Here is a 72,089-nt window from a genome sequence, read left to right on the forward strand (position 1 = left end):
TCCGCGGCCTTGTCCATTCGTGTTCTCCTGGTTTGGGCAATTTCTAATAATGTGGCCCGGTTTTCCACATTTATAACAAACTACATTGGCATAACTTGCTCCGACACTACTTGCTCCTCCATTACTCGTTCCGACACCATTTGTTCCTTTCGTTCTATTAACCCCTGGTCCGTAGACCTCACACTTCGCCGCGCTATGACCATTTCTTTTACACTTGTTGCAAAATTTGGTGCAGAACCCCGAGTGATATTTTTCACACCTTTGGCATAGCTGCTTCTGATTGTTGTTGTTGTTGCGGTTATTATTGTTGTTGGGATGATTGTTGTAGTAGTTGTTGTTGTTGTTGTTGTTGTTGTTGTTGTTGTTGTTGTTGTTGGGCCGTTTGTTGTAGTTGCGATTGGTGTTGCGATTGTTGGGATAATTGTTGCGATTATTGTTGTAATTGCTGTTATTGTTGTATTGGTGATTCTTATCACCGTTTTCCTCCCACTTTCTTTTGACTTGATTCACATTGGCCTCTTCAGCAGTCTGTTCTTTAATTCTTTCTTCAATCTGGTTCACTAGTTTGTGAGCCATTCTACATGCCTGTTGTATGGAGGCGGGCTCGTGTGAACTTATATCTTCTTGGATTCTTTCCGGTAATCCTTTCACAAATGCGTCGATCTTCTCTTCCTCATCTTCGAATGCTCCCGGACACAATAGGCACAATTCTGTGAATCGTCTTTCGTACGTGGTAATATCAAATCCTTGGGTTCGTAACCCTCTAAGTTCTGTCTTGAGCTTATTGACCTCGGTTCTGGGACGGTACTTCTCGTTCATCAAGTGCTTGAATGCTGACCACGGTAGTGCGTACGCATCGTCTTGTCCCACTTGCTCTAGATATGTATTCCACCATGTTAACGCAGAACCTGTGAAGGTATGCGTAGCGTACTTCACTTTGTACTCTTCAGTACACTTAGTTATGGCAAACACCGATTCGACCTTCTCGGTCCACCGTTTCAATCCGATCGGTCCTTCAGTTCCATCAAATTCCAAAGGTTTGCAGGCAGTGAATTCTTTGTAGGTGCATCCTACACGATTTCCTGTACTACTAGATCCAAGGTTATTGTTGGTATGTAGCGCAGCCTGTACTGCGGCTATGTTTGAAGCTAGAAAAGTACGGAATTCCTCTTCATTCATATTCACGGTGTGTCGAGTAGACGGTGCCATTTCCTTCAAAATAGTCAAATGGAACAAGTTAATCATACAGAATATTAAGAGTAGTTAATAGTATTTCGTAGCATAATATGAACTCATTTATAAAAGCTTTTTCTTCATATTAGCGTTTTATAAGTTTAAATTCGGGTAGTACCTACCCGTTAAGTTCATACTTAGTAGCTAATATACAATTCAACTACTACAATTCTATATGAAAAACTGATTATAATAATATTTCGCGTTCAAACTTTTATACAATATTTTACAAACTTACAATACCGCTTTTTTTACATAAAGCATGAAATATAGCACACAATAAATTTGATACAAGATAGTTGTGAAGATAATTCTAGCTAGTACACAAGTCGTTCAGCAAAGGCAATAAAGACACGTAATTCATACGTCCAGAAACAAGTCATGCATTCTGGTTTTACTAGGACTACTTCCCATCCTTGGTCTTGTGGAACATAACCGTTATGGCCGTTGATAAGACAGCGTGTTGTAACGTCGTCAAAGGGACGAGGGTTACGTAATGTCCAACAGTCCCGTAATAATCTAAAAACCTCATTTCTTACCCCAATTACCGACTCCGTCACTTGTGGGAACGTTTTGTTTAATAGTTGTAGCCCGATGTTCTTTTTCTCACTTTGGTGAGAAGCGAACATTACTAACCCGTAAGCATAACATGCTTCTTTATGTTGCATGTTAGCCGCTTTTTCTAAATCACGAAGTCCTATATTCGGATATACTGAGTCAAAATAATTTCTTAACCCGTTGCGTAAAATAGCATTTGGGTTCCCCGCAATATATGCGTCAAAGTAAACACATCGTAACTTATGGATTTCCCAATGTGATATTCCCCATCTTCCGAACAAAAGCCTTTTATAAACCAAGGCATTCTTGGAACGTTCTTCGAATGTCTTACAAACTGATCTCGCCTTAAATAGTTGTGCCGAGGAATTCTGACCGACTCTAGACAAGATTTCATCAATCATGTCTCCGGGTAGGTCTCTTAAAATATTGGGTTGTCTATCCATTTTGTGTTTTTATACTGTAAAATAGACAAGAGTTAGATTCATAAAAAAAAATACTTATTAATACAAGCAATTTTTACATATATCATAAAGCATAAGCACACTATATTACTTATATTACACCACACGAATACAACTATGTTATTCTGACTCGCTTGTTTCTTCTTCTTCAGTTTTGGTTCGTTTTGCCAAGTTTCTAGGGATATATGATGTTCCCCTAATACGAGCCGTTGTTATCCACATTGGTTTAGAAAAACCTGGTGGTTTAGAGGTTCCCGGGTCATTGTTACAACTTAAGGACTTCGGGGGTTGACGATACATATAAAGTTCATCGGGGTTGGAATTAGATTTCTCTATTTTTATGCCATTTCCCTTATTATTTTCTTTTGCCTTTTTAAATTCAGTTGGGGTAATTTCTATAACATCATCGGAATTCTCGTCGGAATCCGATTCATCGGAGAATTGGTAATCCTCCCAATATTTTGCTTCCTTGGCGGAAACACCATTGACCATAATTAACCTTGGTCGGTTGGTTGAGGATTTTCTTTTACTTAACCGTTTTATTATTTCCCCCACCGGTTCTATTTCTTCATCCGGTTCCGATTCTTCTTCCGGTTCCGATTCTTCTTCCGGTTCCGACTCTTCTTCCGGTTCCTCTTCGGGAACTTGTGAATCAGTCCACGAATCATTCCAATTTACATTTGACTCTTCATTATTATTAGGTGAGTCAATGGGAATTGTTCTAGAGGTAGACATCTATCACATAATATCAAACGCGTTAAGAGATTAATATATCACATAATATTCACATGTTAAAAATATATAGTTTCCAACAAAATTTGTTAAGCAATCATTTTTCAAGTAAACACGGTCGAAGTCCAGACTCACTAATGCATCCTAACAAACTCGATAAGACACACTAATGCAAAATTCTGGTTCTCTAAGACCAACGCTCGGATACCAACTGAAATGTCCCGTTCTTATTGATTAAAAACGTTCCATATTAATTGATTTCGTTGCGAGGTTTTGACCTCTATATGAGACGTTTTTCAAAGACTGCATTCATTTTTAAAACAAACCATAACCTTTATTTCATAGATAAAGGTTTTAAAAAGCTTTACGTAGATTATCAAATAATGATAATCTAAAATATCCTGTTTACACACGACCATTACATAATGGTTTACAATACAAATATGTTACAACAAAATAAGTTTCTTGAATGCAGTTTTTACACAATATCATACAAGCATGGACTCCAAATCTCGTCCTTATTTAAGTATGCTACAGCGGAAGCTCTTAATAATCACCTGAGAATAAACATGCTTAAAACGTCAACAAAAATGTTGGTGAGTTATAGGTTTAACCTATATATATCAAATCATAATAATAGACCACAAGATTTCATATTTCAATACACATCCCATACATAGAGATAAAAATCATTCATATGTTGAACACCTGGTAACCGACATTAACAAGATGCATATATAAGAATATCCCCATCATTCCGGGACACCCTTCGGATATGATATAAATTTTGAAGTACTAAAGCATCCGGTACTTTGGATGGGGTTTGTTAGGCCCAATAGATCTATCTTTAGGATTCGCGTCAATTAGGGTGTCTGTTCCCTAATTCTTAGATTACCAGACTTAATAAAAAGGGGCATATTCGATTTTGATAATTCAACCATAGAATGTAGTTTCACGTACTTGTGTCTATTTTGTAAATCATTTATAAAACCTGCATGTGTTCTCATCCCAAAAATATTAGATTTTAAAAGTGGGACTATAACTCACTTTCACAGATTTTTACTTCGTCGGGAAGTAAGACTTGGCCACTGGTTGATTCACGAACCTATAACAATTATATACATATATATCAAAGTATGTTCAAAATATACTTACAACACTTTTAATATATTTTGATGTTTTAAGTTTATTAAGTCAGCTGTCCTCGTTAGTAACCTACAACTAGTTGTCCACAGTTAGATGTACAGAAATAAATAGATAAATATTATCTTGAATCAATCCACGACCCAGTGTATACGTATCTCAGTATTGATCACAACTCAAACTATATATATTTTGGAATCAACCTCAACCCTGTATAGCTAACTCCAACATTCACATATAGCGTGTCTATGGTTGTTCCGAAATATATATAGATGTGTCGACATGATAGGTCGAAACATTGTATACGTGTCTATGGTATCTCAAGATTACATAATATACAATACAAGTTGATTAAGTTATGGTTGGAATAGATTTGTTACCAATTTTCACGTAGCTAAAATGAGAAAAATTATCCAATCTTGTTTTACCCATAACTTCTTCATTTTAAATCCGTTTTGAGTGAATCAAATTGCTATGGTTTCATATTGAACTCTATTTTATGAATATAAACAGAAAAAGTATATGTTTATAGTCGAAAAAATAAGTTACAAGTCGTTTTTGTAAAGGTAGTCATTTCAGTCGAAAGAACGACGTCTAGATGACCATTTTAGAAAACATACTTCCACTTTGAGTTTAACCATAATTTTTGGATATAGTTTCATGTTTATAATAAAAATCATTTTCTCAGAATAACAACTTTTAAATCAAAGTTTATCATAGTTTTTAATTAACTAACCCAAAACAGCCCGCGGTGTTACTACGACGGCGTAAATCCGGTTTTACGGTGTTTTTCGTGTTTCCAGATTTTAAATCATTAAGTTAGCATATCATATAGATATAGAACATGTGTTTAGTTGATTTTAAAAGTCAAGTTAGAAGGATTAACTTTTGTTTGCGAACAAGTTTAGAATTACCGAAACTATGTTCTAGTGATTACAAGTTTAAACCTTCGAATAAGATAGCTTTATATGTATGAATTGAATGATGTTATGAACATCATTACTACCTTAAGTTCCTTGGATAAACCTACTGGAAAAGAGAAAAATGGATCTAGCTTCAATGGATCCTTGGATGGCTCGAAGTTCTTGAAGCAGAATCATGACACGAAAACAAGTTCAAGTAAGATCATCACTTGAAATAAGATTGTTATAGTTATAGAAATTGAACCAAAGTTTGAATATGATTATTAACTTGTATTAGAATGATAACCTACTGTAATAAACAAAGATTTCTTGAGGTTGGATGATCACCTTACAAGATTGGAAGTGAGCTAGCAAACTTGAAAGTATTCTTGATTTTATGTAACTAGAACTTGTAAAATATATGAAGAACACTTAGAACTTGAAGATAGAACTTGAGAGAGATCAATTAGATGAAGAAAATTGAAGAATGAAAGTGTTTTTAGGTGTTTTTGGTCGTTGGTGTATGGATTAGATATGAAGGATATGTAATTTTGTTTTCATGTAAATAAGTCATGAATGATTACTCATATTTTTATAATTTTATGAGATATTTCATGCTAGTTTCCAAATGATGGTTCCCACATGTGTTAGGTGACTCACATGGGCTGCTAAGAGCTGATCATTGGAGTGTATATACCAATAGTACATACATCTAAAAGCTGTGTATTGTACGAGTACGAATACAGGTGCATACGAGTAGAATTGTTGATGAAACTGAACGAGGATGTAATTGTAAGCATTTTTGTTAAGTAGAAGTATTTTTATAAGTGTATTGAAGTCTTTCAAAAGTGTATAAATACATATTAAAACACTACATGTATATACATTTTAACTGAGTCGTTAAGTCATCGTTAGTCGTTACATGTAAGTGTTGTTTTGAAACCTTTAGGTTAACGATCTTGTTAAATGTTGTTAACCCAATGTTTATAATATCAAATGAGATTTTAAATTATTATATTATCATGATATTATCATGTATGAATATCTCTTAATATGATATATATACATTAAATGTCTTTACAACGATAATCGTTACATATATGTCTCGTTTAAAAATCATTAAGTTAGTAGTCTTGTTTTTACATATGTAGTTCATTGTTAGTATACTTAATGATATGTTTACTTATCATAGTATCATGTTAACTATATATATATCCATATATATGTCATCATATAGTTTTTACAAGTTTTAACGTTCGTGAATCACCGGTCAACTTGGGTGGTCAATTGTCTATATGAAACATATTTCAATTAATCAAGTCTTAACAAGTTTGATTGCTTAACATGTTGGAAACATTTAATCATGTAAATATCAATCTCAATTAATATATATAAACATGGAAAAGTTCGGGTCACTACATTGCCCTTTTCTCCGTACACCATTAAGGGTTTTCCTTTTTCTCGTATAATGCGAATTGCATTTTTGTAACAAACGATCTCTGCTTTCACTTCTTTCAACCAGTCCATACCGATTATCACATCAAAACTCCCTAACTCTACCGGTATCAAGTCAATCTTAAATGTTTCGCTAACCAGTTTAATTTCTCGATTCCGACATATATTATCTGCTGAAATTAATTTACCATTTGCTAATTCGAGTAAAAATTTACTTCCAAAGGCGTCAATGGACAACTTAATTTAGCACACAAATCTCTACTCATATAGCTTCTATCCGCACCCGAATCAAATAAAACGTAAGCAGATTTATTGTCAATAAGAAACGTACCCGTAACAAGCTCCGGGTCTTCCTGTGCCTCTGCCGCATTAATATTGAAAACTCTTCCGTGGCCTTGTCCATTCGTGTTCTCCTGGTTTGGGCAATTTCTAATAATGTGGCCCAGTTTTCCACATTTATAACAAACTACATTGGCATAACTTTCTCCGACACTACTTGCCCCGCCATTACTCGTTCCGACACCATTTGTTCCTTTCGTTCTGTTAACCCCTGGTCCGTAGACCTCACACTTTGCCGCGCTATGACCATTTCTTTTACACTTGTTGCAAAATTTGGTGCAGAACCCCGAGTGATACTTTTCACACCTTTGACATAGCTGCTTCTGATTGTTGTTGTTGTTGCGGTTATTATTGTTGTTAGGATGATTGTTGTAGTTGTTGTTGTTGTTGTTGTTGTTGTTGGGCCGTTTGTTGTAATTGCGATTGATGTTGCGATTGTTGGGATAGTTGTTGCGATTATTGTTGTAATTGCTGTTGTTGTTGTATTGGTGATTCTTATCACTGTTTTCCTCCCACTTTCTTTTGACTTGCTTCACATTGGCCTCTTCAGTAGTCTGTTCTTTAATTCTTTCTTCAATCTGGTTCACTAGTAGCCATTCTACATGCCTGTTGTATGGAGGCGGGCTCGTGTGAACTTATATCTTCTTAGATTCTTTCCGGTAATCCTTTCACAAACGCGTCGATCTTCTCTTCCTCATCTTCGAACGCTCCCGGACACAATAGGCACAATTCTGTGAATCGTCTTTCGTACGTGGTAATATAAAATCCTTGGGTTCGTAACCCTCTAAGTTCTGTCTTGAGCTTATTGACCTCGGTTCTGGGACGGTACTTCTCGTTCATCAAGTGCTTGAATGCTGACCACGGTAGTGCGTACGCATCATCTTGTCCCACTTGCTCTAGATAGGTATTCCACCATGTTAACGCAAAACCTGTGAAGGTATGCGTAGCGTACTTCACTTTGTCCTCTTCAGTACACTTACTTATGGCAAACACCGATTCGACCTTCTCGGTCCACCGTTTCAATCCGATCGGTCCTTCGGTTCCGTCAAATTCCAAAGGTTTGTAGGCAGTGAATTCTTTGTAGGTGCATCCTACACGATTTTCGGTACTGCTAGATCCAAGATTATTGTTGGTATGTAGCGCAGCCTGTACTGCGGCTATGTTTGAAGCTAGAAAAGTACGGGATTCCTCTTCATTCATATTCACGGTGTGTCGAGTAGTCGGTGCCATTTCCTTCAAAATAGTCAAATGAAACAAGTTAATCATACAGAATATTAAGAGTAGTTAATAGTATTTCGTAGCATAATATGAACTCATTTATAAAAGCTTTTTCTTCATATTAGCATTTTATAAGTTTAAATTCGGGTAGTACCTACCCGTTAAGTTCATACTTAGTAGCTAATATACAATTCAACTACTACAATTCTATATGAAAAACTGATTATAATAATATTTCGCGTTCAAACTTTTATACAATAATTTACAAACTTACAATACCGCTTATTTTACATAAAGCATGAAATATAGCACACAATAACTTTGATACAAGATAGTTGTGAAGATAATTCTAGCTAGTACACAAGTCGTTCAACAAAGGCAATAAAGACACGTAATTCATACGTCCAGAAACAAGTCATGCATTCTGGTTTTACTAGGACTACTTCCCATCCTTGGTCTTGTGGAACATAACCGTTATGGCCGTTGATAAGACAGCGTGTTGTAACCTCGTCAAAGGGACGAGGGTTACGTAATGTCCAACAGTCCCGTAACAATCTAAAAACCTCATTTCTTACCCCAATTACCGACTCCGTCACTTGTGGAAACGTTTTGTTTAATAGTTGTAGCCCGATGTTCTTTTTCTCACTTTGGTGAGAAGCGAACATTACTAACCCGTAAGCATAGCATGCTTCTTTATGTTGCATGTTAGCCGCTTTTTCTAAATCACGAAGTCCTATATTCGGATATATTGAGTCAAAATAATTTCTTAACCCGTTGCGTAAAATAGCATTTGGATTCCCCGCAATATATGCGTCAAAGTAAACACATCGTAACTTATGGATTTCCCAATGTGATATCCCCCATCTTTCGAACGAAATCCTTTTATAAACCAAGGCATTCTTGGAACGTTCTTCGAATGTCTTACAAACTGATCTCGCCTTAAATAGTTGTGCCGAAGAATTCTGACCGACTCTAGACAAGATTTCATCAATCATGTCTCCGGGTAGGTCTCTTAAAATATTGGGTTGTCTATCCATTTTGTGTTTTTATACTGTAAAATAGACAAGAGTTAGATTCATAAAAAAAATACTTATTAATACAAGCAATTTTTACATATATCATAAAGCATAAGCACACTATATTACATATATTACACCACACGAATACAACTATCTTATTCCGACTCGCTTGTTTCTTCTTCTTCGGTTTTGGTTCGTTTTGCCAAGTTTCTAGGGATATATGATGTTCCCCTAATACGAGCCGTCGTTTTCCACATTGGTTTAGAAAAACCTGGTGGTTTAGAGGTTCCCGGGTCATTGTTACAACTTAAGGACTTCGGGGGTTGACGATACATATAAAGTTCATCGGAGTTGGAATTAGATTTCTCTATTTTTATGCCCTTTCCCTTATTATTTTCTTTTGCCTTTATAAATTCAGTTGGGGTAATTTCTATAACATCATCGGAATTCTCGTCGGAATCCGATTCATCGGAGAATTGGTAATCCTCCCAATATTTTGCTTCCTTGGCGGAAACACCATTGACCATAATTAACCTTGGTCGGTTGGTTGAGGATTTTCTTTTACTTAACCATTTTATTATTTCCCCCACCGGTTCTATTTCTTCATCCGGTTCCGATTCTTCTTCCGGTTCCGATTCTTCTTCCGGTTCCGACTCTTCTTCCGGTTCCTCTTTGGGAACTTGTGAATCAGTCCACGAATCATTTAAATTTACATTTGACTCTTCATTATTATTAGGTGAGTCAATGGGACTTGTTCTAGAGGTAGACATCTATCACATAATATCAAATGCGTTAAGAGATTAATATATCACATAATATTCACATGTTAAAAATATATAGTTTCCAACAAAATTTGTTAAGCAATCATTTTTCAAGTAAACACGGTCGAAGTCCAGACTCACTAATGCATCCTAACAAACTCGATAGGACATACTAATGAAAAATTCTGGTTCTCTAAGACCAACGCTCGGATACCAACTGAAATGTCCCGTTCTTATTGATTAAAAACGTTCCATATTAATTGATTTCGTTGTGAGGTTTTGACCTCTATATGAGACATTTTTCAAAGACTGCATTCATTTTAAAACAAACCATAACCTTTATTTCATCAATAAAGGTTTAAAAAGCTTTACGTAGATTATCAAATAATGATAATCTAAAATATCCTGTTTACACGCGACCATTACATAATGGTTTACAATACAAATATGTTACAACGAAATAAGTTTCTTGAATGCAGTTTTTACACAATATCATACAAGCATGGACTCCAAATCTCGTCCTTATTTAAGTATGCGACAGCGGAAGCTCTTAATAATCACCTGAGAATAAACATGCTTAAAACGTCAAAAAAAATGTTGGTGAGTTATAGGTTTAACCTATATATTATCAAATCATAATAATAGACCACAAGATTTCATATTTCAATACACATCCCATACATAGAGATAAAAATCATTCATATGGTGAACACCTGGTAACCGACATTAACAAGATGCATATTTAAGAATATCCCCATCATTCCGGGACACCCTTCGGATATGATATAAATTTCGAAGTACTAAAGCATCCGGTACTTTGGATGGGGTTTGTTAGGCCCAATAGATCTATCTTTAGAATTCGCGTCAATTAGGGTGTCTGTTCCCTAATTCTTAGATTACCAGACTTAATAAAAATGGGCATATTCGATTTCGATAATTCAACCATAGAATGTAGTTTCACGTACTTGTGTCTATTTTGTAAATCATTTATAAAACCTGCATGTATTCTCATCCCAAAAATATCAGATTTTATAAGTGGGACTATAACTCACTTTCACAGATTTTTACTTCGTCGGAAAGTAAGACTTGGCCACTGGTTGATTCACGAACCTATAACAATATATACATATATATCAAAGTATGTTCAAAATATATTTACAACACTTTTAATATATTTTGATGTTTTAAGTTTATTAAGTCAGCTGTCCTCGTTAGTAACCTACAACTAGTTGTCCACAGTTAGATGTACAGAAATAAATCGATAAATATTATCTTGAATCAATCCACGACCCAGTGTATACGTATCTCAGTATTGATCACAACTCAAACTATATATATTTTGGAATCAACCTCAACCCTGTATAGCTAACTCCAACATTCACATATAGAGTGTCTATGGTTGTTCCGAAATATATATAGATGTGTCGACATGATAGGTCGAAACATTGTATACGTGTCTATGGTATCTCAAAATTACATAATATACAATACAAGTTGATTAAGTTATGGTTGGAATAGATTTGTTACCAATTTTCACGTAGCTAAAATGAGAAAAATTATCCAATCTTGTTTTACCCATAACTTCTTCATTTTAAATCCGTTTTGAGTGAATCAAATTGCTATGGTTTCATATTGAACTCTATTTTATGAATCTAAATAGAAAAAGTATAGGTTTATAGTCAGAAAAATAAGTTACAAGTCATTTTTGTAAAGGTAGTCATTTCAGTCGAAAGAACGACGTCTAGATGACCATTTTAGAAAACATACTTCCACTTTGAGATTAACCATAATTTTTGGATATAGTTTCATGTTCATAATAAAAATCATTTTCTCAGAATAACAACTTTTAAATCAAAGTTTATCATAGTTTTTAATTAACTAACCCAAAACAGCCCGCGGTGTTACTACGACGGCGTAAATCCGGTTTTACGGTGTTTTTCGTGTTTCTAGGTTTTAAATCATTAAGTTAGCATATCATATAGATATAGAACATATGTTTAGTTGATTTTAAAAGTCAAGTTAGAAGGGTTAACTTTTATTTGCGAACAAGTTTAGAATTAACTAAACTATGTTATAGTGATTACAAGTTTAAACCTTCGAATAAGATAGCTTTATATGTATGAATAGAATGATGTTATGAACATCATTACTACCTCAAGTTCCTTGGATAAACCTACTGGAAATGAGAAAAATAGATCTAGCTTTAAAGGATCCTTGGATGGCTTGAAAGTTCTTGAAGCAGAATCATGACACGAAAACAAGTTCAAGTAAGATCATCACTTGAAATAAGATTGTTATAGTTATATAAATTGAACCAAAGTTTGAATATGATTATTACCTTGTATTAGAATGATAACCTAGTGTAAGAAACAAAGATTTCTTGAGGTTGGATGATCACCTTACAAGATTGGAAGTGAGCTAGCAAACTTGAAAGTATTCTTGATTTTATGTAACTAGAACTTGTAGAATTTATGAAGAACACTTAGAACTTGAAGATAGAACTTGAGAGAGATCAATTAGATGAATAAAATTGAAGAATGAAAGTGTTTGTAGGTGTTTTTGGTCGTTGGTGTATGGATTAGATATAAAGGATATGTAATTTTGTTTTCATGTAAATAAGTCATGAATGATTACTCATATTTTTGTAATTTTATGAGATATTTCATGCTAGTTGCCAAATGATGGTTCCCACATGTGTTAGGTGACTCACATGGGCTGCTAAGAGCTGATCATTGGAGTATATATACCAATAGTACATACATCTAAAAGCTGTGTATTTTACGAGTACGAATACGGGTGCATACGAGTAGAATTGTTGATGAAACTGAACGAGGATGTAATTGTAAGCACTTTTGTTAAGAAGAAGTATTTTGATAAGTGTATTAAAGTCTTTCAAAAGTTTATAAATACATATTAAAACACTACATGTATATACATTTTAACTGAGTCGTTAAGTCATCGTTAGTCGTTACATGTAAGTGTTGTTTTGAAACCTTTAGGTTAACGATCTTGTTAAATGTTGTTAACCCAATGTTTATAATATCAAATGAGATTTTAAATTATTATATTATCATGATATTATCATGTATGAATATCTCTTAATATGATATATATACATTAAATGTCTTTACAACGATAATCATTACATATATGTCTCGTTTAAAAAATCATTAAGTTAGTAGTCTTGTTTTTACATATGTAGTTCATTGTTAATATACTTAATGATATGTTTACTTATCATAGTATCATGTTAACTATATGTATATCCATATATATGTCATCATATAGTTTTTACAAGTTTTAACGTTCGTGAATCACCGGTCAACTTGGGTGGTCAATTGTCTATATGAAACATATTTCAATTAATCAAGTCTTAACAAGTTTGATTGCTTAACATGTTGGAAACACTTAATCATGTAAATAACAATTTCATTTAATATATATAAACATGGAAAAGTTCGGGTCACTACATTTAAGACCATATTTGACTAGTGTTAGGGTTTTGTTGGTGTTGACCCAAACATTAGGGTTAGGGGTGTAAATGGGTCGGAATGGCACTAGAATGGGGAGTAAGTTGGTTGACCAACTTATGTTGTGATTGATTATGTGCTAAATGTGATAGGTACGTTACATTGAAGTTGCAAGCTCGGTTATCTTTCGTAAAAGACTCTAAGGTGAGTGGAATAATTATATGCGTAGGTATATAATGCATTTATTTGTTGTAGCGTGAGATGTGAAGTGTCGAGGTGTTAAGACACCACGTTTCACGTGATGAGTGAAGCATCGAGGTGTTAAGATGCCACTCGAGGTGAAGCATCGAGGTGTTAAGATGCCACCTAGGAGTGAAGTGTCGAGGTGTTAAGACGCCACTCCATAATAAAGGGTGAAGTGTCGAGGTGTTAAGACCCCACCCAAGGGTGAAGTATCAAGGTGTTAAGATGCCACCCGGGGGTTATTGATACGAGGTGCTAAGTACACTAATGGATGTTGTGAACTCCGATGGCCTTTCGCGGGCGCCATTCCCTTGTACGATTGGTTAACCATGGTTATTGTGTTGAGTTGTAAGCATATTATATGGTTCGAGTCATATACATATATATATATATATATGCCTTGTTATGCTAGCTTGTGATATAGGAGGTTGATAGCCTTGTACTTGAGATGTTAATCCCTTTTGTGTTGCTAGCATGTATGCTGTATTGTGTAAGTGTGCAAGTAGGTATTTTATATATGTACGTGTATAATTATTGCATTCACTAAGCATTAGCTTACCCTCTCGTTGTTTACCTTTTTATGCTCCGGCGTGGACAAAGGCAAAGGTATTCGGTTGGATTAGTGGTCTCCCGCTTATTTTTGATAGGGGATGCTTTTGGTTAGCTTTTGGAAGTTCAGCCAAGATTTGGGTAGTTTAACCTCAAACACCATGCTCTAGTGTCGTTTGGAAATTAAACTTGTATTGGTCGAAACTTGTATTTTTGATCGAAATGCGTAAGATGGGCCGATGTGGGCCCGATATTGTAAAACTTGTTTTGATGATGGAAACCTCTTATTTTATTATATTGTGACACGTTGTAAAAAGGTTTTCGTTTAAAAGTGTCGGGAAGGGGGGATTTTCGCTCACGTGAGTTGGACCCGGGGGACAGCAGCTTCCAGGCAATCTGGACGCCGTCCAGATATGCTGGACGCCGTCCCGGTCTTAAGTGCTGGACGCCGTCCAGAAATCTGGACGCCGTCCAGTTGTGCTACAGCAGAAAAAAAAAATTTAGTGTGTTTTTGGTGAATTGAAGTCGGGATGTTACATCGTGTGAAAACGCTATATTTTAGATTATCATTATTTGATAATCATCGTAATATTTTAAAGGTTATGGTTTGTTTTAAAAATCGAATGCAGTCTTTGAAAAACGTCTCATATAGAGGTCAAAACCTCGTAACGAAATCAATTAATATGAAACGTTTATAATTATTATAAACGGGACATTTCATAATATGAAAACTATACATTTTTAATTTGATTTTGGGCCGTACTAAGTCTGTTGGGCCATGTTTGTGTTTTGCTTTGGGCTGAGATCCGTTTCTTGTTTCTGTTTGGACTTAGAGTTAGTGAGGATGCTATGGAAGGGTTAAATGAAATTCAATCCGGTTTATAATTGATAAACCAAAACGGCCGAGTGGTTAGGGTGTGGTGTTATTGAAAGAGGGGTCGCGGGTTCGATAATAGATAGTAACAGTTTTTATATTTTTGAAGCCTGTCCCCTTTTAAAGGTAGTATTATTATTTTAGTTTTGTCATTATTATTATTATTATTACTATTATTATTATCAAAAATTATAATTTTTATTAAACCTAATCCTTATCATTATTAAAGGTTATCATTATAATTATTATTAATATAATTATTACTATTACTATTATTATTATTATTATTATTATTATTATTATTATTATTATTATTATTATTATTATTATTATTATTATTATTATTATTATTATTATTATTATTATTATTATTATTATTATTATTATTATTAGAATTACTAACATTTTGTTTTTGTAGTATTATAAATATGAAACGTTCATATGAATAGATGGAGGTCGGGTTTTTTTTTTTTTTTTTTTGTAGGAAGCAGGGTTGTCGTTTTGGTGTTTTTTGTAAAGAGAGCGACCAAAAATCTGGTGACAATTAGTATATAAGGATAATATTGTAATAATTTTAGTTTTATTTAACAACTTTAATGATCTATGCTATGCAACAAGACATATATATAAACAAAGAAATAAATATGAGAAGTAGGAGATTTCTATTATGAAATTGTTTTGTGTGCCTTACATGTTGATTCATGTTGTATTTATACTAGTAAGGTTCACTGTACAAATTCACGCTTGTGATATACATTCAATTACGTCTCCTAAATTTTGGATTCATATGGAAATTTTCAGCCATCCTATCTTGACTTTTTTGTATCATAACACTCCCCCTTGGATGACAATTTATTTTCAATAGAGATCAACTGGTACTGCCTCGTTAAAAACCTTGCTAAAGAAAAACTGTGATGCCCCGTACAAAACCATCGTGTACGAATCATCAACAACAGGATCATTACAAGGTCAAACACTATATGCTATTTCAAAATACGTTTGCATTCATGATAAAAAGGTGACGTCATAGACAACGTCAAATGTTTTACATCCAAAAGTATGCTTCAATGAACGGAAGCAAATATAATAGTGCGTGACCTATAGGTCGTTACAAATCATAGTTCAAAAGTATTAGAGTTTGAATGCAAGTTAAACAGTTCATGCGGTGATAACTCTAGAGCAGCGGGTGTCTACAGCAAGACTAGCACGACAGCAGAAGCAAATAACCTTAAGCACCTGAGAAAAACATGCTTAAAAATGTCAACACAAAGGTTGGTGAGCTATAGTTTAAGTATAACAGTATGTAAGGTAGGCCACGAGATTTCAGTGCTATAAAGAGCGTTTCAAAACGGTAATCCAAATCCGTATGTTTAAGTATATGCTCAACCGTGGGCACTCGGTAACTAACTTAACATTTAATAATATATCACCCCTTGAAAGTACACTTGGCAAGTGCGTATGTCTATGAAGTATTAAACACTCGTTAAATGCTAGCGCGACTAGCCCGAGTGGGGATGTCAAACCCTATGGATCCATATCTAAGATTCGCGTTCACGGTTCAAAAACCGATGATTAAACATTACCGAGCTAAAGGGAATGTTTATGCCGTTGTATAACCCACACATATATAAGTTTAAGTACTCGTGCCTAGTATGTAAAACATAAAATCCGCATGTATCCTCAGTTCCCAAAATAAGTTAAAGTAAAAAGGGAATGCTATAACTCACAATGATAAAGTAGCGGTAAAGTATGACTCGGAAAGTAAGCAAGTAATGAAGGTTGTCCAAACGGGTCCTCAACCAAAGTCAAATAGTACTAAGTCAGTAAATCATCCGAATAGGTTTAAAATTATGTAAATAAGGTCTTAAAGGTCATCATCATTCATCATCAAACATAAGGCGTAAAGTAAGTTTTGTTTATGAAAGTAGTTTAAAACAAAGGCTGAGTTCGGTCAGTCACCACGGCCTCTACTCTACTGAAATAAGGTGAGACCAGTGGCCATGGCTCCGTATATGATTCCTTTAGTTGTGGTAAAAATCCCAAAAGCAAACTCGTCTTCGTTTGACCGTGGCGACGACCTAAGTGCGAGTAGGTCAGAATTTTCTGCACAACGTTAAATGGACATAGTGACGATCGGAGGGCCATAAATCCTAAACCGTAACTCGGATTAAGACGAGTCCTATATGAAAAGTTATGTACTCGAACAGAGCTATCTGAAAATCAACATTAAAACAGCCCAGGTCTTACTGATCAGACCCAGAAACAGCAAAACAGTAGGGTCAGTAGGTTCCGGTGGTTCTTGGTGCTCGATGCTTATGATGGTTCTCATCCTTGATGCATATAGCTTCAAGTGTACAACCCGTTGATGTTTTTGCATCATTTTCACCAATTTTTGACCATCATAACCCAAGTGTAAGTATAAGACATGAAGCACAACTCACTTAAGTGTTGCAAGTGTTTTGATGAACCAAAGTTACATCAAAGTCTTAGATTCAACACATACATGAAATGTAAAAGTAATGTTAACCAAGTTTTGACTATTATGACACAAGTGTAGGTCTAAGACATGTAGCACAACTCACTTAAGAGTTGTATGAAGTTTATGAACCAAAGTTACATCAAAGTCTTAGATCTAACACATGCATGAACGTTAAAACTAATAATAAGTTACAAACTTGAAAGTAAACTTATAAAATCAAGATCTTGAGTTGTAGAACATAGTTCTTAGTTTGATCTTGAAGATCCAAGACTCAAAAGTCTAGATCTAACATAAGTGTACCAAGTTATAATTTAAAGAAAGCTTACTTACATGTTCTTGAACTTTTAAAGTTAACTTTTAGTTCAAGATTAATGAGATCAAGGTTAACTAGTAACACTTGACCAATAACAACCAACAAACATGAAATTAAAGTGCAAGTAAATGAAGTAAATAAGCTAAGTAAACAAGTAACTAGTAACTAGTTCATGGGTTGTTCATACTTTAAAGATTCAAACCAAAGTTTGATCTTTAAGAGAGTAAACTTTAAAGTTTACTAACATGAATTACAAGTATGATTTACAACACATGAACCTTAAATCTTTTGAAACAATAAATGTAGAATCATAAACTAGTAAGTTTATGTTCTTGTGTTCTTGAAAATACAAGATATTATGAAGAATCAAACTAAAGAGTTGATTCTTGAAACTAGTAAGTAACAAACAACAACTAGTAACAAAGTAACAACAACTAAGTACAAGTAACAAACAACAAATGATGATGATGATTTAGGGGTGTTATGTCACGGTTTTAGCAAGAAAGAAAAAGAGAAAAAGAAGTTCAAGTTACTCACAATATTTAGAGAGAATAAGAGAAAGAAATGAGAGAAAAAGTGAGCAAGTAATGTGTGTGTTTTGGGAAATGAGGATGCAAGTAGAAGTAATAAAAAAAAATGAAATGAAAACCCCTCCTAAGCCATCAAAGGCTACAGCCACAATAGAGGAAAGGGAGGAAGAAGTTTGTCCATGAGGTTCTTTCATGTTAAAGCTTAAAAGGTGGATAAATGAGGTGGTTTCATGGGGATTATGATATAACTAAGTAGTAACAAGATTCCTTACTACATAAATCATCTAGTTTCATATTAAATGATACTTACATGAAAGAGTTGGGCTAGTAAGTCCATATAAGATGTAGGGTGGGCTCTTAAAGTCCATTAACACTAATAAAGGCCCAAGTTCAAGTAATTAACAATTAAATCCAACGAAGCCCAAGTAATTAACTAATAACTTTAGTTAATTAAAATGATTAATAAAATCAATCATGAATGTAAATAATATTCTAAAAATATTATTCGTGAAAGTTTCGTGTGTCATAAAGACGTTTCGGGCAATTAAAGTCAAGTACGGGCAATCATGGCAACATGTAAATGTAATAACATACATTCGTTTAATCACAAGTATTAATAATAACCATTATTAATTAAAGATGGAAAAGTCAGGGTCGTTACATTACCCACCTGTTAAAGAAAATTTCGTCCCGAAATTTTAAGGAATGACCAAACAATGGTACTGTATTCGAATAAGACGGGCGTATCAAAGTTCCGTGAGACTCGTGGGCTCAGAAGTAAGTTATTTACCTTGAAAGGTACTTCGGCGTATGAAAGTGAGAATAGGTATGTGCCGTTTTATTAAGTCTCTTGCCCTAAGAGGTCAACAAATTTGTTTCGTTTCTTCTTAACATGAGTGTGTCATCTGAATATATATCCACAAGGGAAAGATGGTATGTTTTAGCCTTACAGGCATCTTCAGTAAGCTGGATGCGTGAAATGCATCATGAATGTTTCTAAACCCATCTAAAACATCGAGCGTTTATGTCGTAATACAAAGTTGACAGGTAGGATGGAAAATTTGGCAATCACAACCCTGCGATTTGATGTCTGGATAGTGTTAGTCACGGATTTTACAAAACCCCTTGATTTCGGAAGGAGGCCATGGGCATAAGGAACCCGATATTTAAGAACGTTTCATTTGAATAAATGAGCTGAAATTTTAGCTGAAAGTGATCAATCGGACTTGCAAGCCATAATTATTCATAGTGTCTTCAGAACGGTCTGAACGATCAATGAGGGATATCACCTAGTTTACCATACTGTAGGTGAACCTATCCTTGGATGAAATGAAAACACAGTTCCGCAATGTAACTTCATCCTTTCAGTTACATGTTGAAGTTAGGGTTAACGTTAACTAGAGCAACATACAGTTGCAACCAATGAAAGAAGAAATATATAGAGTATCCACCTGAGTGTCGTAGATGTTTTAAGTAGTCTCTTCCCCAAAAGGGATAACGAGATTTATAGGTTCTCAAAGTATCTTATATGACATTTCCGAAAGAAAGTCGCACGAAAGGTGTGGTCCTGAACGAGAGTGAACTCTTCGAGTGGTTCGTTTTGAATTTTTCCGTGTACTTAAGGGGATGTGTGGAGGAGAAGATACGTGAACTCTTGGTCCTAAAGGATGGTTTACTCCGAGTGGAAAAGAGTCTCAAAAAAAATATCCTTGTGTTCTTAACGTACAGTTTCATAGAGATGAGGTTTACGAGGTTGTTGTGATTTGCCGTGAAGTATTGAGAACGGTAACCCACCTAGTACCTTTCCTACAATAGGGTGACCAATGAGTGTACCTCAGAAAAACTGATTTATCGGCCCGCGTTTTTGTCACGTCTAGCTTTAAAAAGACATTTTATGGGTGCAAAGATTTTCTAACAAATTTTATAAAACCGCCATCCAAAGTGGCTCAAGAGTTTTTAACAAAGATCTTAATAGTAAGTTTCATCCCTAACAAGGGCGAGAAAAAGTGTGATCCATACATGGTGTAGTCTAATACGAAAACCTTTAATAAAATCAACCAAGGGAGTGGGGAAAATCAAGCCTTTGAACGCTTGTTGTGACCACGTAAACGGAACGAAGTTCCTAGTAAATTTAGAAGTAGGTACAACGTGTACCATTTTGCTCAAAACTATTTAACTTAAGTTGAATAACTCGGTAAAGGAGCGGTTTTTAAATAATTTGAAGATATAACTTAGTATCAAAATAAGTAAGTATAAATTTATACATATATGATTTTATAAATCGTTTAAGTGACCGAAAAGTTTTTAGTACTTTCATTGTCTGTAAATCTTGTGAGGACTGAACAAATAAACAACGTGTAAAATTTTTTGATAAACATAGTTTTTCCTATTTCAAAGGTTACGAGTTGGAATAAAAAAAATTTGAGTGGAAAAACTCTGAATCATCAGGTGACCAGTTACTAGGTAACGAAAACTAATGACATAAATGTAGTTTTGGTAATTATCAGGACACAAGTCTTTGGGCCAAAAATATTCACGTGCGAAGCCGTTGCTAAAAAGTGAGGTACGAAGGATAGAGCACGAGGATGAGTAGTTAATTGCTTTTTGAATTTGCAAAGTACCAAACAGGTTATGACTAGTATTAAAGTCGGAATAATGATGGTATTAATACCACTAAATGAGAATCCCTTGGAATGAGTCAGGTCTTAGAGCTATGTAAGAAAATGCATTGTTCCAACAGGTGTGGTGAAATAAATCCATGGGGTAACGCAATAGTTTTGAATGGTTTAAGTGTTAGCGGATGCCCGAAGGCCTTGCATGACGTGGTAGTCAGTACCTTTATCACATGCACATGAATCTCTCGATTTCAATGGTTATAAAGCCTTTATGATGACTTGGATACGAATAACACGAAAAGTTTTATATAATAAGCAACGAAAGTTTTATAGAAATTGTTTATGATGACAATGTAAGTGAAGGAGCGAAGTTCTTAGTAAATTAGGGTTATGTGCAACATGTACCGTTCAAAGTATAATATCCTTTGAATGAAAGATTTGATTTGTAAAAGTGAAAGTAAAGTTTCATATGCATTTGCCAAAAATGAGTAATTATTTACTTTATTTTATATAATGGGTACGATTTGAAATTTTTTTGCGTGAATGGCAAACAAAATAATTTTTTTTTTATTTTTTATTTTTTTAGAGCTTTGAGGGGGGAGCACAGTAAGATAATGTGTGTAAAATTTTGGCAAACAAAATTTTCATATTTCGGAGGTTACAAGTTGGAAAAGGTTGATGAGAATCGAGTAAAAGACTTTTGAAAATCTCGAGTGATATTTGAGGTAATAAAAGTCGTTGAATTTATATGTGAGTGACGACTATTAGTAGAGCATAAGTCCTTTGACCCAAAATGTTTAAGTGAAGTTGCTGCTTATAAGTGAGATACGAATGGGAGAGTATGAGGGTGAGAGTTAACCACTCATTGATTTTAGGAAAATTTCGAACTGGATTGACCAATATCGAGGTAAGAAGGATGACGTTGTGGTTTTCATTGAATAAGAAATTCCTCGTACTAAGTTAGGATTTAGAGTTGCGTAAGAAAGAGTATCAAATGAGATTCTTGGGAAATCTTCAATATAGAATTTGAATTGCTGAAGTGACGGAATACAATTTCCTTTATGTACCGTTGTGCAAGTTTGTTCATTGTATCAGTTTCTTTCATGGCTAGGAGGTGAGCAGTTTTGGTGAGATGGTTAATAATAACCCAGATGATGTCCTAACCGCCTTACCATCTCTGGTAGCTTAGTGATGAATTCCTTCCCATTTCCATTGTGGGATTTCGGGTTTGTAACTAATAAGGTTCAGTTTTCGGGTTACATCTCTTCCCATAATAGTTTCACCATTCTTGCGAGGTATACGAATAAATTTTCCTCATTATAAATAAATTCCGCTTTCATCCTTGAAAGTCAGTTCGTCCCAACTATTTCATCAAAGCTTCCTAACTTGATGAGTATTAGATTAATCTTAAAGTTCATCCCAACTATTGCATCCAATTTCTCAAATTGATGGGTTAGGTTAATCTTAGGGTTCATTCCAACCAATCTTATTATACTGCCGTGAAAATTTTATCAATCTTCTCAAATAACATTTGCCTGTGCGTAGGTAACTAATCCCTTTTCAACTACTACATTACAACTTCCAAGTTTGGTTAATATGAGGTCATCTCCAAATGACCCACCTGTTAATCTTAAAGTACTACCTTAAATTATTCCTCTATCTCTGCCAGTTTACCATTTGCTTGTCCTCTAGAATACTTAACCCTCATGGTTGTTAATGGCTTATTAGTCATGACACTAAAGTTCTTAGATATAAGGTTTCTATCGCTCCAGTATTAAACAGCCTTGTGACAATAAAACGTTGTGATGAAACGTACCCTAACTAAAATCAGGATCCATGCAAAACTCCATAACGATTGCTTTACCGCAGGTAATTTTAAAGTTTTTCCTATATGAGAACTTTTTCCCTTAAATGACCAGGGTGTCGATATCTATAGCAAATTTTCGGTTTATCAATTTTGCAATCAAGGCCCCTCTTGTACAGTATCTTGGCTACGTGGTTATTCCTTCCCTACCTTTAACAGGCTACAATGTGTATGCTCAAGTAATTCCTGACAAAATTCTCCCTGGATCACCCCATATTCCTCATGTAGTAACATTGGAACTTCTGCATGATTTACTTCAATATAATCACGCTGGCCTGGCGTCATTATATTGTACTAAATCGTATGTTCATTCCAATATCATTTCATATGGTCAATGTAACGTGATCACTTCCAATTATACACAATTTCATCTAACGGTGCTTTATCTATGCCATCTCAAAACGGAATTGACATAACTAATCTCACAGTTTCTCGATGTGGGTGCGTAGGTTCCGTAGGTCATGTATTAATGCCTAAGTGTCCCGAAGTTTCTTCAAAGGTTCGGATTCAGGTAACGTTGTTAGGTTCCTTCTAGATATTCATTCCGGGTCTCGCGTCGGGTTGTACGTGTAGCAAGTAGTGATACGATATGTCTCGAGGTGACTCGCAAGTCTTTGGGTATGGCTGAGTATTAGTAGAAGGCACTATGACCTCATTAAAGGGAATGCCTTCCCGACTTCTCCAATGTCTATGAGTGGTAGGGACCTAAGTGCAGAAGTGTCGTTAGATCGTTGAGCAGTCGTGAAGAATGAAAGAGTTAAGTGACGGTTATGAAAGCGTACAGTGTATGTGTCAACTTAACAATCTTCTAGATTGCGTGAAGTAATGTTTCGATCTCTGGAATGGTGGAACAGTAGTAACAGGTGGATTACACTACTAGTTCTTAGGGTTAGACGAGTGGGAAAGTAGTTCAGGAAAACATCTGAACTGGGAAGGATAAGTTCTCCAAGTCGGTATAGCGGATAGTAGACAGGTAGCAAGAGCGTAATCAGGCATAACAACTACAGCAGCCTAGATTGTTTATAGCAGCACGTAGCATGGCAATAGTAACAGTATCATACTGAGGTAACATGCTAAAGGCAGATAGTGGCATGCAGTAATGTAACACAGTAGCATGCAATCGAAAGTAGGTAATATCATGCAGTAGTGTAAACAAGTAGCAGTATACGATATATAGTAGTAAAAGCAAGCAGCAGTATGCAGTAAGTTCAGCAGAAACAAGTAAACTAGCAAGTTGTAGATTAGTCCTATTAGTGAATCCTACTCGGGTCGGTCTTAGACTCACTAATGCAACCTAATTCCCTACAACCAATGCTCTGATACCAAATGTGATGCCCCGTACAAAACCATCGTGTACGAATCATCAACAACAGGATCATTACAAGGTCAAACACTATATGCTATTTCAAAATACATTTGCATTCATGATAAAAAAAGGTGATGTCATAGACAACGTCAAATGTTTTACATCCAAAAGTATGCTTCAATGAATGGAAGCAAATATAATAGTGCGTGACCCATAGGTCGTTACAAATCATAGTTCAAAAGTATTAAAGTTTGAATGCAAGTTAAACAGTTCATGCGGTGATAACTCTAGAGCAGCGGGTGTCTACAGCAAGACTAGCACGACAGCGGAAGCAAATAACCTTAAGCACCTGAGAAAAACATGCTTAAAAACGTCAACACAAAGGTTGGTGAGCTATAGTTTAAGTATAACAGTATGTAAGGTAGGCCACGAGATTTCAGTGCTACAAAGAGCGTTTCAAAACAGTAATCCAAATCCGTATGTTTAAGTATATGCTCAACCGTGGGCACTCGGTAACTAACTTAACGTTTAAAAATATATCACCCCCTGAAAGTACACTTGGCAAGTGCATATGTCTGCGAAGTATTAAAAACTCGTTAAATGCTAGCGCGACTAGCCCGAGTGGGGATGTCAAACCCTATGGATCCATATCTAAGATTCGCGTTCACGGTTCAAAAACCGATGATTAAACGTTACCTAGCTAAAGGGAATGTTTATGCCGTTGTATAACCCTCACATATATACGTTTAAGTACTCGTGCCTAGTATGTAAAACATAAAATCCGCTCCAAAATAAGTTAAAGTAAAAAGGGAATGCTATAACTCACAATGATAAAGTAGCGGTAAAGTATGACTCGGAAAGTAAGCAAGTAATGAAGGTTGTCCAAACGGGTCCTCAACCTAAGTCAAATAGTACTAAGTCAGTAAATCATCCGAATAGGTTTAAAAGTATGTAAATAAGGTCTTAAAGGTCATCATCATTCAACATCAAACATAAGGCGTAAAGTAAGTTTTGTTTATGAAAGTAGTTTAAAACAAAGGCTGAGTTCAGTCAGTCACCACGACCTCTACACCTACTGAAATAAGGTGAGACCAGTGGCCATGGTTCCGTATATGAGTCCTTTAGTTGTGGTAAAAATCCCAGAAGCAAAACAGTAACAGCAAAACAGTAGGGTCAGTAGGTTCCGGTGGTTCTTGGTGCTCGATGCTTATCATGGTTCTCATCCTTGATGCATATAGCTTCAAGTGTACAACCTGTTGATGTGTTTGCATCATTTTCACCAAGTTATGACCATCATAACCCAAGTGTAAGTCTAAGACATGAAGCACAACTCACTTAAGTGTTGCAAGTGTTTTGATGAACCAAAGTTACATCAAAGTCTTAGATTTAACACATACATGAAATGTAAAAGTAATATTAACCAAGTTTTGACTATTATGACACAAGTGTAGGTCTAAGACATGTAGCACAACTCACTTAAGAGTTGTATGAAGTTTGATGAACCAAAGTTACATCAAAGTCTTAGATCTAACACATGCATGAACTTTAAAACTAATAATAAGTTACAAACTTGAAAGTAAACTTATGAAATCAAGATCTTGAGTTGTAGAACATAGTTCTTAGTTTGATCTTGAAGATCCAAGACTCAAAAGTCTAGATCTAACATAAGTGTACCAAGTTATAATTTAAAGAAAGCTTACTTACATGTTCTTGAACTTTTAAAGTTAACTTTTAGTTCAAAATTAATGAGATCAAGGTTAACTAGTAACACTTGACCAATAACAACCAACAAACTTGAAATTAAAGTGCAAGTAAATGAAGTAAATAAGCTAAGTAAACAAGTAACTAGTAACTAGTTCATGGGTTGTTCATACTTTAAAGATTCAAACCAAAGTTTGATCTTTAAGAGAGTAAACTTTAAAGTTTACTAACATGAATTACAAGTATGATTTACAACACATGAACCTTAAATCTTTTGAAACAATAAATGTAGAATCATAAACTAGTAAGTTTATGTTCTTGTGTTCTTGAAAATACAAGATATTATGAAGAATCAAACTAAAGAGTTGATTCTTAAAACTAGTAAGTAACAAACAACAACTAGTAACAAAGTAACAACAACTAAGTACAAGTAACAAACAACAAATGATGATGATGATTTAGGGGTGTTATGTCACGGTTTTAGCAAGAAAGAAAAAGAGAAAAAGAAGTTCAAGTTACTCACAATATTTAGAGAGAATAAGAGAAAGAAATGAGAGAAAAAGTGAGCAAGTAATGTGTGTGTTTTGGGAAATGAGGATGCAAGTAGAAGTAATAAAAAAAAATGAAATGAAAACCCCTCCTAAGCCATCAAAGGCCACGGCCACAATAGTGGAAAGGGAGGAAGAAGTTTGTCCATGAGGTTCTTTCATGTTAAAGCTTAAAAGGTGGATAAATGAGGTGGTTTCATGGGGATTATGATATAACTAAGTAGTAACAAGATTCCTTACTACATAAATCATCTAGTTTCATATTAAATGATACTTACATGAAAGAGTTGGGCTAGTAAGTCCATATAAGATGTAGGGTGGGCTCTTAAAGTCCATTAACACTAATAAAGGCCCAAGTTCAAGTAATTAACAATTAAATCCAACGAAGCCCAAGTAATTAACTAATAACTTTAGTTAATTAAAATGATTAATAAAATCAATCATGAATGTAAATAATATTCTAAAAATATTATTCGTGAAAGTTTCGTGTGTCACAAAGATGTTTCGGGCAATTAAAGTCAAGTACGGGCAATCATGGCAACATGTAAATGTAATAACATACATTCGTTTAATCACAAGTATTAATAATAACCATTATTAATTAAAGATGGAAAAGTCAGGGTCGTTACAAAAACCCAGTGGGATAAAAACTTTAGTCAAGGGAAAAAGAGTGCAGTATAGAGTTGACTCCCCCTCAAGTAGACATCGCTGAGTCGTCACATCTTTTGAACTTGCCTCATGCCAATATTGTGAATGTGTGTTCTGAAAACAGCGGTTGACAGTGCTTTGGTATAAAGATCAGCAGAGTTGTTGATTGAACGTATCTCATTTTAATCTGGTTGTCTTTTACGAGATCTTGAGTATATGAGAAGAATCTGAGTTTTCATCTGAAACTGTATCATCTAAATCTTTTATGTACAAGTTTAGCCCCTGTGATTTGTCTACAGTCTCCTTCATGGTTTGCTCAAACCCTTGTTTCAATTCCTATTCCCTTTTAGTCTTTTCTGAGCCTTACCAACATACCATTCTTTTCCATCAAACTTATGACCGTTAAGACCGTCTATGGCTTTGGCTCCTCGTCAACATTTATATTTTGTTCTGTCACTTTTGATACTCTTCTTTCATTTGTATTATGCAAGCTGCATTATCTTCATATATATTTGTTGGTGAAGATAGTTGTTGGTCTTTTATAGCGTTCTAGTCCACAAGAATCAATAATGATTTGTGTCATTGATCTCAACCAAACACATTTTCGAGTAGTTTCATATAATGCAATCACTTCATCATGATTTGATGATGTTGCAACAAGTTTTTGTTTTAAGAACGCCATGATTTTGTGGTACCTCCATTTAGGAATACATATCCAGTTTGAGATTTAGCTTTATGTGGATCAGATAAATAACCTGCATCTGCATAATCAACCAAATCTTGTTTTGATTGATTAGAATAAAATAATCCTAAATCAGTAGTTCCTTGAAGGTATCGAGATATGTGTTTGATCCCATTCCAGTATCTTTTGGTGGGAGCTGAGCTAAACATTGCCAAACAAATTAACTGCAAAAGAAATGTCAGGTCTTGTATAATTTGTAAGATACATAAGAGCTCCAATTGCACTAAGATATGGTACTTATGGTCCTAGGATATCTTCATGATCTTCACATGGACGAAATGGATCAGTGTCAACATTAAGTGATCTAACAATCATAGGAGTTCTTAATGGTTTTGTCTTGTCCATATTGAAACGTTTTTAAAATCTTTTCTATATAAGTTGTTTGATGTACAAGTAAACCATTAGGCATATGCTCAATCTGCAAACCAAGGCAATACTTGGTTTTTCCGAGATCTTTCATTTCAAATTCTTTCTTTAGAAGTTGAATGGCTTCATTGATCTCTTTATTTGTACCTATGATGTTAAGATCATCGACATAAACAGCTATGATCACATATCCGGATGTTGTTTTCTTAATAAGAACACATGTTCTTATAAGATTATTAAGTAATCACTTAATTAGTTATACTATTGTATCAATCCATATAAAAATCTTTGTAATCTAATTGAGTACATTTCTTTGTGTTTTGCATTTGATGCTTCTGATACCTTAAATCCTTCAGGTATCTTCATATATATATATATCACTATCAAGTGATCCATAAAGATCAGCAGTAATAACATCCATGAGATGCATTTCTAGATTTTTAGAAACTGACAGGCTGATTAAGTATCTAAAAGTAATTGCATCCATAACAGGGGAATAAGTTTCATCATAATCAATTCCCAGTCTTTGAGAAAAATCTTGAGTTACAAGTCTAGCTTTATACCTTGTAACTTCATTTTTCTCATTTCATTTTCGCATAAAAATTCATCTATACTCCACATGTTTCACATCTTTAGGTGTGAGAACGATACATCCGAAAACTTTTCTTTTATTGAGCGATTCAAATTCAGCTCGTATTGCTCTTTTCCAATTATCTCAATCATGTCTATTTTTTCATGACAGATTTTGGTTCTGGATCATCATCATCATTCATGATGTCATATGCAACATTATATGAAAACATCTCATCAAGATTTTTCAATTCATTTCGGTTGCATAATATTTTTTGAATGTGCATAATTGATTGCAATTTCCGTATTGACATCATCAATCTCCTCTACAGAAAGAGTATTGATTTGTGGTTCTTCTTGAACACTTTCTTTTACCTCATTATAAGCTGATTTTCTTTTTCGAGGATTTTTATCTTTGGAACCAATTGGTCTCCCACGTTTTTGGCGTGGCAAAGACTCATGAGTGACATTATTGCCAGCTTTTAGAATTTTAATTCTAACTGAAGCATTTACTACTAGTATATATGATTTAGTCACTACTTTTTGTATCTGTAAATACATCAGGTAATTTATTTGCAAGTTCTTACATATGTAGGGAATAATTTTTCATTATAATGACAATCAACAAAATGTGATGTAAAAAATCATCCGTCATGGGTTCAATATATCTTATAATTGAATATGTTTCATATCCAACATATATTCCCATCCTCCTTTGAGGACCCATTTTAGTGCGTTGTGGTTGTGCAACTAGAACATACACTGCACAATCAAATGTCTTAATGGTGTGAAATATTTGGCTCTTGGCCAAGATCAAGTTGTAGAGGAGAATATTTATGAGTCGCACTTTGTTTAATGTGAAATAAAGTCGCAGCATGTAAATTTGCATGTCCTCATATAAATTCTGAGAGTTATGTACTCATTTTTAATGGTCTAGCTATTAATTACATGCTTTTAATTATTGATTCAGCTATACCAATTTTTTTATGCACATGAGTAACTGGATGTTCAATAACAATCCCTATAGACATATAATAATCATAAAATGCTTGAGATGTTGACTCACCAACATTATCAAGTCTCACCCTTTTAATGGTGTAATCGAGAAATATGCTCTTAATTTAATAATTCGAACAAGAAACTTTCGTAATGCCACATTTCGATTTGATAATAAACAAATATGAGACCATCTGTTAGATGTGTCTATTAGAACCATGAAATATCAAAATGGTCCACATGATGGATGTATTGATCCATATATATCACCTTGAATTCTTTCAAGAAAACATTTGTGATTCCTTTTCACAATATACTTTTCATTAATCACCATATGTGCTTTTCATTAATCATCATATGTACTTTTTTTTATTAATCACCATATGTACTTTTTCATTAATCATCATATGTGCTTTTCATTAATCACCATATGTACTTTTTTCATTAATCACCATATGTACTTTTTCATTAATCACCATATGTGCTTTTCATTAATCACCATATGTGCTTTTTCATTAATCACCATATGCGCTTTTCATCATATATCATTTTCACCATATGCGCTGCCCTTTTCATCATATGCACTTTTCATCATATGCGCTTTTAATCATATGCGCTGTGCTTTTAATCATATGCGCTGTGTTTTTCATCATATGCGTTTTTCATCATATGCGCTTTTAATTATATGCGCTGCGCTTTTCATCATATGCGCTTTTAATCATATGCGCTGCGCTTTTAATCATATGCGCTGCGCTTTTTATCATATGCGCTTTTCATCATATGCGCTGTGCTTTTTATCATATGCGCTTTTCAGTGCTACATAGGTATTTCTCATTTCCGGTTATCATTGACTGATAATCATATCCATTATGATATATATCAGAGAAACTTAACAAATTTCTCTTTGATTTGGGAGAAAACAAAGCATTGTTTATCAGAAAATTTGTACCATTTGGTAATATGAATTTTTGCCTTTTTCGTTCCTTATATCAAGTTTGCAAGACCTGATATAGTATTTATAATTCGTTCATTTGATTTAAATCAATGAAATATTTCTTAGATTTGATCATAGTGTGTATGTTGCCACTATCTGCAATACATAGGTCTTTACCATTTAATTGATGTTGTATTTCAGCAGGATTCATACTAAAACTTCAAATAAGATAAGTAAATAATGAGTTATATTTCAGCAAGATAATCAAATTATATTACCTGCAAATAAGTTACAATCTGAAGTACATAAAAGATAACACTTAATAAACATATGCGTTATGGTCTAAAACCATTTATTTATGAGTGATATATAACAAGCTAGGCATCATAGAAAATTCAAACTATTCAAGTCTCAAGGTAGCTCAGGGTTTATTTAATCAAGATTTTTCAACAGATTCACTCTCGTTTTCTTTTCTTTTGGGACTTATTTGTAGAGCTAAACAAGATGTTCATGTATTCAAGAAATACTAGACTGATGATCCACGTTACTAGACCATTAATAAGAATCTCCGGGATTCTTATAAGAGCGTCTACTAACATCTACAATTTTATTCTTTCATGGATCACCATTATTTCTTGATAATTAATATCATATCTATCTTTGAGTATTTTCCATAATACACTTGGATCTTCGATCATATAATATGTAGATTCTAAGGACTCGTCAATATGTTTGCTAAGAAAAATACTTGCTATTGCTTTCTCTTGTTCGGAACGATTGTTATTTTCATTCAGGGTTTCTAAAATACCGATTGATTCGAGATGTTTTTCTACATTCATAACCCATGTTAAGTAGTTGTTCCCACTTGATTCTAAAGGAGAAAATTTAAGCCTTTTCAAATTCGACATTTTCTATTATCAAGCGATGAACAACATAAATCATAATCATAATCAACTTCTATTCATAGAAAAATAATAAAATGAAATTAGAATTATTTTAAATTCATAAGTAGCAAACAACAGAATAATGGCATGATTACAAATGATAAAACCACAAGAGCAGGATAGAATATAGGTTCACCCCGTGGTATATTAGCAACAATGATGATAGTTAGTATGACCAATACAATAGGAAAAATCATCCTTGTGTGAATCATCTTTACAAAAAAAAATTTTGAGAGTAGTAATCTGAGAAAATGAAGATTGATTTGTGAAAATGTGAAAACGAAGATGTTTATTTTATATTTGAAAAATATAGTCGTTGTAACGTCGTCAATTGACGTTAACAACCGTTATGTATATATGACCGTTGTAACGTCGTTAGTTGATGTTAACGACTGTTATGTACTCGTTGTATTAATAATAATTTTAATAAAAGAATTTTATTAGTACAAATACGATTACTTAAAATACATTTAGTATAAATACGTTTAATATAAATACGATGATTAAGATAATAAACATATTATGCATAAATAATAAATTTTAAGAATAAACATTAGTATGCATGAAATAAATAATGATTAATTGCATAAGTAATCATAAATGTTAGATAACATAAATATAAATGTTAGTGAAGTTAAGAGTTAGATTACAGAAATATAATTCAGGCGGTATAACCGACCATATATAACTTAAATAATATAAATATAAATGTTAGTGAAGTTAATAAAAGTTAGATTACATAAATATAATTCAGGCGGGATAACCGACCATATATAACTTAAATAACATAAATATAAATGTTAGTGAAGTTAATAAAAGTTAGATTACATAAATATAATTTTACTTATGATGATAATAATATTTACCTTACTAATAAATAATAGAAGATATCGTTAAAGAATTTCTTACCTTGATTAGTGACTTGTGCTTGCTTAGATAAACCTTGATTATACGGAGCACTTCGTGCTGATAACGTGTTATAATTTTAGTTTTATTTAACAACTTTAATGATCTATGCTATGCAACAAGACATATATATTAACAAAGAAATAAATATGAGAAGTAGGAGATTTCTATTATGAAATTGTTTTGTGTGTCTTACATGTTGATTCATGTTGTATTTATACTAGTAAGGTTCACTGTACAAATTCACGCTTGTGATATACATTCAATTACGTCTCCTAAATTTTGGATTCATATGAAAATTGTCAGCCATCCTATCTTGAATTTTTTGTATCATAACAAATATAATGTATGTACTACCAAATATGAATAAATTAGTTGACTTCCAAACAATTAGTATATACTCAGTAAAATGTTAAACAAGACCCATAAGATTTTCCTAAAAAAGTTTCGAACTTTGAAACGTTATGGGTATAAGTTATAAAATATAATACACTGCATATAAACTATAGTCTACAATCAAGACCATACTCTACAAAACATGTTTTTACACACAAATATATACTGTTCAATGCAAGACCCATGAAACTTTTTTACAAAGTTTGAACTTTGTAAATCATACTTCATGTGTATAACAATTAACAGAAGCCCTATAATATTTACACAATAAAAAGTTAGTCATAATACATACACATAAACAACAATAAGCAAGAATATCAAGTTTATAATATTACTATTTTGATTTTGGCAAGAATTCAACAACCGATAACTCCAAAATTAACCAAAAAAGCAAGAATGCACCTGAAAAATTAACAAAAAAAAATAAAAACAGTCCATTTAGACTAAATTGCAACAACAAGAAGAAAACGAATGAGATCTAATTAATGGAAAGTGACGAACTTACAGAAATGAGTACACACAATGAATGGTGAATTTTGTGTTCTTAAGGGAATTATATGGATTTTACTTTTAATGGAAGTTTTTAGAAAAAGGAGAAATGGGTTGGGGTTTTTAATATTAGGGTACTTATTTTTTTGATGATGAAAATGAAGATGTAAGTGGAAGAGATTTAAGGATAATATTAGGACTATCCGCATCAAAAATAAACATTAGTGGCAAAGGTGCAATATCGGGCAAACATGAAAGACCAATTGCGTAACTTTTTCTACTTATTAACCTGAAACCTTCACTACAAGTTACCTAATACGTACAATAGGACAATTAAAATAGTTGAATGCATACAATAGGAGATCTGAAAGGTGAAAGCATACGATATGAATTTGATGTAAGTTCAATGCATTTTCAAACAATTTTCCCGGACTTTTTTCATGTAATCTGCGTACCCTGTACCCATCTCCAAAAGTCTCTATCATCAAACACTCCTCTAGTTTCGCCTTGTGTTCATAGTACATCAAACAAACTGCAACAATAAAAAGAGAACTGATTGGTGCCCGTAGTGCAATGAAGTAACTCAAAAACAGAACCCCGTAGACGCATATGTTGGGTGCCTGACCCAACGATACGGCCCAAACCGCACAACAGCAGTTGGCACCACATATAGCTTCACCCTTTATATGTTTAGTAAAACCATACATACCAATTGCAATGTATCATGGCCAAAACACACGAGTCTAACTAAAATACACGCAAAAGAAAGGACTTAGTAAAGTATTAACTCCCAAATTTACTGATGTAACTGTAACATACCCTAAAAACGCCCATTTTAAAACCTTACTTGAGTTTAGCTCAATCAATGTTTTCTTCACTAAGTTCTCGAAATTGCTAATGGGGCAAGCGGTTTCAGAATATGAACTCTCACAATGAAATGGGCCTTATTTCTTGGAGCGCGAAGATTAGTAGCAGTTAAAAGTGGAGACTGCAGTGTTGTTTTGAAGGTGTTATTAGTAATGGGTACCTGACTCACCAAGTGTTTGTTGAAATGTCTCAAAGAAACCTGGTTCAATCTTGAAGGAAATACACGACATGGATTTGGAGTGAAGGAGAATACAAGGGTTGATCCCATGGTTGTACTCTGGTTGAATTTGGGATACCGAAGTAGTGATTTACTACTTGATTTTGATCATCAGATAACCTCAATGAAGAAATTCATACCGGTAGGGATGGCATCGGGCAGGGTTTGGCTCGAGTTTAGGTAATTCCGGGCCCGAACCCGATTAAGAAACCCCGTCTTAAACCCGGCCCGAAACCCGTCGTGTCTCCATTTACTTACATACTATCGGGTTTCGGGTTTTTCCACGGGTAAACGGGTATACCCGATTAGTCATTCTATATCTATTTTTCAATAAGTTACCAAATCAAAATATCGAAAAATAACTTAACTACTTCATGTTTAAAGTATTATAAAATATCACATACAAAAAGTTGATTAAAATTTTTCTAAAATACTCAAATACAAAAAGTATATAAAATATCACATCTCGAAAACTTGTTGTATATGATTATATTGAATAAAATTATACTCGTTTTCAAAACAAATAAAAGAAATCTTTCATATATTAACAACATAATACTAATACTAAAATTTTACATAAAATTATTATTAAAATTTCTCGGGCCTGGTATACGGGTATGCGGGTCGGGTATACGGAAAACCATACCCAAACCCGAACCCGGAATTTTTTTCGTAACCATCCTCATACCCGGCCCATGACCCGACGGACTCGAGTCAGACCCGACCCAATTATAACGGGTTTCGGGTTTCTCCATCTGTTACGGGTCATTTTGCCATCCCTAGAAGAAAGCTACAAGAATGAGATACTATTTTATATGCCCTAAGTTTTAGATCAGTTAATTGACTGTGGGTTGGACTATAACTTTTAAGATTGGTAAACTTTTTAATAAATCCACTTATTGACAAATTGTACTGTATAAACAACTAATTTATAATGTGAGTGGATTTATTAAAAAGTTTGTTAGATTTATCACCACCCTAACTTTAATGGACAAAAAGTCTATTTGAATTTGACTTTTTTGATGTATGAAAGTTGAAAGAAAAAAAAAATTTGTAGGTGTGTTTTTTTATCTCTTAATTGAATTAAATTGTTTAGCGCTAAATTTATTGTGTTTGTTTTTGACCTATATATGACATTTGTCGCTAAATTATTCAGCATTCACTGCAGAACAATTTTAAGTTGAAACATTGTCTTAACTACTAAGTACATGATATAAGTAATATTCACCTAAAATCATATCTAAAACACTTACAAACAAGTTTATTGAACTTTTTGTTCACATAACACATAAGGTATTTTGATTCAATTTCTGTCATTCATACAAAATGATTATCTAACAATTTATTTTTATTCAGAGCCAAGTCTATTCAAAGACTTTGCTAATAATTCGTGATGAAAATGAGGATTTTGATTAACAATCCTATAATATAATCATTTGATACGTATGAGTTTGACCAATTATATGCATACTCCTTTAAAAAAAAAAAAAAAAAAAAAAAAAAAAAAAAAAACCTACTATAAAATTAAATAGAACCGAGGCCCTTCACCAAGGTTGAAAGAACCCTTCGAGAAACAAGGATACAAAACGCAACCCCGAAACCGTCTCGCAACTAGAAAGCAAAACTAAACAACCATCATTCTACTCTAACCTCAAAAAACTATCTAGAAGCGAGTCGGGATGCAAAAGAGCTACGAAACAACCAAACAACAATGTCAAGCGAACAACAAGAACAAAGTGAAGCAATGAAACCGATCAGAACATACCTGCTCAACTGAAACTAACTACCTATAAACTTCAACACAACAAACAAAGAAAACTTGAACACCTTAGTTGTCCACCGAATTGGACGTCTTCTTGCCGGTTTGTCTGGTTTGAGAAACTTGTTCTCCACTTGCTCATATGCATACGCCTGTTAAAATATACTATTCAAGCTATATAATGACTTTGGAACATGACTTTAAATCAGAATCATTAAGGCATCTTTTATATCCTCAGCCCAGTTTGTAATATTGGGCCAAGGTACACTCAAGCATCCTCTGTGAGCTTTAAAATTGGAATTCGCTATTTAGAGGTAATATATTATGGGGTTTGCATATTGCATATTAATTCTAAATTTTGATCGTCAACTTTAGTAATTATATTGATATTAATTAATTTTCTATTTATAGGATTGTTACAGGTATACTCAATAGAACTCATATGTTTTCTTATCCCCGCTTTGGAGATTTCGTTATATAAGTTTTCGTTTATTTGCCAAAAAAAAAAAAAAAAAAAAAAAAAAAAAAAAAAAAGAAAAGAAAAAAGAATAGAATTCATATGTACTAGCTAGCAAGGGTTCGATGTTCAAAATCGAATGGATTATGAAGAAGGCCTGTTTTAACTGCCAATTGTTGGTTTTCTGTATTACTTTTTTAGGACTTGACTTATAACCAAGGGCGAAACTACATGGGGGCAGGGGGCGCCCGCCTCAAGTGGATTTTTTTTTAGTGTAAAAGTTTTGGGTTTTTCGACTTTGTCCTCGGTGGATTTTTTTTCCACCAAAACCTACATATTTTGGCTCAAAACATACATATTTTGCCCCATAACCTTCAAATCTTGTCCAAAAACCTTCAACTTTGTACAAAAACCTATATAATTTGCCCAAAAACCTAATTATTTTCCCCAAAACCTCCATATTTTTTTAAAAAATTCTACTGTTTTAAAATTTTTTTTGCCCCGGAGGGAAAAAATCCTAGTTCGGCCAGTGCTTATAACCCTTGTCATATGCTGTTTTAAATTTCTATTAGTAGTAAAAACAAGTACAAAATCATCATCTATAATAAAAGATGTCTCTAGTACTTGTTTTACTAGCTTTGTCCATTAGAATGTTAGTGTCCATTAGAATGTTTATAACAACCCTCATTTCTCCATTATGAAATGTCAAAAATGCTCCAAGAGTTCATTGTTGCTTGTACGTTATAACTAGGGTTGTTGTCCGGATATAATAAATATAGTAATTAATACTTAAACCCTAATATTAATTAAAAATCTAACCCTACCTATTAAATACTAAACCCTAACCCTAAAATATAAACTATAAGTATTAATTTAAATGTGACATTTTATAACTATTAAAAACTAATAGGAAGTAAATTTAAATTAATAAAGATAGGGACAAATAATGTAAATTAAATAAATGCAACTTATTTTAATAAATGTAACCTTAATAATATATATATATATATATATATATATATATATATATATATATATATATATATATATATATATATATATATATATATATATATATATATATATATATATAAGTTTTGGGAGTGGGAATTAAAGGAGGTGTTTGGGATTAATTATGAAAAAATAAATCGGCCAAACTAGAAAATATAGGAAAAAATAATCTTGATCTAAGCTAATCACAATTCATAATCCATCTCTAATTACTTGATTTCCAATCTAAATTCTTGTGCTTGATCACCAAGTAATCATAGAAACCTAGTGAGATTAGGAAACTAGAATTTATCTATAAAAAGGGTTCATGATATTCCATATTTTTCACCACAAAATAAACCTCTAATCTGCTGAATATAGTCGATAGATTCCCTCCAGCTTTCCCTCTATTTTTGTCGATTAAACAACCACCATCCAGCCTTCTGTTAGTCGATCAACAACCCTCCACCAACAGCCTGCTGCATCGACTAAAACCCTCCAAATTACCTCCTGCAATCGACCTTTGTTGCTGTTGTATTCAGTTTCTGTTTCGCCACACAAACCACCACCAAACAGCTTCTGTTTCGACACCCAAACAGCCCACAATCAAACCTTGTTGCTGCGTTTTATGTTGGGTCTTTCCTGTTGCTGCCATCGAGTTCAAACAAGCCAAGAAAACCTTGTTTTGGGTCGTGTTTGTTCCTGCTGTACCTGCTATTTTCTGCGAACCAATTCAGACCCAAGAAGCTCCTGTTTGGGTCGAGTTTTGCTGCTGTAACCTGCTCCTGTTTCGTGTTCATTCATCAATCATTCTCTTGATCTTTATCTTCTAGAGGTATCCCTAAAACCCTAGCTTAATCATGCATTTAAATCAATTACTTTAAAGTTATATTTAAGTATTATGAACTATGTTTGTTCATGAAGATGTAATAATTTGTTAATGATTAATGGATATAAGTATTATGTATAAGTATTATGATAAAAGATTGTTAAACTTAAAAGATTATGAATAAGTTAAAAGTATGATTAGTTATTAGATTATGATTATGAATATAAAGAAAGTATGATTATGAAGTATTAGTAATTTGATAATTATTAAGTATAAGATTATGATTTTTAAGATTAATAAAAGGTTATGGTTTTTATGTGGATAATTAATAGTATTAGGTTAAGTTATGTTAAAAGTTTATGATAAGTTATGGTTAATATGATTAATGATTGTGAATAAGATAAGGATGATAAAAGATTATGATTATGGTCATTGTTAATGATTAATAAGTTGTTAGGTTTTGATTGATAAAAAAAAATTATGAATCTATGGATTAGTAAAGTAGTAATGGTAATGATATACATGCATGCATGCATGCATATGTACGTATGTACATGTGTATATTGTAAGTATATGCTTGTGTATATATGTATATATATACATACGTGTATATGTATGTATACATATGTATGTATATGTACGTATGTGTATATGTATACATGTGTATGAATGATATGTTAGTAAAATATAAAAAGTGAAGAAGTTTTAAGTATATATATATGTACCATCTTTATACTTATGTATATGTAACACTTACATATAATATATACATATATATGTATAATAATAATAAAGAATATATGTATGTATCACATAGGTGCATATTATTTATATATGTAACATATAATGATAAGATCACATAATGATTGATTAATTAGATAATAATAATAATAATAATATTATAACATATATAAACCTAACTATATAGTAACACCATAAATTACACTAATTATATTATCACATATATATATATATATATATATATATATATATATATATATATATATATATATATATATATATATATATATATATATATATATATATATATATATATATATATATATATATATATATATATATATATATAATAAGTACATTAATAACTTGTTATATGTATACACTTAACGTGAAGGTTATAATTAAAGATAGCGTACAAAGACTACAAACATCACCGCTACTTGTGGCCTAGGGTGATCCTTGTTGCTTTATGGGAACCGCTTGTGGATTTCGAATGCCATGACTTAGATTTTGGTCAAGAATCCTGGGTGCCCGGTAACAACTGATCACTCAAGTGACTTGCATGTTAGCAACGAAGTTTGGGCGAGATTGTACAATATTTTTGTTAAGAATTATAACCCGAACTTCTTAAACTAGAAGCTTACTATAAGTGGAAGCTTTCCATAAATAGTAGTTTTCCAAAAATAGAAACTTTTGAGAAATAGGAACTTTTCTCGAAAATTGTCACTGTTAATATAGTTTGCTATATTAATAAACAAACTTTATGTATGTTAGACATTAACTAATCAAACATTATATCTCTAGGTTGACACCTCCGGTTTCATACTCCGTTCATACTTCCTTGCGTGGAATTACTTACTTGCTAAGGTGAACTTCATGGCCCATCTTTCTACTATTTCTTAGTTGTTTTATAAACTTTGGGGTGAGACACATGCTTGCGTTTAAAATGATTTACAATTTAGGCACAAATACCTAAACTATTTAATATGCAATTTCGTGAGACTTTTGTTAAACATGTATTTATTGTTACATGCAAATCCCCGCCATAATATCGTTAATTACTAGAATTGAAATTTTGCAAGTTTAATTATTGTGAGTAGGCCTATTGAGAGTGACGTCTCTACCCATTGGCGTGATCGTCAAGGGGGTACATAATAATGATTGCCGACACCCGTACAGTGTCAGGGGTTAATGTTTAGTTCGATATTATAACTCATGGCATATTGAATATTTTGATGTTTTGAACTAAATCTTGTGGTCTAAAACTTGTTATGATTGTTAAACCTATGATGTTCACTCAACCATTGTGTTGACATTTTAAGCATGTTTGTCTCAGGTGAAGATTAGCTTGTATGCTGCCCTAAGATGCTTAGTTAGCTGTTGCATTGGAGTCCACATATTAGACTTATCATTTGCTATTGACACATGAATTTCCTTATGTAATACATTATTATGTTTCCGCTGCAAATTCAAATTCAAATTTTGTTATAAAACGTCTCATTTAGAGTCGTTCTCGTTTATACATACTTGTGTTGTGATATTGTGAAGTCATATTTCCCCGGCCCTATTTGGGGTATGACAGAGTGGTATCAGAGCCAGGTTGTTATAGAGAACCAGGATTGCATTTTATGTGTGCCTTATGTGTTAGTTAGGTGCCTTAGCAATCTATGAGACTATAACCTTTCCTGCCTTAGTTTAAGCACCTTACTTATTTGTCTATATTCTTGACTTGGTTTAAAGTGCGATCCTCATATCTATGTTTGCCTTACTATGCTCTCCTTATATCTATGTCGTCATACGATGCCTTAGAATCTACTTAATACTCCTTCTCTAGGATGTCTAGTCATCACCCAGTCATCGTTTTGGACACAAAAGGATCCGACACTGAAGGATCTATCCGCACACCCAATTACTCACTTGCATCACCATCATTATCACTAACTAACCCATACTACATTTTCTTATCCATTGGTGTTGCTACCTAGTGCACCATAACTCTTCAACTAATACTATTTGTGTGTGTGTTGAAGATCATGTCTCATTCAACTTGTGGTGCTAACGCTCTTCCAAATGTCACTTTGACTCCCGCACAATTTCAACAACTGCATGCTGTCATCCAAGGCAACAATAATGAAGGGAACAATCAAGAAAATCCACCTACATCATGCACCTACAAGGAGTTTATGAACTGTAAGCCTCCATTCTTCAATGGAAATAAGGAAGCAGTCGAGTTAACCCATTGGTTCGAAAAACTCTAATCAATCTTTCGCATCTGTAACTGCGCGGAGGTCGACCGAGTGAAGTATGCCACTCATACACTAAGTGGCCTTGCTTTGACTTGGTGGAACGCTTATGCCCAAACTGTAGGGCTAGATGCTGTTAATGCTATTCCAAGGGCCGTTGTGAAAAGAATGATGACTGATAAGTTTTGCCCAAGAAACCAAATCCAAAAGCTAGAGGTTGAGTTTTGGGAATTGAAGGTTGATGGTACCAATATTGAATCTTATACCAACAGATTTATAGAGTTGGTTTCATTGTGTCCAGACATGGTACCCACTGAACAAAAGAAGATTGAGCGAGACATAGAAGGTCTTCCTGATGAGATTCAAGGAAATGTTATTGCTGCTTGTAAGGAGACCTTAGGTGCAGTGATACTTATGGCTCAAAACTTGATGATGGCTAAGAGGAGAAAGGTTGCGGCTAATAAACAAGCCCAGGCTAAGACTAGTGAAGGCAAAAGGAAATTTGAGCCTACTTAGGAATCAAACCAAGGTTCAAATAAGAAAGTTGTCGAAAATTCAAGAGGAGGTTATTCTGGGAAACGACCTTATTATAAGCGTTGTGAGAGACACCATTCTGGATGGTGTAAGGCTGAGTTCACCAAGTGCAAGAAGATTGGTCATATAGCCAAGACTTGTAGGGTTACAGTTCCTTTGACCAATACACCTGCAACAAAAGCCAACGCAATCGTTCCTACATGCTATGACTGTGGAGAAAAAGGGCATTTTCGCAACCAGTGTCCAAAGAAAAAGGATAACACAGAAAATGCTAAAGGCCGAGCATTTGTGATGACTGCCGAGGAAGCTCGAGATAATGAGGAAGAAGGGGAAGAAGCACAATGAAGAGTTTTTGACAACTACAAGAGTCATTTAAATTTCTCATAGTGTTCTTTATGTTATCATTTAGTACTTCTATATTTTTGAAGACTTCGTTAAGTTTATGTAATACTCTGGTTATTTTTCTTTTAAGTGAATGACTGATGCTATTTGCTTTTCCTTCATTCTCCATTGAATCATTCACCTCGAAGAAGATGAATATTGACTAGATGACATAGTAGTAACCTTATGGAGTGATAAAAGTATGATTTAGTATAATATAATGGTGCCTGATCAACGTAGTTATTTTATGATAAGTCATGCAGAAATCCTAATGGATCATGATGGAAATAGGGTCTGATCAACCTTCGAACCATTGTGTACCGTTACCTACTCCTTATCTCTATATTGTCAACTAAAAATATCAACCTTAGATATGTATTATCTTTCATTTTCAAAATTATCCATGCGCGGTGCTGCACCTATTGCAAAAGCACCATACCGCTCAGCTCCATCCGAAATGAAGGAATCATCCAAGCAACTCCAAGAAATTTTTGAGAAAGGTTTCATTCGTCTTAGCTTGTTTCCGTGGGGAGCACCGATTCTTTTCATTAAGAAGAAAGATGGCACGTTGAGAATGTGTATTAATTACCAAGAACTCAACAAGCTAACCATCAAGAATCTTTATCCACTCCCGTGTATTGATGACCTGTTTGACCAATTGCCAGAGGTCAAGTATCTATTCGAAGATTGATCTTAGGTCGGGTTATTATCAATTAGGAGTCAAGGAAACTGATGTTTCTAAGACTGCTTTTCGTATTCGTTATGGATATTATGAGTTTCTTGTCATGCCTTTTGGTTTAACCAATGCCCTGCGGTATTCATGGATCTTATGAACCGTGTATGCAAACATTATCTTGATAAATTCATGATCATTTTCATCGATGATATTCTAATCTATTCCAAGAGCGAGAAAGAGCATGAGCAACATCTGCGATTGATTCCAGAGCTCTTAAAGAAGGAACAACTGTATGCCAAGTTTTCCAAGTGCGAACTTGGGCTGCGTGTGAAGACCCGTCCTAATCCATCCGGACGAAGTCCATATCGATTATAAACGATTCACAACAGTTGATTACATCGTGAGATACTTGACCTCTATATGATACATTTTACAAACATTGCATTCGTTTTTGAAAAGACAAACTTTCATTACATCGAAAGTTGACAGGCATGCATACCATTTCATAATATATCCAACTATAATTGACTTGATAATAATCTTGATGAACTCGACGACTCGAATGCAACGTCTTTTGAAATATGCCATGAATGACTCCAAGTAATATCTATAAAATGAGCAAATACACAGCGGAAGATTTCTTTCGTACCTGAGAATAAACATGCTTTAAAGTGTCAACCAAAAGGTTGGTGAGTTCATTAGTTTAACTTAAACAATCGTTTCCATCATTTTAATAGACCACAAGATTTCAGATTTCCATTTCTCATAAACATACGTCACATGCATAGTGACAAAAATATCATTCATATGGATTGAACACCTGGTAACCGACATTAACAATATGCATATATAAGAATATCCCCATCATTCCGGGATCCTCCTTCGGACATGATATAAATTTCGAAGTACTAAAACATCCGGTACTTTGGATGAGGCTTGTTGGGCCCGATAGATCTATCTTTAGGATTCGCGTCAATTAGGGTGTCTGTTCCCTAATTCTTAGATTACCAGACTTAATAAAAAGGGGCATATTCGACTTCGATAATCCAACCATAGAATGTAGTTTCACGTACTTGTGTCAATTTCGTAAAACAGTTATAAAAGTTGCGCATGTATTCTCAGCCCAAAAATATAAAGGGTAAAAAGGCAAATGAAACTCACGATACTGTATTTTGTAGTAAAAATACATATGACGTCATTGAACAATGCAGGGTTGGCCTCGGATTCACGAACCTATATCAATTGTGTATATATTAATACGTATAATGTAAGTTACAAAATTTCATTTATTAATATGTATTATTTATATATTATAGTTTTGTAGAATTTATTCTAACCTTTATTTTAAAACGTATACTTATATTATATTGTAAGTTATATTTTATATATATATCGATTTTATGTATATATATCTATAATGATTTACGTTTATATAAATAGTGACATTAATATATTTATATACATATATTTGTGGTTAGTATTGTATTTATGAAATTTTATTAGTTTGTTATGTGAATTATTAATACAATCCTAGTATATACCATAAGTATATATATAGTGTACAAAAGATTTATTTGTTAAAATAATAATTTAGATAATAATGATTTACTAATAATAATAATAATTTTATTAATAATGATAATACTTGAAGTCAAAGCTAAGGGGTATAAAATACTATTGAAGTTTACAACGAAAACACTATTAAATACGATACAATTTTACACAAGATATTTATTTATTTAGAGAATGGATATACTTAAACCTTGCTACAACACTTATAGGCAGTGTACCTAATCGTACAGTAGTGTAGTTTTTAGTAAGTCCGGTTCGTTCCACAGGGAAATCTTTAAACAAAGCTTAACGCTATATTAGTTTACTTTTATAAAAATACAAATATATATATAAGTAATATTATTATTATAAAGGGGGGTTTTTACCGTTTAATGACCGGTTTGTCGATTTTAAAACTTTAATCACAGTTAAAACCTAATGTAAAATATTAAATAAATAAAAGACTTAATTTAAAACGTAAAATAAATAACGATAATGAAATTGCAATAAAAGTGCGATAAAATAAAATTGCGATAATTAAAAAGTACGATAATTAAAAGTGCGATTAAATAACAATAAATAAAAGTGCGATAATTAGAAGTGCAATTAAATATGAAATAAAGGAAATTAAATATGAAATAAAAGAATTATGCTTATTTAAACTCCCGTAATCATGATGTTTGACGTGTTGATTTTAGTTTTATGCCCATGGGTTAATTGTCCTTTGTCCTGGATTATTTAATATGTCCGTCTGGTTTTTGTCCATAACAGTCCATCAGTCATAAATATAAAGTGCGAGTGTCCTCGTCAAATTATTCTTATACCCGAAGTTAAATATTCCAACTAATTGGGGATTCGAATTGTAACAAGGTTTTAATACTTTGTTTAATGAATACACCAGGTTATCGACTACGTGTAAACCAAGGTTTTACTACTTTGTTAACAATTACACCAATTACCCTTGAATGTAATTTCACCCTGTTTTAATTATTCTAGTGGCTATTAATCCATTCCCGTGTCCGGTTAAATGAACGATTATTCGTACATATAAATACCCCGCCCATCGTGTCCGATTGAGTGTATATGGTAATTTATAAGGACGCCCAATTGTAAATCTTTATATTAACATTAACAAACTATCATTTAGTTAAACAAATATAAAGCCTATTAATAGCCCATAGTCTAATTTCCACAAGTGTCGTTCTTTTGTCCAAACCCCAATTATGGTACAAAGTCCAATTACCCAATTTTAGTAATTAGCCCAACATCATGATTACTTCGTTTTAAATAAGCATAATAATAACTTAGCTACGAGACATTAATGTAAAAAGGTTGAACATAACTTACAATGATTAAAAATAGCGTAGCGTTACACGGACAGAATTTCGACTTACACCCTTACAACATTTGCTAACATACCCTTATTATTAGAATTATAATTAAAATTAAAATATAAATTATAAATATAAATATAAATTTTACGTATGAATGAGGAAGAAAAAGATTATTTTTTAAGATCAGAATTCGGTTGGCTTTATAGGCAGAATTTCATTTTGGGGCTCCGCGACTCGCGGCATTTTTTGAAAGGACCCGTTCATATACATTATAAACGATTCACAATAGTTGATTACATTGCGAGGTATTTGACCTCTATATGATACATTTTACAAACATTGCATTCGTTTTTAAAAGACAATCTTTCTTTACATCGAAAATTGACAGGCATGCATACCATTTCATAATATCCACTATCCAACTATAAATTGATTTAATAATAATCTTTGATGAACTCAATGACTCGAATGCAACGTTCTTCGAAATATGCTATGAAAGACTCCAAGTAATATCTTTAAAATGAGCAAATGCACAGCGGAAGATTTCTTTAACACCTGAGAATAAACATGCTTTAAAGTGTCAACCAAAAGGTTGGTGAGTTCATTAGTTTATCATAATCATTTATTTCCATCATTTTAATAGACCACAAGAATTTCATTTCCAGTTCTCATAAATATACGTCCCATGCATAGAGACAAAAATAATCATTCATATGGTGAACACCTGGTAACCGACATTAACTAGATACATATAAGAATATCCCCTATCATTCCGGGATCCTCCTTCGGACATGATTTAAATTTCGAAGTACTAAAGCATCCGGTACTTTGGATGGGGTTTGTTAGGCCCAATAGATCTATCTTTAGGATTCGCGTCAATTAGGGTGTCTGTTCCCTAATTCTTAGATTACCAGACTTTAATAAAATGGGGCATATTCGATTTCGATAATTCAACCATAGAATGTAGTTTCAATTACTTGTGTCTATTTCGTCAAACATTTATAAAAGCGCATGTATTCTCAGTCCCAAAAATATAAAGGGTAAAAAGGCAAATGAAACTCACCATACTGTATTTCGTAGTAAAAATACATATAACGTCATTGAACAAGTGCAAGGTTGGCCTCGGATTCACGAACGTATCAATATTGAGATTCAATATTGCAGGAAAGGTACGTAGACGCAACGGAAATGATAAACACTATATTGACCTCACGAGCATACCCATGAACCATACTCAATCACCTCCATAGCTATAACCCATAATTTCCTTAATCCTATCCCACTCGAAAAACAATTTCAAAATCACTCGGACAGCACTCCGTCGTAATATTTTATGTATATTAATAATATCTTGAAATAATACGGAGTAAATATATATATGTAAATCGATTGAGAGAGTTTAGAGAAAAATATTTTTCAAGTTTCTATGAAATAATGAAACCTATTGAATTCTATTTATAATAGATTTTTGAATTATTAAAGTGAATTATTAAAGTATGAATTATTAAAGTGAATTATTAAAGTATGAATTATTAAAGTGAATTATTAAAGTATGAATTATTAAAGTAAATTATTAAAGTATGAATTATTAAAGTGAATTATTAAAGTATGAATTATTAAAGTGAATTATTAAAGTTAAAGTAAAGTAAAAATAAAGTAAAGGTAAAATTTAAGTATAGTAAAAGTATAAAACTATGTACGTATAATACGCGTATAAATATATATAATATTAATTTAAATCGTTATATGTATAAAATAAAATATAAATATCGTTATCTTTATCTTTATCATACTAGTTAAGTAATGAGTTGTCAAAAGTGGTTCTAGATATTTATAAAAGTTATATACGTTTTAATAATAAAGTTCTTTTTAAACTAAAAACGTTTTTGTACGTTTGAAACTAAATAGATCAATCGAGTCTTTATGAGATTTAATCTTCCACTATCCTTTGTCTAGTTCTCAATGATTGACAATTTGTTCTTATTTATAAATCACTTTACCATTTTTCGAATATTGTTAAAATGGAAAGATTTCTCAAATCAACGTGGGCCTTTCAACAGAGACTTGTAATCATAATTCAATATATATGATAATTCAATCATTTGATCTTATCTTCTAATTCCATTGATAAACATTTTGAAACAGATACAATCATATAAAGTATTTAATCTAATATTTTGTTTACGTTTCAAGTTATAATATATATATACACATATACATATATAATCATATTCGTTTAATGGTTCGTGAATCGTTGGAACTTGGTCGAGGTTGAATGAATGTATGAACATAGTTTAAAATTCTTGAAATTTAACTTAACAAATATTGCTTATCGTGTCGGAAACATATAAAGATTAAAGTTTAAATTTGGTTGGAAATTTCCGGGTTGTCACAGTACCTACCCGTTAAAGAAATTTCGTCCCGAAATTTGAGTGGAAAGGTCGTGAATGATAATAAGTATGTTTTCATGATGCATACGGGCTAAAAATTAGAGTTTTATCATCAGCGAATAATTTGGATAAACAATCCATTTATATGAAGAGTACGAATGAAGCTAACATAGAAGAGTGAAATGAGTAAGTGTAGATTCATCTTATCATTTGACGTAGATATGATTGATTCCCAGATTTCAAGGGATTTGAAGAAAATCTTCTTAATAAGATTTGACTCTCCGGTAATCAAGGGAATTAGGATCCGCTTTAAATGCGATCGTCCATTTTAATTGTTCTGTCAGAGATTTTCTTATAAATTCACCTCCTTCGTTTCCTTACAACTCACACCTTCTGTTGATACATTTTATGCAAGTCCCTAGACATCTACCCACGTCCATTGCAGGTACAACAGTTTACAGGCCACCATGATTGCTCGTTATTATCCTATACGTGTTTGTATGTGGTTACAGGAACTGCAGGAAAGAGATTTAGATGTTTGACTATGTTAGACTTAGTTAGACGTACGAGTGAAGCCTCACTAGTACGGCTGACAGGCTCATACGCACGGTTGATGTTGAGCTAAGTCACAATTACAACCTAAATGAGAAGACACGAGTGAGTGATCACCCGTACGGTTGATGAAGCCAACTCGTACGTGTGATGAATGAATCGTATGGGTGAGTCAACATCAGGGGTATATAAAGTCTTATGTTCTTCATTTTAGGTTAAGCCTCTCATTTGTTACACACACTCAGATCTAGTGAGCTCCTCCAATTTTCTCTCAGTCCAAATCACCCAGGTAGTGAATAATAGCTCTAGGTGTTGATCTAATCACACTTGATTTAGTTGTGGTTTGACTAAATTAATCAAAAAAAAATTAACCTATTCACTAGAGGGTTTGATTCACTTATTCCGCCATTGTGTGAGTTAAATCTGTTGATTTCTAAGTTCCTAGTCATGTTTCATCACCTTCTATTCTTTCCCCCTCAACTCATATTTTAAAGTATTCATCAATATGCTCCATCCAGTTCTGATTCTCGATATACTTCTAACTTTCATATCGGTCATTCTTCTTTTTCATCTACCGCCGGAAGAATCTATTTACTTCTACTATACTCTTGGGTTTATAGTGTTTCTAGTTCTCCCGTATCTTTATATTGCTATATGCATCGATATATATGGGTTATAATTTCTGGTTTATCGTTGGGCTTTATATGTTCCCTTATATTTCAAAGTCTCTGCTTCTGTCTTCTATAATCATTATCATTAACAGTTAATGCTCTCTTTTATTTGCTGCAATTTATACCCCAATTTTTATTTCGGAGTTTTGTCCTTTTGTTTCTTCTTCTTGCGATTAAGCACCGCTTGTAATGGTCCAGAATTCACAGATATGAATTTCAGAATGAACATTGTTAATGTTCTAGGAAGGAAATTGTGATGGCACGATCTTGACTTGTCAAATTACTAGAATACCTTGGAAAAGGCCGAATCATCAAGAAATATTTTCTTGATATTTTAGAGGTTAAATAGAATACAAGAGTCGTATAACATGGCACATGATGATATTATGATCTGTGAATCATCACGTTCCATTTAGAAACTCAGCATGACTTACTGTAATATAATCACGTTGATCAAGTGTCATTATATTATACTAATTCATGCTTCAGTTCCCAACACTACTTCAAAATATTCCTATTTTAAACTTGAATGTTTCAGAATTTAGAAACTAAAATAGTTTCTTTTATGATGTAATACAGATAGTGCGAAGAGGTAAATGATTTCAAATAAGAAAAATTAAGAAAATATCTTCAGAAATATGGAGGATATTTATAATGAAAGATATGATGATATTTTAGAATTTCTAATATCAGAGGATGATGAAGAATATTGTTCGCAGGGGTTTAGAGTCAGGAGCAAGGTATTCGTTAATGACTTCAGCAGGTACTGAATCATTTGGATCCTTTGAAGTCAGGTTCGGTCTTTGTAATTTGTCCAAAGCCTCCTTCCTACTTTGCTCAATCCGTTTTCCAGTTCCAAAACTTCTCTTTTTCTGCGCTTTGCCAGCACACTTCATCATTATCATTCAGCTTTTACCGTTTAAAGTCGTTTTTAGTTTTTGTTGCTTCATCAGCATTTTTTCCATTTTCGGAGAACCAATTCTTAGTTCGGAGTGTTTTTCAGAAACTTCACATTCAAATTAAGTCCAGAAGATAGACGTTATATATACACATATAACTGTTGGCGTAGACATGCTGTGAGATTTCAAAATACTGATTGCTAATTCCCAATGATTCGTATGGCAATTCTCATTACAAGATGCGAATGAGTAAATGATGGAGTTTCAATAAATAATTATAATGACTTTTTGGAGAGGCTAAAGTCAAAGGGTAATGAAGTTGTTGGTACATCTGCTAATAATGTGGTGGAATGTAAAAGGTTCCCTGGTAACGATGGTGTATATCTCAAGGTTATAATAAGGTTAGTCTGACTGAAAAGTCGAAGTTGACTTGCTGGAGCTGTGACAAAACTGGCTACTTTGAATAGGAGTCGCAAAGTTATTTTTGCTAATAAATGCCAAAGAATCTGACGCGGATACGTTGTTTAAACTTTTACTTTGGTTTCAAGAGTTTTTCGGGTACATAACAGTGGGTAACATGTGGTTGGATCATCATCTCGATTGCTCATCATTCGAAGTATCTTCAGAAATTTTCGAAGGGTTTGAACACAGACTGTAATCGTTAACATACATTTGATGTTCTAACACAGTTTTGAAGTCAAAATATAGCTTGTGAAAGATGTAAGGATCTAAGAGTGATGATTTTGGTCGTATCTCGAGTTGAATTTTGAGATTTCAAAATCAGAATATGTAATTAAATTTTGAATGAGTATGGTTGTTTTGATTTCTATAAAAGAATGTATATTGTTGTGAAAGTAGGGAGTATAATGGATAATTTGCTGAATCAGATTCGAAGAATGTAATATATTATTTGTGAATTTATATATCTTTCGGGTATTACCTACCCGTTAAAAAAAAATTTCACAATTAATATTTTGTACAAAAGAATTTTATTACAGTCTTTATGAAAATATATATATGTATATTTTCTTCAGATGTAACATAGATTTAATGAGTTAATGTTAAATTAAACTCATTTGATTTACGGTTGATACTAGAATTTAATAATCCCTAAAGGCTTTAAAAAGTACATAACTTTTACGCAGTATTTCTTTAATGACATTGAAATTATGAATCAATACTTCGTTATTTGTTGATGTATGATGTTCGGTTCGTGGAATTCTTGTGAATTTCGCAAAACGAATGATGTTATCTGAAAAGTTTCGGGTACATCGATGAAGAAAGTGTAAAATCAAATATATACTTGATTTATTATGAATTGGAATTTGTTGAATTGCGACAGAGATTGTAGTTAACGCTGGTTAAGTTGCGGTCGAAGGACGTACATTATTGCATATTTGTAATATGAATTAACCGAGTAGTTAAGATTCACACACAATAGTTTAGCACGGAAAGATTTATTTCAAAATATATATATATATATATATATATATATATATATATATATATATATATATATATATATATATATATACATATAATTTCTTGAGAGGGAATGAGTTAATTCTTCATAACTCGTTGATATAATATACACGTTATTGATTCGTAATGATGTCCACAGTGATTCTTGAACTGATGGAGTTTGTGATGTTATCGGTGTTGTTGATTCGGATGTTGACTGTACTGACGATGCTGGTAACTCTGAAGGTACTGCTGATGCTGTTGGTAAAGCAAGTTTAGCTTGTTAATCACACACCATTTTTGTCAGGGTTTCTACTCTTCCTTCTATCATTTTTGGTTCGCTTAACTGATTTATGGTTAGGGCTAGATTAGATATTCTCTAAGACTTTAGAGATTACATAATCGCCGCAGAATGTTTCTCCAATGAAGTTATGAATTAATACTTCGTCAGTTATTGTTGTTGGTACTCCTTGGTATCTATGGTGCGTATGACGTTGATGCTCGTGGGACAGATTGTGAAGTTGAGGTTTACGACGCGGTTGTGATTGGAGGTGGTAATGGTACTGTTGGCGTTGATGATGGTGGTACTGGTTATGCTGCTGATGCTGCTGCTGGTGTTTGTAATCTCTGCACCATATTCTCCAAAGCCACTACCCGAGCGCGAAGCTCGTTGACTTCTTCTATTACACCGGGGTGATTGTCGGTTCGGACGAGCGGATAAATAAAATCTAAAATTTGATGTAATATATAATCGTGACGAGATACTCGGGAAATGAGCGAGAACATGGTGTTTCGGACAGGTTCGCCGGTAAGTGCTTCAGGTTCTTCGTCAAGAGGGCAATGTGGTGGATGGAAGGGATCACCTTCTTCTTGTCTCCAATGATTGAGGAGGCTACGAGCCCATCCCCAATTCATCCAGAATAGGTGATGACTGATTCGTTGATCTATTACGGTCACACTGCTTTCGGAGCTTGAATGGGATTCCATTTCGGAATCTGAGTGACTTGAACTGATGACGAATTCCATTTCGTACTATTGGATAAAGGATTTTTTTTTTTTTTATGAAATGATTTTGGCTAACGGATGGTATTCTAATTACATAGAATATATATATATATATATATATATATATATATATATATATATATATATATATATATATATATATATATATATATATATATATATATATATATATATATATATATATATATATATATAGATCAAAAGATTTCGTAGATTACGGAGGACTTTGCGGGATATGTCAGGCAAAGTTTAAAGTAACAGATACGATAAGATATGATTTAGCAGATATGCTAAGATATGAATTTTTGTCTATACACTATTCATGCAATCAATGCAGCAAGACGTGTCTTAGACTAAAAATGATAAGCAGGTAATTTCCTGAGGATGATAAGTAATTAATTTTTGACACAAAATGATAAGCAAAACTTTTGACATGCAGACACGGTCGAAGTCCAGACTCACTAATGCATCCTATCGACTTATCAGTTAGACACACTAATGCAGACCTGGTTCGCTAAGACCACCGCTCTGATACCAACTGAAAGGACCCGTTCATATACATTATAAATGATTCACAATAGTTGATTACATTGCGAGGTATTTGACCTCTATATGATACATTTTACAAACATTGCATTCGTTTTTAAAAGACAATCTTTCTTTACATCGAAAATTGACAGGCATGCATACCATTTCATAATATCCACTATCCAACTATAAATTGATTTAATAATAATCTTTGATGAACTCAATGACTCGAATGCAACGTTCTTCGAAATATGCTATGAAAGACTCCAAGTAATATCTTTAAAATGAGCAAATGCACAGCGGAAGATTTCTTTAACACCTGAGAATAAACATGCTTTAAAGTGTCAACCAAAAGGTTGGTGAGTTCATTAGTTTATCATAATCATTTATTTCCATCATTTTAATAGACCACAAGAATTTCATTTCCAGTTCTCATAAATATACGTCCCATGCATAGAGACAAAAATAATCATTCATATGGTGAACACCTGGTAACCGACATTAACTAGATACATATAAGAATATCCCCTATCATTCCGGGATCCTCCTTCGGACATGATATAAATTTCGAAGTACTAAAGCATCCGGTACTTTGGATGGGGTTTGTTAGGCCCAATAGATCTATCTTTAGGATTCGCGTCAATTAGGGTGTCTGTTCCCTAATTCTTAGATTACCAGACTTTAATAAAATGGGGCATATTCGATTTCGATAATTCAACCATAGAATGTAGTTTCAATTACTTGTGTCTATTTCGTCAAACATTTATAAAAGCGCATGTATTCTCAGTCCCAAAAATATAAAGGGTAAAAAGGCAAATGAAACTCACCATACTGTATTTCGTAGTAAAAATACATATAACGTCATTGAACAAGTGCAAGGTTGGCCTCGGATTCACAAACGTATCAATATTGAGATTCAATATTGCAGGAAAGGTACGTAGACGCAACGGAAATGATAAACACTATATTGACCTCACGAGCATACCCATGAACCATACACAATCACCACCATAGCTATAACCCATAATTTCCTTAATCCTATCCCACTCGAAAAATAATTTCAAAATCACTCGGACAGCACTCCGTCGTAATATTTTATGTATATTAATAATATCTTGAAATAATACGGAGTAAATATATATATGTAAATCGATTGAGAGAGTTTAGAGAAAAATATTTTTCAAGTTTCTATGAAATAATGAAACCTATTGAATTCTATTTATAATAGATTTTTGAATTATTAAAGTGAATTATTAAAGTATGAATTATTAAAGTGAATTATTAAAGTATGAATTATTAAAGTGAATTATTAAAGTATGAATTATTAAAGTAAATTATTAAAGTATGAATTATTAAAGTGAATTATTAAAGTATGAATTATTAAAGTGAATTATTAAAGTTAAAGTAAAGTAAAAATAAAGTAAAGGTAAAATTTAAGTATAGTAAAAGTATAAAACTATGTACGTATAATACGCGTATAAATATATATAATATTAATTTAAATCGTTATATGTATAAAATAAAATATAAATATCGTTATCTTTATCATACTAGTTAAGTAATGAGTTGTCAAAAGTGGTTCTAGATATTTATAAAAGTTATATACGTTTTAATAATAAAGTTCTTTTTAAACTAAAAACGTTTTTGTACGTTTGAAACTAAATAGATCAATCGAGTCTTTATGAGATTTAATCTTCCACTATCCTTTGTCTAGTTCTCAATGATTGACAATTTGTTCTTATTTATAAATCACTTTACCATTTTTCGAATATTGTTAAAATGGAAAGATTTCTCAAATCAACGTGGGCCTTTCAACAGAGACTTGTAATCATAATTCAATATATCTGATAATTCAATCATTTGATCTTATCTTCTAATTCCATTGATAAACATTTTGAAACAGATACAATCATATAAAGTATTTAATCTAATATTTTGTTTACGTTTCAAGTTATAATATATATATACACATATACATATATAATCATATTCGTTTAATGGTTCGTGAATCGTTGGAACTTGGTCGAGGTTGAATGAATGTATGAACATAGTTTAAAATTCTTGAAATTTAACTTAACAAATATTGCTTATCGTGTCGGAAACATATAAAGATTAAAGTTTAAATTTGGTTGGAAATTTCCGGGTTGTCACATTTTTGCCTTCAAACTCCGCGAGTCGCGGAGAATGAAATTACAGCTCAGTCCCTTGGAGTCTTTCTCTGCCGACGGTTTTTATTTATAAATATAATTAATATAATTAATATAATTAATTATATATTATATTATATTTATATACATAGTTAACTTGTAATTTTTAGTCCGTTGCGTCGAGCGTTAAGAGTTGACTCTGGTCCCGGTTCCGGATTTTCGAACGTCCTTGCGTACAATTTAATATCTTGTACTTTGCGTTTTGAATCTTGTACTCTTGTAATTTTGAGACGTTTCTTATCAATAATTGGAACCTTTTTTATTGTCTTTTGTACTTTTGAGCTTTTTGGTCGTTTGCGTCTTCAATTCGTCGAATCTGTCTTTTGTCTTCACCTTTTATTATTTAAACGAATATCACTTGTAAATAGAACAATTGCAACTAAAAGCTTGTCTTTCTTGAGAAATAATGCTATGAAATATATGTTCATTTTTAGCATTATCAAATATTCCCACACTTGAGCGTTGCTTGTCCTCAAGCAATATCGTCTTGAAATACTAGAATCACTTCTTTATTCTTCACACTTTGTATATCAGTGATTTCTATACGGCGGTATAAACAATGGTAGTAACGATATGGTTTACAGTCCCACATGACTATAAAAATTTAGATCCATTAAGGAAATTGGATCTTTATGAAAACATTTGATCTTTTGAAAATTAAATCTAGTTTTTACCCTAGATAAGTTTTCCGGAATAACCCTTTACCGGTGTTTGCAAAATATTTTTGTGGGTTTGGTGGGTTTTAGATTTGAAAATTTTAGCTCAAAACTTGCGGTTTTGTGTCACCCACTTGCTAACCTTGTATTTGGAAAGCAACACGTCCAGTTTACTTGTTCCGTATATTACCTTTCGGTAAACTACCGTCCGGTTGTAAAGGAAAGCGTTGAACAAGCAACTGTTAAGGCAATGTCCTCTGACATGCTTTTAATTATGGTCTATAACGTGTCGGACGCAATTACTATCCTTGGTAGGAGCAATAGTAAAGCTCACCCTTATAATTTTTTGGTATGGCACAAGGTCCTGTCTTTGACCACTATGCAACCACCGTTCTTACGGTTGACACCCAATTTAGTTCAGGTGACCTAATGAATTCCAGGTGAATTCCTAGGATTTTACGTTCAATGGTAATGAACGCATTGAAAATGGGTTTTCAGAAAACAAATCGGTTTATAATTTTGATCAAAATATTTTCTCGTTCAAGCTCGAGTTTAGATATCATTGAATTCCATGAGTTTGAATTCTCAATCTTTAAGGTCAATCTCTAGGATTGAGTAATATCAGTCTTAAAAGGTGATTTTTTAATCTTTAAGGAGATTATCCTTTCTGGGGATCTGATTCATTAGTCTTATCCAGCTAATTTGCATGGTGCCCCCCCATTGTACAAGATAAATCCTTCTCATGGTTAGGATAAATCTGACCACTTGGTGACCCTGTTTAATGCTGAGGTCCGTGGATTTCCTGCTGATTTTAGTGATGACTTTTCTAGATTTTTCGTCAACCTACAGCTGGTCTAGACGACAACTTCATGACCTAAATCAAGAAGCGCGTTTCTTTTTCGAAAGACTTTACTTCCTTTTAATGATGGAATTGATTCATCGTGTAGATCCATCTCTTCTTTTCTTTCATCGGGTAAAAACAGTTTAGTTTAGTCCAAAGCAAAAGTATTTTCAGTTATTTGTTACAGATATATGTGACATATGTTTAAGATAACTTGGTAAATTTTCCCACACTTGGCTTTTATTTTCCTTTTTATCGTCCTCTATTCCATTTTAAATGAATTTTAACATTTTAGTTTGTTTCTCAATTTATGTCCTTTCCGAGGTAACAATAATTTCGGTGTTAAAACCTAGTTTTATCGTTCATAAATATGTATAAACATGATTTTGAATTCATTTAATTGAAAATTTTGAAAAATTTTACTAGAATTGGGTAGTCAGTATATAAGACTAGGGCTGTTCTTTTTTTATCAGAGAGCACTAGATTCTAATACAACTACTGCTTTACTAGTATTTTTAATGGTAACCAAGTGTTTAAGATAAAAATTTTAAAATCCGAAAGAATTTAACCCCTTCCCACACTTAAGATCTTGCAATGCCCTCATTTGCAAGAAATTAGTAACAATTTAAATTATTGAGGGTGATTTGTGTGAAAATGATTAAATTTTTACCAAAGTTTCCAAATATATTGGCGTTTGTTTGCTGAATGATAAATGGTGCACATCATTTGTTCATTCCGTCTTGTTGTTATTTCACATATATTTTGCATTTTGTCGTCAAAATTAGTTGCTTTTGCTGAACTTAATGCCAGTCTTTGAAAATGCGTTGTTTTACCCTGTTGTGTACATAAGATAAACTGCAAACATATATACATATTTTTGAAGTTTGGTATATTACCCCACATTCAAAAATTATTAAAATCTAAGAATAAAAGTTAGATAATTATAAAAATGATTACAATATTAACAAAAGTATTAAACGTATCAATAATTACAAATTACAAAATAAAAAAAAATAATAAGTAAACTAAGGATGATATTGGTACCAATAGGGGTTCCAAGCATAAGCATAGGTGCTATAGAATGCTTCGGCAGGGTCATACGTAGGATATGGTGGCTGCATCTCTATAGACCAAGGAAGGAAGATGGGTTTCGGTGTAGGAATATAGTTTCTACCTATATGTTGGCAATGAGCTATGATTTGGTTCTGATGAACTTGCCAATCTTCAAATGCTCTCTGTCTAGCATTTTCGTATTCCTGAGAAGCTATAAACCTTTGCATTTCTTGCATCTCATTCCCCCCTCCTACATTACCTTGATGTTGGTTTCTCTCCACCTGTGGATGTCTACCATGGTATCGTACTGCGGCGTTATTTCGCCTCTTCAAAACTTTCGCACCATGTTATACATTTAAACCTATAGTATCGCAGGGTTCTGGTTCTTCTACTAATAATCCCCCCCGACTTATATCCACACCGAGATATTCACCAATCAAAGTAATAAAAATACCACCTCCTATTATGCTATGCGGTCGCATCCCCCGAACCATAGCTGATAAATAATAACCCACACAATACGGTATACTTACAGCGCTTTGTGGGTCTCGAATACGCATATGGTAAAACAAATCCTGTTCATTTACTTTTTCCTTGTTTTTACCCCTTTGTGTAATCGAATTAGCTAAAAACCTATGTATCACTCTTAATTCGGCTCTATCTATATCCAAATAAGAGTAATTTCCCCCTTTGAAACGGTGATGGCTTGTCATTTGACTCCACACACCGTGTGTATCAAAATTTTCATCTATCTTTCTACCGTTTAGTATCAATCCTCTACAATCGGCAGACGCTAACTCCTCAGGCGTATATATACGTAAAGCCTGAGCCATGTCCAGTAAAGACATGTGGCGCATCGAACCGCCTAACAAAAATCTAATAAAAGAACGATCGGTTAAACTAGCTACCCGATCATTCAACTCTATACTACATAACAATTCTTCACACCATACTTTATATACAGGTCTACGTATGGTGAATAAACGTACCCAGTCATTAAAAGAAGAATTACCATACCTCTGTACAAGTAATTCCCTAATTGGCCCGGCCAATTCTACAGCTTCTAAGGGTCCCCATTCTATGACCCTTGGTACCTCAACAACCTTAGAATGAAGAGTATGCAAACCCCTTTGATATTTTGGATAATCTATCCAAAGTCTGTCAAATCTCAGGTTCGGGTGCAACTCTTCCAAGTGCATATCAGAAAAGGTCATGACTGGATGAGGTATATCCTGCTTGTAGTAGTTATCCACCTCCTGTTGTTCCAAATTCTCAGCAGGAGCATTGCGGGCTTGGGATGAAGATTCACCCCTTTCATTCTGCAAAACACATCAAACACAATTTTTTTGCATCCAAATATGCATTAGTGTCAGCAAAATCATCAATCAAAATAATTACAATGACATTATCAATTTATATCAAACTTAAGCTCATTTTTACATTTTTATCAAATCTACACTTTTTCAAATAAGCATATACGAAAATGTTCGCCAAGTTCATAAACATTCAACTCAAATAACATGTCAAAATAATCATTACTAGCAATTAAACAAGTCTCAAATGGCATTATCTTTCAAAAATCAAGTTCATGAATTTTAGACTTGAAAAAGTCCACTTTAATTCTCAAAATCATGTTTAGGCTCAAAGTTTGGATCATTTAACTACCTAAACATGTTACACTACTTAATTTAGCAACAATTCATGACAAAAATCGGCCATAACCTGTTTATATCAAAAAGCCCCAAATTTGCTCAAGAACACAAACCCTAGATTATTCGAAATTTGAAGTTTAAGGCTTCTAATCATGTTAAACAACATCAATCTAGGTTATACAAGCATAATACATAAACAATTTAAGCATAATTACACTAAAAAGCATCAAAATCAAATTGGGGAAAAAATTGCTCAAGAACACCAAATTTCGGATTAAATGGTGTTTAGGTGTAGAAATTTACCGTTTTTCTTGAGTAATTCTTAGATAGCATCCTTCTCAACATGATTTTAGCAAAAGATTTGGTGATTAACGGTTAAAAATTGTGATTTTGGGGTGTATTTCGCGGGGTTTTTCGGCAGTTTATTTCGCAGTATTTTGCTGTTGTTTGAGTTGTGTGGTGCACTGATCTGTTTTTTTACGTTTTATTTTTTTCTGTAAATTGGTCCCTCCGCGACTCGCGGTGAATAACCCTTCAAACTCCGCTAGTCGCGGAGTTTGGTAATTTTTTTTTTTTTTTTTTATAAACTTTAACTTATTAAAACAATTAAGTACTTAATTTTAAAATTTTGTTTCCCTTGTTATTTAGGACGAGGTCGTTTCGGATCGATGTCCTAGTCCGTCCCTCGACAAAATTTTAAAATTTGTCTTTTTGTAGCGATTGTTTTAAAAGCTAAGATTTTTGAGTTTTTTCAATGTTTTTGGCATACTTTAATTCAATAAGATTAAAAATAATGATAATAAAAGTTCTCGTCCCTCCCTCGGGTAAAGCAATTTCGGTTCAAAGACCTAGTCTTCAACTTACGACGAATTTTAAAAATCATATTCTTAACTTAATGAGATAAAGTAAATTTTTGTTTTTAAATTCACACAACTTAAATATAAAATTCAAAATTAATATTAAAAATTCACACCAAACTTAAAATTTAAAATGCATAAAATTAAAAATTTGTATTTTAAAAATTAAAAGTTCACACCAATCTTAATTTAAAAATTCATATTATAAATTCACACCAAACTTATATTAATTTTTTTTTTACAATTTTAAATATATTGTTTTTACAAAGTTTACAATATTAATTTAAGATTTAAATATTAATTTTAAAAACATGGTAAAAATAAATTTAAAAATCTTTTTGTCTTTTTATCCCACTTTAATCAATCAAATATTATCAAAAATATGCGCCCCTCTTTTCGGTAAAGTAATTTCGGTTCCAAGACCTAATTTAACTCATGACGAATTTTTGAAATATTTTGGGTTGATTGATTGAAGATATTTATACCTTAAGAATAAACGTTAAATTTCGCAGTGATGTAATAAATTTTTGAATGATATCAATAATTTCGGTCGCCAAACCTAATTTTTTTCAATACCAATTTAATACTTTTTAGCGAACAAATTAGCGTTTATTATCAAAAGGTTAAAAATAAAAATAAAAATAAAAACTGTACAGACATACCTGTGGAATAGATTTCTTAGTTATATGATCTATCCCATTCATAAGATAGTCGGTTTAATTGATTTTCCATGGCTACATAGGCGTAACCTCGAGCATTCAGTGTCTTTTCTTCTAAACATATGAACGGTCCGTCTCTGCATAAAGTAACAAATTCGGTATTTGAATAGGTTTGATTATTTGAACATTTACCTCCATGTGACCATTTTCCGCATTTGTGACATCTTTCTAGGTGTCGTGCTCTTCTTTTCGCTGCGGATTTTGATTTTCCTTTACCAAATTGTAACTTATTATCTTCGCATCTGGATTCTTTTCTAACTCCGTCCATTCTTTCTCTGATTACTGATACTAATTCACTCGGTAGTATGTCATTATTACGTTTAGTGATCAAAGCGTGTAGCATTAGACCATGGTTTAGTTCACAGGCAGTCTTCATTTTGTAAAAACCTAAAAAAATAAAAATTCAGAATGGGGGGAGAAGACTAGTTCTTTAGGGTCTGCTAGGGAAAGACCATTCGGGTTCCATTTTCGAGAACTACACGAAAACAGACAATCTAACTCTAACAGAAATACATATTATCCTTTAAAGACTTGATTCTCCCCACACTTAGTTAGCTGTGGTGTCGAAATTGTGATTAACTTCGTTGTCGACTTCCATCGGACCATGTATGTAATGTTTAACTCTGTGACCATTAAATTTAAATTCCATCCCATTTGAATTTATTAATTCTATCGTTCCGTATGGGAAAACTCTTTTGACTATGAATGGTCCAGATCATCTTGATTTCAATTTTCCAGGAAATAGCTTGAATCGTGAATTGAAAAGAAGAACTCTGTCTCCTTCTTTAAATTCTTTTGAACTTCTGATTCTTTTATCATGCCATTTCTTCATTCTTTCTTTATAGATTAACGAATTTTCGTATGCTTCATGTCTTAATTCTTCTAATTCGTTTAGTTGACTTAATCGTAGACGTCCGGCTTCATGTAAATCAAGATTACATGTCTTCAAAGCCCAAAATGCTTTGTGTTCAATTTCTATTGGAAGATGACATGCTTTTCCATAAACAAGTCTAAAAGGTGTGGTTCCAATTGGAGTTTTGTAGGCTGTTCGAAAAGCCCAGAGTGCATCCTCCAATTTAATGGACCATTCCTTCGGATTTGATCCTACGGTTTTCTCTAGAATACGTTTTAAAGCTCGGTTGGTATTTTCAACTTGTCCACTTGTTTGTGGATGATATGCGGTGGAGATTTTATGAGTTACTCCATATCTTTTAAGAACTTTCTCAAGTTGATTATTACAGAAATGAGTACCCCGATCACTTATTAAAGCTTTCGGTGTTCCAAACCTTGCAAAAAGACGTTTTAAAAAGTTGACTACAACTCGTGCATCGTTAGTTAGGAGAGCTTGTGCTTCCGCCCATTTAGATACATAATCAATGGCTACGAGTATATATAGATTATTATGAGATTTTGGAAATGGACCCATAAAGTCAATACCCCAAATGTCAAATACATCACATACTTGGATGACATTTTGTGGCATTTCATCACGTTGACTTATTTTTCCGGCCCTTTGACAAGCATCACAGGATTTGCAAAGAAGGTGTGCGTCTTTGTAAATTGTAGGCCAATAGAATCCAGCTTCATAAACTTTTCTTGCTGTTAGTTGAGGCCCATAATGCCCTCCTGTTGGTCCTGTGTGACAATGGTTTAATATTTTACTAGCTTCATCTCCAAATACACATCGGCGTATTATTCCATCGGGACAACTTTTAAACAGGTGTGGATCTTCCCAGAAATAGTGTTTTATATCACTGAAGAATTTCTTTCGTCTTTGGTACGATAATCCTTTTTCAAGGAATCCACAAACTAAGTAGTTTGCATAGTCTGCAAACCATGGGATTTCTTTATAATCTATCTTCAATAGATATTCATCAGGAAAGTTGTCTTGTATGGCCGATTCATTTAGAACTTCTAACTCAGGATTTTCAAGACGAGAAAGATGATCAGCGGCGAGATTTTCTGCTCCTCTTTTATCTCGGATTTCAATATCAAACTCTTGTAAGAGTAATATCCAACGGATTAATCTTGGTTTAGCATCTTGTTTTGAAAATAGGTATCTAAGAGCAGAATGGTCGGTATAGACCACCGTTTTTGCTAGAACGAGATATGATCGAAATTTGTCAAAAGCAAAGACAATAGCAAGGAGTTCTTTTTCAGTAGTTGTATAGTTCGTTTGTGCTCCTTGTAACGTCTTACTAGCATAATATATAGGTTGAAATCATTTTTCAATCCTTTGTCCTAAAACGGCTCCCATTGCAAAATCACTTGCATCGCACATTAGTTCAAATGGTAGATTCCAATTTGGTGTTATCATGATCGGCGCATTAGTGAGTTTCTCTTTAAGAATATTAAAAGATTTGATACACTCATCTGAAAAGATGAATGGAGCATCCTTTTCTAGGAGTTTATTCATATGAGTGGCAATTTTAGAAAAATCTTTTATGAAACGTCGGTAAAAACCGGCATGCCCTAGAAAACTCCTAACTCCTCTAACATTGGTGGGATGTGGAAGTTTAGCAATTACATCTACTTTAGCTCTATCCACTTCAATTCCTTCTTTTGAAATTTTATGTCCAAGAACGATGCCTTCTTTAACCATGAAATGGCATTTCTCCCAATTAAGTACTAGATTTGATTTTTCGCATCTAATTAGCATTCGTTCCAGATTAACTAGACATGATTTAAATGTATCACCGAAGACTGAAAAGTCATCCATGAATACTTCCATGCATTCTTCTATCATGTCGTGAAAAATCGCCATCATACACCTTTGAAAGGTTGCAGGGGCGTTGCAAAGTCCAAATGGCATGCGTTTGTAAGCAAAAGTACCATAAGGGCACGTGAATGTGGTTTTCTCTTGGTCCTCGGGTGCTATTGGAATTTGAAAATATCCGGAAAATCCATCTAGAAAACAATAGTAGCTATTTCCGGCTAATCTTTCCAACATTTGATCAATGAAAGGTAAGGGAAAGTGATCTTTTCTGGTGGCGTCATTTAATTTTCTATAATCAATACATACACGCCATCCTGTTACAGTCCTAGTAGGAATAAGCTCATTTTTCTCATTTGTAATGACAGTCATGCCACCCTTCTTAGGCACGCATTGAACTGGGCTTACCCATGGACTATCAGAAATTGGATAAATTAAACCTGCATCTAGCAGTTTAATAATCTCTTTCTTAACTACATCTTGCATATTAGGATTTAGTCTTCATTGGCGTTGCACATACGTTTTATGACCTTCTTCCATAAGGATTTTATGTGTGCAATACGAAGGACTTATTCCTTTAATATCATGAATCTTCCATGCAATGGCTGGTTTATGAGCTTTCAACACAGAAATGAGTTGTGATTTCTCATTTTCAGTAAGAGAAGACGATATTATTACAGGTAATTCAGATTCACCATGTAAATAAGCGTATTCCAAATGGTTTGGAAGTGGCTTTAACTCTAATTTTGGAGGTTCTTCTATCGATGATTTATATCGATATCTGTCTTCTTCTTTTAGCATTTGAATTTCTTCTGTTGTTGGTTCATATCCATTAGCTATAAGTGTAGCTAACATTTCAGCTTCATCAATTGGTTCATTACCTTCTCCTAAAGAACATTCTTCTGTTCCTTGTAATTCTGGAAATTCTTCTAATAATTCTGCATGTGCATCTATAGTTTGAATATAATAACATGTATCATCTGCAGATTGTGGTTGTTGCATTGCTCTATCAACTGAAAAGGTAACACTCTCATCCTCTATACTTAGGGTCAGTTTCTTACCGAACACGTCTATCATTGCTTTATCCGTGTTTAAGAATGGTCTTCCTAATATGAGAGGAACTTGAGAATCTTCTTCCATGTCCAAAACAACAAAATCTACTGGAAATACTAAAGTACCAACTTTAACCAGCATGTTCTCCATTATCCCTCTAGGATATTTTATTGATCTATCGGCTAGTTGTATGCTTATTCTGGTTGGTTTCAATTCTCCAAGGTCTAGTTTAGCGTATAGTGAATACGGCATTAGATTTATACTAGCACCTAAGTCTGCCAATGCTTCTATTGAACTAAGACTACCCAGAAAACATGGAATTGTGAAACTTCCTGGATCAGATAGTTTTTCTGGTATTTTATTCAACAGCACTGCTGAACAATTAGCATTCATAGTAACAGCCGAGAGTTCTTCCATTTTCTTTCTATTTGAGATTAGATCTTTCAAGAATTTAGCATATCTAGGCATTCCTGAAATCACATCAATGAAAGGAAGATTTACATTTATCTGTTTAAACATATCCAAAAATTTGGATTGCTCGGCTTCAAGTTTCTCTTTCTTCATTTTACTCGGGTAAGGAAGTGGTGGTTGATATGGTTTAACATAAGGTTTATCCTTAACTGTGTTATCTTCATTAACCTTTTCAACTACCGGTTCTTTTTCCTTATCTTGATCAGGTTGTGGTTCTTGTGGAGTAGGAATGGTTTCATCAGAAGTTACAGGTATTTCAGGTGGTTTAAGTGTTGTGCCACTTCTTGTGGTAATGGCTTTAGCTGTTTCACTCCGGGGGTTAGCATTTGTATCACTAGGTAGACTTCCCGGTTTTCTTTCACCTATTAACCTTGCTAGGTTACTTACTTCTTGTTCTAGATTTTGAATAGAAGCTTGTTGATTTCTAAATGCTTGAGCATTTTGTTCATTGGTTTGTTTCTGAGATGTGAAAAACTGCGTTTGAGTTTCAACTAGCTTCGTCATCATATCTTCTAAATTCGGCTTTTTATCATCGGTTTGTTGTGGTAGTTTGTTTTGAAAATTTGGTCTTTGCTGATTGTAATTATTATTGGATACTTGTTGATTGCTAGGACCTTGTTGGTTGTTGTATGGAATATTTCGGTTATAGTTCTGGTTTTGATTGTAAATCGGTCTTGGCAATTGATAATTATTCTGATAATTATTTCCAGGCCTTTGGTTTATGTATGAAATATTCTCTCTTTGTTCCATTGTTAATTCAATACTGAGGCAATCTTTTGTCAAATGTGGTCCTCCACACTGCTCACAACTAATTCGTATTGAGTGAATATCCTTAGTCATCTTTTCCATTCGTCTCTCCACAGCATCTATCTTTGCGGAAATGGAATCTAAGTCATGGCTAGAATCAGCTCTAGCTGCTTTAGATGATCTAACGATATCTTTTTCTTGGTGCCACTCATGTGAGTGGGAAGCAGTGTTATCAATAATTTTGTAAGCATCAGTTTCGGTTTTCTTCATAATAGAACCACCAGCTGCTATATCTATGTCTTTTCTTGTAGTGATGTCGCATCCTTGGTAGAATATTTGTACTATTTGACAGGTGTCTAAACCATGTTGCGGACATCCTCTTAATAACTTTCCATATCTTGTCCACGCCTCATATAGAGTTTCATTTGGCTTCTGTGTGAACGTAACAATTTCTGCTTGAAGTCTTACGGCTTTAGATGCAGGAAAGAATTGTTTAAGAAATTTGTCAACTAAAACGTCCCATGTATCAATCGCCCCTTCAGGTAATGATTCCAACCAATCTTTGGCTTCTCCCTTTAAAGTCCAGGGAAATAACATGAGATATATCTGTTCATCCTCCACTTCTCGGATTTTAAATAGTGTGCAGATCATATTAAAGGTACGTAGATGTTCATTTGGATCTTCCTTCGGCGCACCACTAAATTGGCATTGATTAGTCACCATGTGTAGAATTTGTCCTTTGATTTCATAATCTGGCGCATTAATGTCTGGATGAGTAATTGCGTGACCTTGGCCAGTGCGTTTAGCTCTCATTCGGTCTTCCATACTTAAAGGTTCCAGATTCTCCATAATTGAATTTGTTGAATCGGTATCACTAGATGATTCTGATTTAATGGTTCGTTCCTCAACAATCTCTGTTTGAATAATTGGTGGCTCCGGAGGAAAGTTTAATGGTTCAGTCGGGTTCAAAAAATGGATTATCGGAAATTTGAACTGAAGTACTTGGTCGACTGGATGACGATTCTAAAGAAAAATCAACGGCGGTTATATTTGCTAAATGTCTTGATCTAGTTACAGGTGGTGAACGTACAAAAGGTGATGAACGTCTTGCTCGGTGCATTCACTGAATATCCTATTAGTTTTTAAAAGGAAAGAAAAATTATAATAAGTTATCCAACCAATAGACTTTTCTGATTTTGCCCACGTTTCGAATAGTCAAAAGATGCAGCAGAGGGGCAGGATTCGTTTGGTCTCAATATAATTGAGGACTGTTTGGCTCCAATAACCCGGTCCACGTACAAATCCAACTATTACTACGAACCAGAAAATTTTGATGTCTATTAATTTAACCACTTAAAATAAATTTTCGTAATTTTAAGAAATTTAGATAAGAAGTAGAATAAAAATCTATGTCCTAAAACTAGAATAGCGAGAAATAAGAAAGAAAAAGAGTTCGTCGAAAAAGGTCGAAAAAGAAAAAATGGTTGAAAAATAAAAGGTGACGGAAAAATAAAAGAAACTTATAAAAACTTAAAAATACTTGACTAACCTAACCTTATTACTACAACTAACTTAAAATTATAATCGCAAATTGAAATTACTAATTGGAATGATAATTGATACATAGTAAAAAGTTGTCTAAAAATATTAAAGCTTACAGGAAAAACTAAATCCTAAATGGAAATAACTTAAAAAGAAACTAAAACTTAAAAAGGCGTCGCAAAATTCTAAAGTACCTAAATCTTAGTCTAAAGAAAAAGCACTTAAGGAATTCTACGGCAAAGCCTAAAAATCTAGGAGTAAAAATAACTATAGCAAAAACTAAGTTTAAAATTAAATATGAGCTAAAAATACAAATATTACGCTAAAACGATTAAAAGGGACAAAATATAAAAATATACAAAAAGTTGTAAAAAGTACAATTTTTATAAAAATATTATTTTTATATTATTTATTTATTAAAACTATTAATTTTACAATTTAATAAAACTAATTAATACTAAATACATAAATTAAATAAAAAGTAAAAGTTAAAATAAAATTAATAATAATAATAATAATAATTAGGGTTAAATAATAATAATAATAATAATTAATAATTATCCGTAATTAATGCTGAATTAGGGTTTTGTCGCCTGTCAGTAAATCTCCGCGAGTTGCGGTAATTTATAAAGAAAACCCCGCGAGTCGCGGGGTTCAGAAATTCAGATGACAGCTTATTAAATTCGACGCGTTTTTCTTTATTTATTTTTTTTTATTTTCTGTTTTCTGTTTTTATATAAATAAAAGATATTTAAATAAAACTTATATTTTTATAAACTAAAATAAAAATAAAGAAACTTATAAAACTTAAATATTTAACAAAATCTTAAAAATACTTATATTTTTGTTTTTCTTTTTATATTTTTGAATAATTAAAACGTATTTTTACAAAAACGAATTTTAATAAAAGTTAACTAAAAATCTTTTTTTTATTTTTATATATATTAGTGTTGCGCTACCGGCGTTTAAGAGTGTTCCTCGGCAGCGGCGCCAAAAATACTTGAAGTCAAAGCTAAGGGGTATAAAATACTATTGAAGTTTACAACGAAAACACTATTAAATACGATACAATTTTACACAAGATATTTATTTATTTAGAGAATGGATATACTTAAACCTTGCTACAACACTTATAGGCAGTGTACCTAATCGTACAGTAGTGTAGTTTTTAGTAAGTCCGGTTCGTTCCATAGGGAAATCTTTAAACAAAGCTTAACGCTATATTAGTTTACTTTTATAAAAATACAAATATATATATAAGTAATATTATTATTATAAAGGGGGGTTTTTACCGTTTAATGACCGGTTTGTCGATTTTAAAACTTTAATCGCAGTTAAAACCTAATGTAAAATATTAAATAAATAAAAGACTTAATTTAAAACGTAAAATAAATAACGATAATGAAATTGCAATAAAAGTGCGATAAAATAAAATTGCGATAATTAAAAAGTACGATAATTAAAAGTGCGATTAAATAACAATAAATAAAAGTGCGATAATTAGAAGTGCAATTAAATATGAAATAAAGGAAATTAAATATGAAATAAAAGAATTATGCTTATTTAAACTCCCGTAATCATGATGTTTGACGTGTTGATTTTAGTTTTATGCCCATGGGTTAATTGTCCTTTGTCCTGGATTATTTAATATATCCGTCTGGTTTTTGTCCATAACAGTCCATCAGTCATAAATATAAAGTGCGAGTGTCCTCGTCAAATTATTCTTATACCCGAAGTTAAATATTCCAACTAATTGGGGATTCGAATTGTAACAAGGTTTTAATACTTTGTTTAATGAATACACCAGGTTATCGACTGCGTGTAAACCAAGGTTTTACTACTTTGTTAACAATTACACCAATTACCCTTGAATGTAATTTCACCCCTGTTTTAATTATTCTAGTGGCTATTAATCCATTCCCGTGTCCGGTTAAATGAACGATTATTCGTACATATAAATACCCCGCCCATCGTGTCCGATTGAGTGTATATGGTAATTTATAAGGACGCCCAATTGTAAATCTTTATATTAACATTAACAAACTATCATTTAGTTAAACAAATATAAAGCCTATTAATAGCCCATAGTCTAATTTCCACAAGTGTCGTTCTTTTGTCCAAACCCCAATTATGGTACAAAGTCCAATTACCCAATTTTAGTAATTAGCCCAACATCATGATTACTTCGTTTTAAATAAGCATAATAATAACTTAGCTACGAGACATTAATGTAAAAAGGTTGAACATAACTTACAATGATTAAAAATAGCGTAGCGTTACACGGACAGAATTTCGACTTACACCCTTACAACATTTGCTAACATACCCTTATTATTAGAATTATAATTAAAATTAAAATATAAATTATAAATATAAATATAAATTTTACGTATGAATGAGGAAGAAAAAGATTATTTTTTACGATCAGAATTCGGTTGGCTTTATAGGCAGAATTTCATTTTGGGGCTCCGCGACTCGCGGCATTTTTGCCTTCAAACTCCGCGAGTCGCGGAGAATGAAATTACAGCTCAGTCCCTTGGAGTCTTTCTCTGCCGACGGTTTTTATTTATAAATATAATATATATATAATTAATATAATTAATTATATATTATATTATATTTATATACATAGTTAACTTGTAATTTTTAGTCCGTTGCGTCGAGCGTTAAGAGTTGACTCTGGTCCCGGTTCCGGATTTTCGAACGTCCTTGCGTACAATTTAATATCTTGTACTTTGCGTTTTGAATCTTGTACTCTTGTAATTTCGAGACGTTTCTTATCAATAATTGGAACCTTTTTGATTGTCTTTTGTACTTTTGAGCTTTTTGGTCATTTGCGTCTTCAATTCGTCGAATCTGTCTTTTGTCTTCACCTTTTATTATTTAAACGAATATCACTTGTAAATAGAACAATTGCAACTAAAAGCTTGTCTTTCTTGAGAAATAATGCTATGAAATATATGTTCGTTTTTAGCATTATCAATACTAATAGCAAAAAAAATGAAAATGATAACTGTTAATGATACTAATAATAATAACTCTAAAATAATATTAATACTAATACCATACTTATGTTAATAATAAGGGTTCTAATATTTATAAAATGATAAATGATAATCATAATAATACTAGTAAATATTAATGATGATACTGATAAATATGATATTATTAATTGTAAATGTACTGATGATACTATTATTTATAAACCGGTACAAATTCTAATATTGATGATAATAATATATTTTTATTTCCTTCATAATAATAATAATTATAATCATAATCATAATCCTAATGATGATAAAATACTAAAATGATAAGTTTATTACTAATAATAATATTATTAATACCTATCATAATAATAATAGTAATGTCTATAATACTTTCAAATATGATAACAAGTATGATACTAATAATAACAATAACAATAACAATCAAAACAATCACAATAATAATAATAATACTAATAATAATTAATATATAATAACAATAATAAAATTAGAAAAGAAAACTACCTCACATGAAAAGAGTTTCAAAAAAAAAAAAAGAAACTACCGTCCTCTGGACTCGATCTCGTGACCACATGCTCACACGCAAACACTCTCGACCATCCCACCAATTCTGATTCTCTGTACTAATATCGAATTTAAATTTTATATATAAACTGTTTTTCTTCTATTCCTCTTCTTCTCCACAAGTCTCATGGATTCAACAAAACATCAATAACCAAAAAAAAAAAAAAAAATCAGGGTTTCTTTTAAAGCTTCAAAACATTACAGAAAAAAAAATAATTTGGGTTCTAAAATAAAAAAAAAAAAAAAACACTAAAGGCCTACTGCAGCGTCGGTTCTTGGAACAAAACAAAAAAAATTGATTTCGTAATAGATAACATTATAGATAATGTTTATAACACGAAATAGTTTTCTAAACATGTATAAAAACTACTAGAATCGTCAATTTGATCAGAAACATATACACGAACGCGAATTTGTCTCAAGAACAATTGTTGACTTTTTTTAAACTAAACTTTGACTTCAAAATTCAAGATCGATATAAAGATTTGAGAGTTAAGATTTTGCAGATAGATTCAAAGAAAGATTTCTAACCTTTCTGCATTTTTAGATTTTGAAACTTTATTCGAAATTGAATTAAGAGAAAAAAAAATTGGAGC

The sequence above is a fragment of the Rutidosis leptorrhynchoides genome, chromosome 1, assembly GCF_046630445.1.
Source record: "Rutidosis leptorrhynchoides isolate AG116_Rl617_1_P2 chromosome 1, CSIRO_AGI_Rlap_v1, whole genome shotgun sequence".
NCBI classification, from domain to species: Eukaryota; Viridiplantae; Streptophyta; class Magnoliopsida; order Asterales; family Asteraceae; genus Rutidosis; species Rutidosis leptorrhynchoides.